The sequence below is a fragment of the Hippoglossus stenolepis genome, chromosome 8 (genome assembly GCF_022539355.2).
Source record: "Hippoglossus stenolepis isolate QCI-W04-F060 chromosome 8, HSTE1.2, whole genome shotgun sequence".
Lineage (NCBI taxonomy): Eukaryota > Metazoa > Chordata > Actinopteri > Pleuronectiformes > Pleuronectidae > Hippoglossus > Hippoglossus stenolepis.
In genome coordinates, this window is record NC_061490.1 from 22,162,414 (window position 1) to 22,223,361 (window position 60,948).

The following is a 60,948-nucleotide window of genomic DNA, read 5'->3' on the forward strand; positions in this document are numbered from 1 at the left end:
TTGATTTCAAGTGGGCCAGACCAGTAAAATCATAGCATAATAACGCATACATAACGACAATATTTCTCTATATTTAAATCATTGGTGAAGGTTTTTGGATGACAAACCCTATTTTAAGGTCTTTCTACAATAAACTAGAAACATAAAGACCAAAAACTCAGACGTCAGCCCACTGTTTATCTGCCTGGGCTCTCCTCTGCAGATTCCCTCGCTTTGTGACGCGTTTGACGTCAAACGCGTCACAAAGCGAGCAGCGAGCGCTGCTGCCTCCGGAGCAGACATCGCATTTACGCTGTTTTTGAAGCAATTACTGGATCGAAAAATTACAAAACGTTTGTACTCATAAACCTCCATATTCTTAAGAGACATGCTGATTCACTGATGTTTAGTTCTGGTTCTCAGTGTAAATCGCTACTCTTACTCTTTACTTGTTTTACAGTCTATGGCATGCTCTTACTGATACAGTGCGACCCCCTGTGGACTGATTAGGAATAGCAGCTACTTTTATAGAAATGCAATTTATGTCTTTCTGTAATTTTCACAATTAGCAAAGTCATCCGGATCCGGCCCGCGGGCCGTATGTTTGACACCCCTGCTCTAGTCTGTGTTTCATAGGTTTCTTGTAAATTTAAAAGTTCTGCTGAACAAAAAATCCAACAATCAGTGGTAAAGGGAGCTCCTCTCCTGAATCTCCTAAACTCCTCGTCAGCAGATCCTTCCGGGGCTTTAAAAATACCCCAATACCTGCATCATGCTCACTTAGTGGCTAATCGGGCACGCCCCCAAATGAAAGTTATTTAAACGAGAGCAGAGGCTGACATTTCACACACAAGCTGGAAGCAGATGACCAAAGTATTTGAATTTACGTAAAAATGACTGGAAACATCATAGTACTTACACAGTACTTGTATGCACACTGGTTGACTCTCATCCCCTCTACCAATGAGGTTTGAGGCGCTGCATCTGTAACAAGCTTCATCTGCTCTTTGTATTGTTAAACTCAGCCTACGTCTGTTTGTGGGATTCCACCATGAGTCAGTTCGTTGATTTTTGCTGCGGTACCAGGAGTAAGTCGTCGGGGCAGGATTGGCATCGGTGTCACAGGTTAACGTGAGAGAACGACCAACTTTCACTTGGTTATCAGAAGAGCCACTGACAGAAATGCTCGTCTTCCTCGGCTTATCTGGAAAAAGGACCCAAGTGAAATGACCTTTATCTCAACAACAGGTGAATCTGAAACAGAAGATTCTTTCAGGTTAATTCACAACCCAGATAGCACACGGATGTGGGCCACTTCAGGCAATGATCCGGCACTTCTGGTCTTCTCGTGGCCCAGGACAAATCTGGACCAAGACACTTGCTATGTGAGTGACGTCCACTAAGAATGTAATATTGTGAATACTATGAAGAAGATTTTAGTTCAGAATTCAAATTCAACCAATACATGAAGACAAAGTTGGGGGACAAAGCTTTTGAAACAAGAGCCCTGAGGCTCTGAAACAGCCTGAACGAAGACAGACAGCAGACTGAGTCAGGAGCTGAAAACAAACTTTTATCTTACTTCATTCACTGATTTTACATAGGTCTAGTTTTTATTCTTTTATTTAGTCTTTTATTACAGATTTCTAATTTGTTTTTAAATTTGTATTCATATTTTGATGTGTTGTTAGTTTTTTTGCTATTTGGGAAGCACTTTGTAATGTTGTTTTGAGAAGTAATATTTAAATGAATCAAGTTATGACAACAGGCCACTTTAGTCATGTTGAAATAGATGTTTTCAGTTCAAAGAAATGTTGGATAAGTTTAATAAATGAATTAATTTACACCAGAGTTAAAAGAACCCTGTGGTGTTTTTGACATTGTGGAGTAATGTTTTCTTCTTTTTGGAACCAGCACATCTGATCAGTATTTACTTTATATGCAGTAATGTAGAATATATCCTCCTTGTTTATCCATTCACCATCACAAGTGCATCATTCTACTCACATCTGACTTTAACCTCAGCTGGCTGTGACTTTCCACTTCCAATGTCATTGGTGGCTTCACAGCTGTACAGTCCACTGTCAGAGGGACTGGCTGAATTCACCCTGAAGGTCTGAGTCCGAGTCCAAGAATGTTGGACGATTTCCTCTCTCCCATCAGTCGTCTTCCTCCAGGTCACAGAGCTCACTGGTGGGTTGGACTCGGCAGTACAGCTCAGTGTCAACAACACATTTTCCTTCACATCAAGACCAGGATTGGCTTGAACTGTCACATGTTTGGGACTGTCTGCAGTAACCAACAATATAGAAAACAGAGAACTGTCAGATTTAACCACTGTCCAATATAATGGTCTTTATAATATAGAATGACCCTGAATAATATATGTTTTTTATTTCATCATGGTGGAATTCATGGTAAATTTGTAGGTAGGAGACTAATATATAAAAGGGAGCACAATAACATGCAAACCTGTGAAAACAATTCATTGCATTACGCCACAAATTATACTATTGTGGTGTTGAATTACAGGTGCATCTCAATAAATTAGAATATCATGGAAAAGTGCATTTATTTCGATAATTCAATTCAAAAAGTGAAATTCATATATTATATAGATTCATTACACACAGAGTGAAATATTTCAAGTGTTTATTTCTTTTAATTTTGATTATTATGGCTTACAGCTAATGAAAACCCAAAATTCTGTATCTCAGAAAATTAGAATATTACATAAAACCAATAAAACGAAGGATTTTTAATACAGAAATGTCAGCCTACTGAAAGTATGTCCATATATACAGTATATGCACTCAATACTTGGTTGGGGATCCTTTTGCATGAATTACTGCATCAATGCGGCGTGGCATGGAGGCGATCAGCCTGTGGCACTGCTGAGGTGCTATGGAAGCCCAGGTTGCATTGATAGCGGCCTTCAGCTCGACTGCATTGTTGGGTCTGGTGTCTCTCATCTTCCTCTTGACAAGGTTCAGGTCAGGCGAGTTTGCTGGCCAATCAAGCACGGTGATACCATGGTCATTAAACCAGGTATTGGTACTTTTGGCAGTGTGGGCAGGTGCCAAGTCCTGCTGGAAAATGAAATCAGCATCTCCATAAACCTTGTCAGCGGAAGGAAGCATGAAGTGCTCTAAAATTTCCTGTAGAGACTGCGTTGACTTTGGACTTGATAAAACACAGTGGACCAACACCAGCAGATGACATGGCTCCCAAATCATCAGTGACTGTGGAAACTTCACACTGGACTTCAAGCAACTTGGATTCTGTGCCTCTCCACTCTTCCTCCAGACTCTAGGACCTAGATTTCCAAATGAAATTTACTTTCATCTGAAAAGAGGACTTTGGACCACTGAGCAACAGTCCAGTCCTTTTTCTCCTTAGCCCAGGTAAGACGCTTCTGACGTTGTCTCTGGTTCAGGAGTGGCTTGACACGAGGAATGCGACAGTTGTAGCCCATGTCCTGGATACGTCTGTGCGTGGTGGCTCTTGATGCACTGACTCCAGCCTCCGTCCACTCCTTGTGAATCTCCCCCAAATTCTTGAATGGCCGTTGCTTCACAATGCTCTCAAGGCTGCGGTTATCCCTGTTGCTTGTGCACCTTTTTCACCACACTTTTTCCTTCCACTCAACTTTCTATGAATATGCTTGGATACAGCACTCTGTGAACAGCCAGCGACTTTAGCAATGACCTTTTGTGGCTTACCCTCCTTGTGGAGGGTGTCAATGACTGTCTTCTGGACAACTGTCAAGTCAGCAGTCTTCCCCATGATTGTGTGTCCTACTGAACCGGCCTTAGAGACCATTTAAAGGCTCAGGAAACCTTTGCAGGTGTTTTGAGTTAATTAGCTGATTCGAGTGGGACATCGTGAGTCTACAAAATTAAACTTTTTCACAATATTCAAATTTTCTGAGATACTGAATTTCAGGTTTTTATTAGCTGTAAGCCATAATCATCAAAATTAAAAAAAATAAACGCTTGAAATATTTCACTCTGTGTGTAATGAATCTATATAACATATGAGTTTCACTTTTTGAATTGAATTATCGAAATAAACAAACTTCTCCATGATATTCAAATTTATTGAGATGCACCTGTATATCACAAGAACACTTACAACTCAAAGTCACAAGGCTTCAATATCAACAGAATTATACTTTACTCTGGTGGAAGAACTACAGAGATTTAAGTAAAAGTAGAAATATCGCAGTAAAAATGCTCCATTACAAGTATAGGCCTGAATTATCATTTAAATAAGCAGCACAGTAGTTTGAGGTATTCATTAAGTGGCAGAAGTGGCACCCATGTGTACGGATCATTATTATTGATAATTTATAGATTAAATGACTTTATATAGGGTCTGGTAGTTTATTGATATTTCTAAGCTCTACAGTTTCTTAATCAAATGAACTTTACATTTACTTTGAGTCATTCATTTCTCAGGTGCTATTGTTTCAACTGTCAGAAGTAGTAATAGTTAATAGAAAAATACATGAGAAAGCTACTTTTGTATAGATAGATTTTAAGGAATTTGGTTTGATCTGTTGGTTGAAAAAAAAGCCGCAGCTGGAAACACTCATTTCACCACCATATTCTTCTGCTTGCTGTCCTTTGAGCCCTCACTGTTCTGGGCGGCCAGAAGTACCAGCCAGCGTCGGCTGAAGTCACAGTAAACGTGTGGTACGTAAGAGAGAGTTGATGGGTCGTGAATTAAGATTGTTTCAGGATTATTAAAGCCTGATTATTTGTGTTGATCCTCCCATCAAGGTGAGAGTTGACTGTGGGAAACTTTCAGCAGTGGCTAATGATGATAGTCCAACCTTCTGTGACATCAGCCTCATAGACAGTATAGGTTCAGTGGGCGGGTCTGTGGGGAAGCAGAATCTTCTTTAAAGAGGCACATTATGATTTTATTGTTTTCTTCCCTCTAGTGTAGTATTATTTCATGGTTTCTTGTAAATCTAAAAGTTCTGCTGAACAAAATCCAGCAATCAGTGGTAAAGGCTCCTCCTCACGACTCCTAAACTCCTCGTCAACAGATCCTTCGAGGGCTTTAAAAATACCCATAACTGCATATTAACTCACCTAGTGGCTAATCAGGCGCCCTAATGAAAGTAATTTAAGCGAGCAGAGGCTGACATTTCCACAAGCTGGAAGCAGATGACCAAAGTATTTGAATTCACGGAAAAATCACTGAAACATCATAGTACTTACACAGTACTTATGCACACTGGTTGACTCTCATCCCCTCACCAATGAGGTTTGAGCGCTGCATCTGTAACAATCTTCATCTGCTCTTTGTATTGTTAACGCAGACTACGGCTGTTTGTGTTCTTCCACCATGAGTCAGTTAAATTTGATTTTGCTGCGGTACCAGGAGTAAGTCGTGAGGCAGGATTGGCATCGGTGTCACAGGTTAACGTGAGAGAACGACCAACTTTCACTTGGTTATCAGAAGAGCCACTGTAATAAGAAATGCTCGTCTTCCTCGGCTTATCTGGAAAAAGGACCAAGTGAAATGACCTTTATCTCAACAACAGGTGAATCTGAAACAGAAGATTCTTTCAGGTTAATTCACAACCCAGATAGCACCACGGATGTGGGCCACTTCCAGAGCAATGATCCGGCACTTCCTGGTCTTCTCCTGGCCCAGGACAAATCTGGACCAAGACACTTGCTATGTAGTGGCGGTCCACCTAAGAATGTAATAACTTGTGAATACTATGAAGAAGATTCTAGTTCAGAATTCAAATTAAATCAATACATGAGGACAAAGTTGGGGGACAAAGCTTTTGAAACAAGAGCCCTGAGGCTCTGAAACAGCCTGAACGAAGACAGACAGCAGACTGAGTCAGGAGCTGAAAACAAACTTTCATCTTACTTCATTCACAGATTTTACGTAGGTTTAGTTTTTATTCTTTTATTTATTCTTTTATGACAGATTTTTCTTATTTGTTTTTAAATTTATATTCATATTTTGATGTGTTTTTATTTTACTTGTTATTTGGGAAGCACTTTGTAACGTTGTTTTGAGAAGTGCTATTTAAATAAATCAAGTTATGACAACAGGCCACTTTAGTCATGTTGAAATAGTAGAAGAAAATAGAAATATTGCAGAACAAAAATACTCCATTACAAGTATAGGCCCTGAATTCATAATTTAAATAAGCAGCACAGTAGTTTGCTTGGGAGTATTCATTAAGTGGCAAGTGGCACCACGTAACATTACTGGATCATTATTATTGATAATTTATAGATTAAATTACTTCTTAGGGTCTAGTGGTTGTTGATATTTTCGCTCTACAGTTTCTTAATCAAATAGACACATTTACTTTAGGTCTTTCATTTCTCAGGTGCTATTGTTCAACTGTCAGAAGTAATAGTTAAATTGAAAAATACATGAGAAAAGCTACTTTTTGTATAGATAGATTTTTAAAGGAAGAATTTGGTTTGATCTGTTTGGTTGAAAAAAAAAAGCCGCAGCTGGAAACATACATTTCACCACCCATATTCTTCTGCTTGCTGTCCTTTGAGCCCTCACTGTTCTGGGCACGGCAGAAGTACCAGCCAGCGTCGGCTGAAGTCTGATAGCGTGTGGTAGAGAGAGTTGATGGGTGGTAATTAGATTATTTTTAAGGGATTATTAAGCTGATTATTATTTGTGTTGATCCTCATCAAGGTGAGAGTTGACTGTGGGAAACTTTCAGCAGTGCAGCTGGCCCAGTGATGGTCAGCCTTCTGTGACATCAGACCTCATAGACAGTATAGGTTCAGTGGTCTGTAGAGAGGCAAGTCTTCTTTAAGAAGGCACATTATGATTTATTGTTTTTCTTCCCTCTAGTGTGTTACATAGGTTTCTTGTAAATCATAAAGATTCTGCTGAACAAAAAATCCAGCAATCAGTGGTGAGCTCCTCTCCTGAAGCTCCTAAACTCTCGTCAGCAGATCCTTCCAGAGCTTAAAAATACCCCATAACTGCATCATGCTCACCGAGTGGCTAATCGGGCACGCCCCTAATGAAGCAATTTAAGCGAGCAGAGGCGGCATTTCACACACACAAGCTGGAAGCAGATGACAATGTTATTTGAATTCACGGAAAAATCACTGGAAACATCATAGTACTTACAGTACTTGTATGCACACTGGTTGACTCTCATCCCCTCTACCAATGAGGTTTGAGCGCTGCATCTGTAACAAGCTATCTGCTCTTTGTATTAGCAGACTACGGCTGTTTGTGGGATTCCACCATGAGTCAGTTTGTTGATTTTGCTGCGGTACCAGGGTAAGTCGTCGAGGCAGGATTGGCATCGGTGTCACAGGTTAACGTGAGAGAACCACCAACTTTCACTTGGTTATCAGAAGAGCCACACAGCAGAAATCTTTCGTCTTCTCGGCTTATCTGGAAAAAGGACCCAAGTGAAATGACCCCTTTATCTCAACAACAGGTGAATCTGAAACAGAAGGTGCTCAGGTTAATTCCCCACAGCCCAGATAGCACACGGATGGGGCACTTCGAGCAATGATCCGGCTTCTGGTCTTCTCGTGGCCCAGGACAGATCTGGACCAAGACACTGTAGCAGTGACGTCCACTAAGAATGTAATATTGTGAATACTATGAAGAAGATTTTAGTTCAGAATTCAACCAATACATGAGGACAAAGTTGGGGGACAAAGCTTTTGAAACAAGAGCCCTGAGGATCTGAAACAGCCTGAACGAGGACAGACAGCAGACTGAGTCAGGAGCTGAAAACAAACTTTTATCTTACTTCATTCACAGATTTACTACGTAGGTCTAGTTTTTATTCTTTTATGACAGATTTTTGATGTGTTTTCCTTTTTTGTTGTTTGAGAAGCACTTTGTGCGTTGTTTTGAGAAGTGCTATGTGAATAAATCAAGTTGACAACAGAGCCGCTTTTGGTCATGTTGAAATAAGAGCGTTTTCAGTTAAAAGAAATGTTGGATTAAGTTTATTAAATGAATTAATTTACACCATAGTTAAAAGAACCCTGTGGTGTTTTGACATTAATGGAGTAATGTTTCTTCTTTGGAACCAGCACGTCTGATCAGTATTTACTTTATGCGCTATTAATGTAGAATATATCCTCCTTGTTTTATCCATTCACCATCACAAGTACATCATTCTCTCATCTGACTTTAACCTCAGCTGGCTGTGACTTTCCTCTTCAATATCATTGGTGGCTTCACAGCTGTACAGTCCACTGTCAGGGGACTGGCTGAATTCACCCTGGGTCAGTCTGAGTCTGTTTGGGCAGTTTTCCTCTCTCATCAGTCGTCTTTACTCCAGGTGACAGAGCTCACTGGTGGGTTGGACTCAGCAGTACAGCTCAGTGTCAACAACATTTTCATTCACATCAAGACCAAGTTGGCTTGAACTGTCACATGTTTGGGACTGTCTGCAGAAACCAACAATATAGAAAACAGAGAACTGTCAGTTTAACCACTGTCAATATAATGGTCTTTATAATATAGAATGACCCTGAATAATATATGTTTTTATTTCATCAGGGTGTAAATCAAGGTAAGTTTGGAGACAGTGGACTAGGAGCACAGCTAACATGCAAACCTGTGAAAACAATACATTGCATTACACAATTACACACAAATTATATAAGAAAACTTACAACTGCTTAGGTACAGGCTTCAATTGTGGGAATTATACTTTACTCTGGTGGAAGGAATTACAGAGATTTAAGTACTTTAGGTCATTAATTTCTCAGTTGCTATTGGTTCAACTGTCAAGTAATAATTAATTTAAGAAACTGGACCACTGAAAAAATACATGAGAAAAATTTACTTTTGCATTGATAGTTTTTTTAAAGGAAAGTTTTGGTTTGATGTGTTTGGTTAAAAAAAAAAGTGGCAGCTGAAGTAAATTTCGTCGGGGCAGGATTGGCATGGTGTCACGGGTTAGCGATGAGAGAACCACCAACTTTCACTTGGTTATCAGAAGAGCCACTGGCTTAAGTACTCGTCTTCCTCGGCTTATCTGGAAAAAAGGACCCAAGTGAAATGACCTTTATCTCAACAACAGGTGAATCTAGAGCAAGAAGATTCTCAGGTTTAATTCACAAACCCAGATAGCACACGGATGTAGGCCACTTCAGGCAATGATCCGGCACTTCTGGTCTTCACCCGTGGCCCAGGACAAATCTGGACAAAGACACTTGCTATGTGGTGACGGTCCACTGAGAATGTAATATTGTGAATACTATGAAGAAGATTTTAGTTCAGAATTCAAATTAAATCAATACATGAAGACAAAGTTGGGGGACAAAGCTTTTGAAACAAGAGCCCTGAGGATCTGAAACAGCCTGAACGAGGACAGACAGCAGACTGAGTCAGGAGCTGAAAACATACTTTCATCTTACTTCATTCACAGATTTTACGTATGTCTAGTTTTTATTCTTTTATGAAAGATTTTGATGATGATGATGATGTGTTTCTACTTTTTTAGTTATTTGGGAAGCACTTTGTAACGTTGTTTTGAGAACAAATCTGGATCAAGACACTTGCTATGTGAGTGACGGTCCACTAAGAATGTAATATTGTGAATACTATGCAGAAGATTTTAGTTCAGAATTCAAATTAAATCAATACACGAATGGGAAAGAGGTCAAATGACTGAAAACCACAAGTTGATGTGGATTTATCCAGAGCAGCCTGGTGACACTGGTGGACATTTGAGGGTTGTGGGAGGATGGGCCAATCCCCAGCTGACTCTGGCTCTGAGAGGTCTCAGCGCTATCACAGGGGCCGACATCCAGAGACAAATATCCATTCACACAAATTAGAGTTTCCAATGAACTTCATCCCAATCTGCTGTCTTTGGACTGTGGGGCGAAGCTGGTGCACAGGAGAGAACTCATGCAGGCAGGAGAACACACAAACTTAACAGAAAGATCACAACAAGTTGGGATTCGAACCAGCAGACTTCTTAGAATAATAATAATAATGATCATAACAGCAGGGTGTAATACCTAAAAGATAGAACATCAATAAAATGAATTCATCAACTTACATTTAACAGTGACTGTAATATTCCGGATCAAATATTTGTCCGTGTTGTTCTGTGTTGTATGAAAACACCCTCCCATCATCCTCCACCTGCTGGCTCTAAAGGCTGAAGTGGTTCTTTCCTTATCTTGATGAAAGCCTGTGACATAATGTCAGGTCGTCTGAGTCACATCTTGAATGTGAGGTTTGAGAGGAACATGGGCAAAGTGGAGCATGTGAGTGTGACCTCGTCGGACTCCACCACGACAGCTGGTTCCTCAAAAGTGAGCGGGCATGGTTTACACAGAATATGAGCAAGAGAAATGTGATGGTGATCACAACAGCTAAATTCAAATTGAACAGTGTCACTGAAGATGTTATTATAAAAGAAGCATTGATTTTTAAAGGTGAAGCCGACTTGACTGAAACTATGTAGAGTGGAAGCTATAGCCAAACTGCTCTAGAGTCATAACTGATCTAGAATGGTTCAACTAACCGATAAAAGTGAAGCCAAAGTGTCTAGATCGCCCCTGCTGCCGTGGTGTCAAATCTCACCTCGTGAATTTTAGTGAATGAGGACATGGACCAAACTAAAAGTCAAAATACACATCAACTAAATGATCTCAGATGGATTCTGTATTTTTTTTTTTTTTTATCACTGGTTTATGTTCAAATGTTCATTTTCAAGTACGTTTGGTTATTAATTAATAAATGTTCGTTGCTCGGGGCATGAAGGACACATTTGTCCACTAATTGTAATGTTATGTATATTCTGAAATGTATTTTAATATTCAGATTTTTATTATACATACCTTCAACATTGAGGGTCACTTCTTCAGATGACCAAGTTTTCCTCCCTTCTAATCTCAGAATAATTTCGCTGTCACTTGTTCTCAGGTCACAGATCAAAATGCTGCACAGTGGCTTGGCTCCAGCAGAGTAACTATTCCTCCAACTTGAAGATGAGAACGATGTATTTCCACTCTGTTTGCAAAGTCAGGACTGACCGGACGTGTCCAGGTGTTTGTGCTGTAAATGACAGTGGATCTTAAAGTCTTTTCACTGTGAGCCCATCGTCACATCTTTCATCCAAAACCAGTTTGCATCAGGATCATCAACATCTTCTGTGACTTGGCATTTAATTTCAGAGCAGGATCCCTCCAATGCAGCCAGCAGCCAACCAGGTTCTAGTTTAAAAAGGGATTTCCAGGGTCACTTGTGAAGCATCTGTCGGTGAAAACACAAGTGGAAGTCAGTTAGCTTTAATTCAAATGTTGGAAAAATAAACCATTGTTTTCCAAAGGTAGAGAAATAAAATCCTTACGTTTTATTAGGGCCAGAAAAACCAACCACGTGACTGTCTGAGCCTCCATCTCATTGTGGGACTACAACTGGATTTCTGAAACAAATAAAAACTGAAAGTGGATAAAAACATCTTTAGATCACAGAACTTTTTCTTTTTACTGTAAAACATTAGTCAAAGTTATTTTTCATCTTGTCTCAAATTTCTTTCTTCCTCTTTCATTATTTTACTGACAGTTAGAGAGTTGTCTTTGTTTTGTTCCTCATATCAAGATGGTTGTGAAATTGTGGTTTGAAAACACAAAAAGTCACCTCCTCTACATAAATTTGTCATTTATTAAAGGAAATAAATGTAAATTATTTTAAATGGAATATTTGGGCCACATGTTTTTGTTAATCCCAGGTTCAGTTTCTTTTAATAACTAAATATAGTTTTGTTTTCTGTTTTCTTTTTTAATTTTATTTTGACATTAGCTACTTGTTCTAATCACTTTTTTCAAAGAAACCCCAGAACACATATAATATATTTTGACTGCAAACATAACAGTGTCTTTATTAAATTCTAATTTTTTAACGTTTTAGTCTGAAATATACTGTTTAAAAAGTCATATCTCAGTCTTCAGGGAACTACGACATCTGAAACTGATGTTTGAGTTTTCATTTGGAAAAAAGTATTTCAACTGAATGGAAGAAAAAGGGTTTTAAATTATGTAAGCAGTGTATATACTGTGAATAAAACTTCTGAAACACTATATTTTACTCTAGTAGATTAACATCATGAGGAGATAAATAACCATAGAAGCTTGTTCTTACCTCAGAGGACCCACTTGTATCAGTCTGTCACACAGCCTCCTCCGAGAATGAGACTTTACAGAAGGAAGTGTTCACGCATGAAGGGGATGCAAAAAATAAATTAGCATCCTATCATACCTCTAAAACCAGAAACAGCTTCTTGTAGGTGTTCACAGTTTTACAGTAGTATTAGCGTTTGCAGCTTCTCACAGTATCTGCACACAGATGTACTTCCTCCCACTTCCTCTTTTTGTTGTTGTTTGTGGTGAAGTCTTGTTCACAGGCACAGAGCAGTTTTCAGTGCTACAATTTATGCTCACATAGTATTTACAGTGTCTCTATTTAAAACCCAATCTAACAATGTGAAAACGTATCAAAAGGGTTTGTGAAGAGTTGAATAAACATAAAAGTGCAGGTGAACAACACGTAGACAGGAAACATCGCACAAAGAAAAGCATTTCACTCTCCCTCCCCGAGCTGCAGCCATGATCTTCTCGGCATCGGCCACTTCATTTCATCAATGGCGCCGTTCAGGCTTGCAACATGGCGGTGAAGGGCTGGCATAAGGCGGGTCTGGGCATGGCCATCTCCACCAGCTTTGATGACACCGTGGCCAAGTCCTGTTCTGCCGCGCCAGCCGCCGCTACTTCCCCTTCAGTAACCTCCTGATAGCGCCTGATCCACCCCAGCCCTTTAGTCTCGGGGTTCACGCCTCGCTGTCGGGCCAGTCGCTCGACTGATTGTCATCCAGGCAGAGAGATAACTGTGCTTTCGTCAGGATCCGCACCGCTACCTCGAGTCCACCATAGAAACCACCAGGGGAGCGGAATGGCAGACATCACCAGATAACGATGCAGCCCATACCAGAGCTTTGAAGGCCTCCTTTTTCTGGGTGACCAGGGCTGAGGTGAGCATCGGAGGCAAGAGAAGGGCTTGGGCTCGGATCTCTGGAAAGTCTTTGCCCAGAAGTCGTCCAACAGACCAGAAGTCAGACTTCTCAGGGTGGAAGGTCTGACCACGTAGACTTTAGGCTGCGTCACACCCTGCGACCTCAATGTTTCAGACTGGCTTTCCTCTTCTCTGCCCAGGTTCTTCTCTGTGAAGCTAAGAGAACCCAGTGCACGGTTGTCTCTATCCATGTATCCCTCAGGTTCGAATGGGGAGGTGTAGGGCACAGGCGGCAGGTCCACAGAGGAAAGTCAGGGTGTTTGGGAGTCAGGGTAGCCTGCCCGTCCTCTGAGGCCACGAGGGTCGAAGCAGAGCCCCTCCCCTCATCCCCGGAGTCCGAGGCCACGGAGGGGTTGATGAAGAGTCTTTTCCATCACCACGGTTTCCCACCACAGCCAAGTTGATCCTACTGATCAGAGATCTTCCACCGCGTCTGACATCCTGATAACTTATTGCTGTCTATGGATTCTTTCAGGGTCTCAAAGAAGCTCAGGCCTTTGAAAACATCCAGCCATTTCTGCAGAGAGACACAAGTGAGTGAAGAGTCACAACTGGTGCTGATAAAGAACAGATATGATGGATACTATCTATCATCTATCGACTAATTCCACTAATCTCTCTCTATCTATTTGATCTGTTGTTCTGTATGACTTTCATATCTCGACGTTCATCTTATGCATTCAATAGCCAGGCACGATAAGCTTTGAATAAACAGAGCGACCAGTGCTCTGCAGCAGAGCTGACTGGGACCCATCAACGGTTCTGTGGACTGAGTCCCACGAGTCGGCCTTTAGTTGCTGTGGCAAATCAAACAGGCACATTTACAACTGGCACTGGTAACAATAGATAAAACAGGTGTCTTTGCAGTAGTAATGATAAAGCATTAACTTAGAGGAAACCCTGAACTAAAGTTAAATAATAATATATTAATGTTATATTCTTAAGCTTAATTACTGTTAGTGGTGGAAAGTAAACATGTAAATATACTCCCAGAACTGTGCATTTCTTGTTTTTAATTATACTTCCTCTCTACAACTTATGACCCTTCACATGTCTCTAGTTGTTCAGGAGAGCATGAAGCCCAGACAAATACCTTCATCTGAAGTAAAATAATCAGCTCATGCAGGTCAGTTTCATTATTATTTAAAAATGCGTGTATGTGGGGCGGTGGGTGAGTGAAGTAGGGTAGGTGGATCATCTTCGTGAATATACAAGGTAACGTAGTGTGCGTCTCCCTGCTCGACCTCCAGACCGGAGTCGGTGGCGTACAGGAGGATATCTGTTTCTCCTCCCGGCTAGGCCGCTTCTCGCTTCCAGGGTTCACACCCTTCACTTTTTGCAGCAGTAGAGAAATAACGGAGGACACTTCTTCTTGCCTGGAGAATGTTTATTTTTCCAACAGACTGCATAACTTACACTGTCCATCTTTATACTTTCTCTCTCTCTCTCTCTCTCTCTCTCTCTCTCTCTCTCTCTCTCTCTCTCTCTCTCTCTCTCTCTCTCTCTCTCTCTCTCTCTATTCCACCCTCACTCTCTTAAGCACATGAAGCACTTTCTTAAAGGAGCCGCTCTACTCTTACATAACGAAGGCCAATCAGTGAATTGTGGACAGAATCTACCCTGCACTGTTACAATGTAAATATATGAGCTGGGTTATTGTGTTTTCTTCACTGAGACTCAAATGAAGAAGATTTCTTCAGACACACTTTCCTTTGGGAAGGCACAAGAGCTGAAGTCGAAGCCCAAGAGAGAAGAGATGAAGGTGGTGATGATGAGAGAGAAGGACCAGTGTTCCACATTCCACTGTTCCACCCAGGACCCAGAATCAGTATTCATATCCTTCCTGTGCTGTTGAATACAAAGACTGTTCTGATCCTGTTCAAACAATGTAGCCACATGTTCTTTGTAGTTAGAATGGAACTTACAGGCTTAAAATTAATGCCACCCAACAGGTATCATAATAATATGGTATTTAATGTATAACACATTTTGTATGTGGATGCACTGTTTGAGACACGTTTCTACAGTTTAGATACAAAATGATGCAAACTCAAACACAATGGTAATCATTCATACTGTGTCCACTGACATGGTTTTGAAGCTACTGTTAACCAATAGCTGCTCCAAACATCTTAAAATGTGCATATTTAGATCGGGAGCTGCTGCCCTCCGGCTGTGGAGCCTAGCTCCATGGCAACTAAAATGCCTCATTGATGCACCTGTATGAAAATGTAATAGCAATGTCTAATAATATCCTAATGTCTCAGAATTTGTAGTTTTGCTGAGGTGCTCAAGAGTTTGGGTTCAGGATAAAATTATATACTTGATTGTATTTTACTTATTGTACTCAAGTAAATCTAAGAGTTTACATGGTCCGTTAATAGAAATGCATCACAAGATAATGTCCATTTCATGACGCAATGCGTTCTGTGTGTACATGCATTCTTCAAGAAACCCTTCGGCATGTGACATGTTCACAAATCAACAATAATGTCAATAAACTTTTAAAGAATTTCATCATTTGTTCCAACATATTTCATTTTTATTTTGAGCTACAGGATATTTACATTTCAGGTGTGTGGGTTTTGGTTGGATTCACAACACTGGAAGGACAAAAAAACATTCAGCAGTGATTCTCAGCATTTCTTGTCTAACTGCATGTCATTTATATATATAGATTATATAAAAGTTATTATTGCAATCATTTTACACTCATTATTTACATTTTAAGTTGCAAAATAAGGATTTAACCGTTTATCCCTCACATTTTTGCTATGTTCACGGTTTTCCTCAAAACCTTTAATTAACAGTTGCAAATATTTATATGTATTTTAGCTCAGTAATGTAACTTCTGTGCCTTCTTTCTTAGTTTTAAAATACTCTTAATGGCAACACGCACGGTTTTGTTGTAGCTGCATAAGGTTTGTTGACAACACATTACTGTAGATTTTCTTGATTCACGACCTATTTTTGCTTAACACATGAACTCTTCAGACTCTCTGTGATGACTTGTGTGAATATAAACTTCCTCCCAGGCCAGGGTAGCTGTAAAAGCAGGGCGAGAACATCTCGGGTCAAATCCTGGCGTCAGAGTAGGAACTCTCATCTTCGTCTGAGCTGCTGGAGTCTCTGTTGGTCGTCTGACGTCGGGCGTCGCTGTGAATGTCACCTGTGAATAGTCGAGGCTCCACTTCACTTCCTGGTGTGGTCGTCAAATGAATTTGGAGATGTTGGTGCCGTGCAGTTTGCATTACTAACGTTTTCATAGTCCTGCAGGCTCTCTGGTTCATTCTAGGATGAGACGGAGGTAGTTATAGATTATTTGTAGAACAATTTCTGGATTAAATTCAACTAATAGCAAAACATAGAGACTGATATGAAATGAGAGGTCTGGGTTCTGACCTTTTCCTTTCTAGCGTTAGCTTGGACACCTTCGCATACTGGGGTCTTCTTCCTTTCTTTGCTTGTTCCTTGAAGAACAAATATGAACATGACGTGTGCTGATCAATAACACCTTTGTTGTTCTGGTATTGTTACACAAAGATTAAATTCTCACTTTATCTTATTCTTAAAAAATTGCAGAAGTGAGATTGACATAATGCGCCATCGGTGTTTCAGCTTGCTGTCTTGTGGGGTTTTGTGCAGAGGCAGCCTGAGCAGACAGAAAACATCAGTGATTATCAAGCAACAACTGAATCGGCTTCACTCATGCTCTAAAATGGATGCTGTACAGGTTGTCTTTTAATTAATGGCCCCAGTATACTGAGATATAGAATTACTGATAGACAGCTACTGACAGGGCAAACAGTGAGGGCAGGATGTGGAAGTACAAGGAGGAAAAGCAACAGCTTAGACAGTAAAAGACACATCTGCCTGTAGAGCCAGACTAATACTGATGATAGAAGATGGAAGGCAGTAGCTCTACATGGTCAATTTGAGGGTTGTAGATATCCTATTAGATTATTTATTTACAATTTTAGATCTAATGTGCACATGTTTGTTATCTTGTTTCAGATACTTGCATCGTGTGAACTCAAACTAAAACTAATAACACATTCTGGGACTTAGGAGGCTTTGTAATATCACCATTAAAACATATTTGATTACATATTGAAGTATGACATAATTTAGAGTATTTAGAAGAATTAGTAGTTTTACAGCTGTAACAGGTCAGAAGTGATGAAGCAGAGGCTTAAATATCCTGAATCTTATACCTATACTCTCATAATGTTTCCTACGATTTCCAATATACAAATAGCCAATTAGAAATAGATTTTGAAGTTTCAACAACTGGTAGTTAAATAATATTAAAAAATGTATTGTGCTAAGACAAGGTTCTGACAACAGGCCACCATGACCAGTGTTGGGACCTGGTTTTTTGTGAGACAACACTTCGGTAAGACATGTTCAGTCAAAAGCCTGAAGCAGCATGTTCCCCCAGGACTCAGTCTCCCAGAGGGCATCAACGTCACACAGAGGTGTGAAAACCCCCCCAGGGACACAGGTTTCAACTCCCATTGGTCACTCTGGACCCCATGACCTGTGAGGTCACCGGGCCAATAAGGCCAGGTCTCCCCTCTTCTGCCTCTTCTGCCCCTCTTCCACCACAATCCTTCTACAGGAGAGGGAAGGCTGTCGAGAGGCCTCTTCTCCAGCTCACATCTTCTCTTTCCATCCAACTCTTGAGAGGAGCACAAGGTGCAGCTTCCAGCTCATCTCACCAAAAGAAACCTCCTCGCCTCCAATCTCTACCAACGTCCACAGCAGCGTCCCGATGTCCGGCATAAAACTTCCCAACCCAGCAACTGGGCTACACTGGCTCAACAGAAACCAACAGACGACACAAAACTTCGAACTGCACAGCAACTTCCTTTTCCCACCACGGACTGGTAACACAACTGGGCTTAATAATTATACTAGGCTAAACAAGACTGTTTATTCTATTCTGTGTGATGTTTAGAAGTTTGAGTTGTGGTGTTGTGGTATTTTGGGTACAAGTTATTGAAAGTAATGTTAGTCTGTTATACTCTACAGTCTTTCGTTGCATCCAATCTAATCTTTCTCTAATTTGGCGCACACACAACTCTTCACCTCATTATCTCTACAGGTCATAAACTTGTTCAGGGAAGGTGTTATCTCTTTAATAGCCACCATTTGCGACTTACGACACACACACACATGTACCACACACATACCTATCTTTGTTTAGCAATTAGACCGTTAGTAATTTGTGTTTTTATAAAAATACATTATATTCATAATAAATGTTTTCTTTCACAAATGTTGTTTTTATTAATGTTGCATAAGTGAATTTTGCCAACCTCTACACTGTCAAGAACTCCATATCCTTCAACTTAGCTAACTATCTATATGGTAATTTTGGTTATAGTTATTAATTTAATTGTTAATCAGAGTTCCAAATTTGTAGTTAGAACCTTTATAAGGACTTTATTCAATAGGTGGCTATCTTTTCCCTTCCTTTGAAGGGTGGTGCCCCGAGGTAACTTTAATCAATTAAAGTTATTATTTAATATTAATAATAAAATATTCATATTTAATATTTTATTTTGATAACCAAATTTATTGAATGCCGAAAGGCACACCATTTTATGGTATCACGTTTGATGCATTATGGCACAACACCAGACACTTTGAATTAAACTCTTTTTAATATAAATCTTCTTGAGTTTCACTAAAGTCTCCATATATGATTGTTTTAACTTGTTGTTTTCTTGTTTAAAGTGTCTCAACCCGGGACTCACCTGGGGCAGATTCAAAATGCTGTAAACAACGTTGATGTCGGTCGGAGGGCCTGTGGAATATAAAGATATGTATAAGAATAAACACTTGCGCACGGAGTGAATGACTATTCTAAATAACAGGGCAGACTTTCATTGTGCCATTTCATGTCTGGAGGATCTAGAAAATATGGATGCTTTGACTCAGCATGAGCAGCAGCCCATGTCTGACTCTATCACACAGTGATCCTTGTCCTGGGTGGGGACGGTGTGTTGTGTGGAGTGTGGTCTTACGTGCTTTCTTGTCTGGAAGGAGCTGACGTCGTTGGGCCCCTGGACGCCTCAACTGCTCTACAGACAAAAATTCGTCTCTGCTCTAAATAGGCTCCGCAGAAACATTCTCATATGTCAGACTCCTCCTCCTGGTACCATTACATAACCTAGAAATGATGTACACACACACACACACACACACACACACACACACACACACACACACACACACACACAAAGGATATGCTTCTGTCGGAGGTTTTCAATAAAAAAGTAGAATGGCTTAAACAAATGTTTCATCACCAGAAAACCAATAAGAATGTTCTGTTTGTTGTTCCTTGTTAGATAGATTTCTTCCTCCTGTATCTGAAAACATAGAGGGACATGATGGTTACACATGCCAGACCATCTCTGAAATGTATTTATTTAATCAAATGCCTTCTTATTCATTCACCTTAAAACTACAATGATTAAAATGATAATCATCCAGGACAAACAGAGCAGGAACGAGGAACTTCCGGATGTGCAGATAGTTTCCTGTGGTTAGAAGAGGAGCATCTCATATAGAGCTTGACCTTTGACCTTTGGCTGCAAAATCAAATCAGTTACTCTTGATTCTAATTGTGTGTTTGTCTGGGACGTATAGGACATAGGACGTATGGACAGACAACCAGAAAACATGTTCTGATATAAACCTCCCATGTCTCCTGAGCAATAAAACACACAGTTATAAGGCCTTGAAATTCACTCACGTGCAAACAGATGGACGGGATCAGACAAACTTTGGTCTACTTCATTTTGTGCGCGCAGTAGTAGACTCCTGGCTGGTTTGAGTACACTGTGTGGTTTGAAATGCTCGGACACAAGCTTATCCTTTTCCTCGCCTGACTCTTCCTGCCATGAGTAGAGGTGGACTGGGGAAGCTGTGACTGATGCAGCTCAGCATCACGGAGCTCTCCCGTCAGCTCCTGCTTCTCTGACGACTCCGTGATGTTTGTGTGTTTGGAGAAACTAGCCCAGGGAAATTCAGAGAAAGACAACGTCATTTTCTGAACATCACCAAAGATCAAACATGAATAACACAACAAATGATGACTGACATTATTGCTGCTCTTTAAAAAGAAGCCAGACTGAGAGAATGTGAGCTTATTTCCAGAGAGGCAGTTAATGGGCATTAAAACAATAAAAGATAAAACAGACTGGCTTTAGATTCACCTGGTGAAACTTTCAGTATTTTTTTCTCAACAATTTCTCTTTGAAACAAACAACAGCCACTGATTTTTAGGTTACTGTTCCTTTTTAACTATTATTTTTGATCAGGTTTGCCTAAGCGTTATTTTGAATGACATCACATTGTGGAGTAATGTTTTCTTCTTTTTGGAACCAGCACGTCTGATCAGTTTTTTTACTTTATACGCAGTAATGTAGAATATATCCTCCTTGTTTATCCATTCACCATCGCAAGTGCATCATTCTACTCATCTGACTTTAACCTCAGCTGGCTTGTGACTTTCCACTTCAATGTCATTGGTGGCTTCACAGCTGTACAGTCCACTGTCAGAGGGACTGGCTGAATTCACCCTGAAGGTCTGAGTCTGGAGTCTGTTGGACGATTTCCTCTCTCCCATCAGTTCGTCTTCCTCCAGGTGACAGAGCTCACTGGTGGGTTGGACCGGCAGTACAGCTCAGTGTCAACAACATTTTCCTTCACATCAAAACCAGGATTGGCTTGAACTGTCACATTGTTGGGACTGTCTGCAGAAACCAAAAATATAGAAAACAGAGAACTGTCAGATTTAACCACTGTCCAATATAATGGTCTTTATAATATAGAATGACCCTGTATAATATATGTTTTTTTATTTCATCAAAATTCATCAGAATTCAAATTAAATCAATACATGAAGACAAAGTTGGGGGACAAAGCTTTTGAAACAAGAGTCCTGAGGCTCTGAAACATCCTGAACGAGGACAGACAGCAGACTGAGTCAGGAGCTGAAAACATACTTTTATCTTACTTCATTCACTGATTTTACATAGGTCTAGTTTTTATTCTTTTATTTATTCTTTTTAGACAGATTTTTATTTGTTTTTAAATTTATATTCATATTTTGGTGTTTTCCTTTTTTGTTGTTTGGAAGCACTTTGTAGCGTTGATTTTGAAGTGCTATTTAAATAAATCAAGATTATGACAACAGGCCACTTTAGTCATGTTGAAATAGTAGAAGAAAATAGAAATATTGCAGAACAAAAATGCTCCATTACAAGTACAGGCCCTATGAATTCATAATTTAAATAAGCAGCACAGTAGTTTGCTTGAATTATTCATTAAGTAACGGAAGTGGCACCACGTAACATTACTGGATCATTATTATTGATAATTTATAGATTAAATGACTTCATATAGGGTCTGGTAGTTTATTGATATTTTCTAAGCTCTACAGTTCTTAATCAAATAGACACATTTACTTTAGGTCATTCATTTCTCAGGTGCTATTGTTTCAACTGTCAGACATAATAGTTAAATAGAAAAATACATGAGAAAAGCTACTTTTTCATAGAAAGATTTTTTAAAGGAAGATTTGGTTTGATCTGTTTGGTTGAAAAAAAAAGCCGCAGCTGAAACACTCACATTTCACCACCAACGTCTTCTTCTTGCTGTCCTTTGAGCCCTCACTGTTCTGGGCACGGCAGACGTACCAGCCAGCGTCGGCTGAAGTCACATTAATCTTGTGGTAGAGAGAGTTGATGGGTCGTGAATTAACATTATTTTTGGTGATTATTAAAGACTGATGATTTGTGTTGATCCTCTTCAAGGTGAGAGTTGACTGTGGGAAACTTTCAACAGTGCAGATGACGGTGATGGTCTGACCTTCTGTGACCTCAGACCTCATAGACAGTATAGGTTCAGTGGGCGGGTCTGTAGAGAGGAAGCAGAATCTTCTTTAAAGAAAGGAACATTATGATTTTATTGTTTTCTTCAATAAATGAGTTTGGCGCTGCATCTGTATGATTCATTTTCATTACAATCCGGCGCTTCTGGTCTTCGTGGCCCAGGCTCGTCTGGACCAGACACTTGCTATGTGAGTGACGGTCCACTAAGAATGTAATAATGTGAATACTATGCAGAAGATTTTAGTTCAGAATTCCAGAATTAAATCCAATACAGAATGGGAAGAGGTCAAATGACTGAAAATCACAGACACGCCACAAGTTGATGTGGATTATCAGAGCAACCTGGTGACACTGGTGGACATTTGAGGGTTGTGGGAGGATGGAATGACCCCAGCTGACTCTGGCTCTGAGGAGTCTCAGCGTATCCACAAGACGACATCAGAGACAAATATCCATTCACACAATTTTCGAGTTTCAATGAACTTCATCCCAATCTGCATGTCTTTGGACTGTAGAGGCGAAGCTGGAGTACTGGGAGAGAACTCATGTGTAGACGGGGGAGAACATACAAATAACAGAAAGATCACAGCAAAGTTGGGATTCGAACCAGCAGACTTCAGAATAATAATAATAATAATCATAACAGCAGGGTGTAATACCTAAAAGATAGAACATCAATAAAATGAATTCATCAACTTACATTTAACAGTGACATAATATTCAGATCAAATATTTGTCCGTGTTGTCCTGTGTTTGTATGAAAACACTCTCCCATCATCCTCCCTGCTGGCTCTACAAAGCTGAGGTGGTTCTTTCCTTAACTTGATGATCTGTGGCCTGTCAGTCGATCTGAGTCACATCTTGAATGTGAGGTTTGAAGGACATGAACTTGAAGTGGAGCATGAGTGTGACCTCAGTCGGACTCCACCACGACAGCTGGTCCCTCAAAAGTGAGCGGGCATCGGTTTACTGAGAATATGAAAGCAAGAGAAATGTGATGATGCGTCTACACAACAGCTAAATTCAAATTGTACAGTGTCACTGAGAAGACGTTATTTTAATAGAAGCATTTTTAAAGGTGTAGCCGACTTGACTGGGAAACTATGTAGAGTGAAGCTATAGCCAAACTGCTCTAGAGTCATAACTGATTTAGAATAGTTCAACCATCGACTAAAGTGAAGCCAAAGTGTCCTAGATCGCCACTGGTACTTCTGACTGCGGTATAAATCTCAGCTCCTGAATTTTAGTGAATGGGACATGGACCAAACTAAAAAGTCAAAATACACATCAACTAAAATTATCTCAAAGATGGATTCTGTAGTTTTTATCACTGGTGTATGTTTAAATGTAAATTTTTCACGTACGTTTGGTTATTAATTAATAAATGTTCGTTGCTCGGGGCATGAAGGACACATTTGTCCACTAATTGTAATGTTATGTATATTCTGAAATGTATTTTAATATTCAGATTTTTGTTATACATACCGGTAACGTCGAGGGTCACTTCTTCAGATGACCAAGTTTTCCACCCTACGAATCTCAAAGAATACTTTCCGCTGTCACTTGTTCTCAGGTCACAGATCAAAATACTGCACAGTGGCTTCGGCCAGGCAGAGTAACTATTCCTCCAACTTGAAGATGAAGAACCGATGTATTTCACTCTGTTTGCAAAGTCAGGACTGACCGGACGTGTCAAGGTGTTTGTGCTGTAAATGACAGTGGATGTAAAGTCTTTTTCACTGTCGACCCATCGTCTATCTTTCATCCAAAACCAGTTTGCATCATGATCATCAACATCTCTTGTGACTTGGCATTTAATTTCAGAGCAGGATCCCTCAGTAGCTGGCAGCCAACCAGGTTCTAGTTTAAAGGGACTTATAGGGTTACTTGTAGAAACATCTGTCGGTGAAAACACAAGTGGAGAAGTCAGTTAATCTTTAATTCAAAAAAAAATAAAAACCATTGTTTTCAAAGTGGAAATAAAATCATACGTTTTATCAGGGCCAGAAAAACCACACGTGACTGTCTGAGCCTCCATCTCATGTGGGACTACAACTGGATTTCTGGAAACAAATAAAAACTGAAAAGTGGATAAAAACATCATAAGATCACAGGCTTTTTTCTTTTTACTGTAAACGTGTGATCAATGTTCTTTGCAGCTTGTCTCCAGAATTTCCTTCTTCCTCTCTTCATTTCTTTTATGACAGTTAGAGTTGTCTTTGTTTTGTTCCTCATGTCAAGATGGTTGTGAAATTGTGGTTTGAAAACACAAAGTCACCTCACCTCTGCGTAAGAATTTGTCATTTATTAAGGAAATTAAAATAATTATTTTTAAAATGGAATATTTGGGCCACATGTTTTGTTAATCCCAGAGTTCAGTTTCTTTCCTTTAATAACTAAAATATAGTTTGTTTCTGTTTTCTTTTTTAATTTTATTTGACATTACTTTACTTGTTCAAATCACTTTTATTCAAAAACCCCAGAACACATATAATATATTTGACTACCATTTCTCTTAGTGTCTTTATTAAATTCTAATTTTCCAAAAGTCATATCTGGCTCTTTGGGTTCATCTCAGTCTTCAGGGAACTACGACATCTGAAACTGATGTTTGAGTTTTCATTTGGAAAAAAGTATTTCAACTGAATGGAGGAAAAAGGGTTTTAAATTATGTAATCAGTGTATATACTGTGAACAAAACTTCTGAAGCACTATATTTTATTATAATAGTTCGATAAATAACCATAGAAGCATTTCTTACCTCAGAGGACCCACTTGTATCAAGTCTGTCACACACAGCCTCATTCCGAGAATGAGACTTTACAGAAGTTTCCACACTTTGAGGGTGCAAAAAATGTTAACGTCTATCCTTGCAAATAGAAACAGCTTCTGTAGGTGTTCAGTTACAGCGATAGCGTTCGCAGCATCTCACAGTATTTGCACCCAGATGCACTTCCATCCACTTCCTCTTTTTGTTGTTGTTTGTGGTGAAGTCTTAACAGGCACAGAGCAGTTTTCCAGTGCCACATATTTATTTGGAGAATTTATGCTCACATAGTACTACAATTGTCTCTATTTAAAACTTCATCTAATAACAATGTGAAACGTATCAAAGAGGGTTTGTGAAGAGTTGAATAAACATAAAAGTGCAGGTAAGACAACCGTAGACAGGAAGTATCTTTGAAAAAGCATTTCTCCTCCCGAGCTGCAGCCGCGATCTTCCGGCATCGGCCGCCATTTCATCAATGGCGCCGTTCAAACTGCAACATGGCGGTGAAGGAGCGGCTGGCATAGCAGAGTGTCTGACAGCCATCTCCACCAGCTTTGATGACACCGTGGCCAAGGTCCTGTTCTGCCATAGCAGCCGCCCTTCACTTCCCCTTTGGTAACCTCCTGACAGCGCACAAGTCCGCATGTAACTAAGTCTCGGGGTTCCGCTTCTCGCTGTCGGGCCAGTCGCCGACTGATTTGTCATCCAGGCACAGAGATAACTGTGCTTCGTCAGATCTTGCACTCCTCGAGTCACCAAGCCACCAGAGGCAGAATGGCAGACATCACAGATAGCGATGCAGCGGCCCTTAGAGCTTTGAAGGCCTCCTTTCTGGGTGACCAGGGCTGAGGTGAACGCGGGAGAGCCAAGAAGAGGGCTTGGGCTCGGATCTGGAAGGTCTTTGCCCAGTCGTCCAACAGATTGGAAGTCAGACTTCTCCAGGGTGGAGGTCTGACCCACGTGGGCTTTAGGCTGCATCACACCTGCGACCTCAGTGTTTGAGGCTGGCTTTCTCCTCTTCTCTTCCAGGCTCTTCTCTGGATCTCACAAAGCTAAGAGGAACCCAATGCCGTTTGTCTCTGCAGTAGGCGGAGCTTCCAAGGCAGCTGCACTGTTGGGATGGGGCGTATGTGTAGATGCCATGAGACGAGCGTTGTGGCGGAGGAATTGCTCTATCCATGCTTGTCCTCAGGTTCGAATGGGAGGTGTCGGGCACAGGCGGCGCAGGTCCCACAGGCGAAAGTCAAGTGTTGGGTCAGGGTGGCCTGCCCCGTCCCTCTGAGGCCACGGGGGTGAAGCAGGAGCACCCCCTCATCCCCAGGTCCGAGAGGCCACGGAGAGGAGTTGATGAAGAGTGTTTCCATCACCACGGTTTCCCACCACAGCCAAGTTGATCCTACTGATCAAGAGATCTTCCACCGCGTCCCTGACATCTGATAACTTAGCTTGCTGTCTATGGATTCTTTCAGGGTCTCAAGGAAGCTCAGGCCTTTAAACATCAGCCATTTCTGCAGAGACACAGTGAATTATTAGAAGAGTCACATGGTCCTTTGATAAAGAACAGATATGATGGATACTATCTATCATCTATCAAACTAATTCCTCATCTCTCTCTATCTATTTAAAGTCTATTAGTCTGTGTTTCCTTATCAGGCGTTCATCTTACTTCGGCTTCACACGTGACATATGCATTGTTAAGGGCCCAAGGAAGGCAGTGTGGAATTTGCGTGGTGCGGACATATCCCGTTCAATAATAGGCTGATAAGCTTTGAATAAACAGAGCGACCAGCGCTCTGCAGCAGAAGTGACTGGGACCCATCCAGCGGTTTTGTGGACTGGTCTGATCGACCTTTAGTTGCATTAGCAAATCGAACAGGCACGTTTCATGCACTGGTAACAATAGATAAAACAGGTGTCTTTGCAGTAGTAATGATAAAGCATTAACTTAGAGAAACCTGAACTAAAAAGTTAAATAATAATAATATATTAATGTTACATTCTTCAGCAGTATTAAGTGGTGATAAACATAAATATACTCAGAACTGGCCATTTTCTTGTTTTTTAATTTAACCTCTCTACAATGTGCTGCATGTCTCAGAACTGCTGATCCAGACAAATTCCTTCATCTGAAGTAAATTAATTAGCTCCATATCCACTAAAATACTTGTCTAATAATATCCTAATGTCACAGAATGTACCACTGCAGAATTTGTACTTTTTCTTTGGATACTCAAGAGTTTAAATTCAGGATATAGTAACGGAGGATTTTACATCATCATAGAATAGTTCAGTTTATTTTATTTAATTTTTAACTCAAGTAAATCTAAAGTTTACATGGTCCATTAAAAGAAATGCATCACAAGATAATGTCCATTTGATTCATCCTAAACTGAAACTGTAAATATGCAGAGCTGTCAGTCAGTATTTCAATTCAAGACAACACTGCACACACTCACCTACACAGTGTGAGGTAGAAGAAACCCTCTGGGTGAAATCTGTGTTCCCGGTCGTCTGATGCTGATTCTTCTGCAGCTTTGCAGCACTGATGGCGTCGGGTGGATCTATTTAAGGTGTTCGTCCAGCCAGTGGAACATGATAATCCTTTTAGCTCCTTAATCCAACAATCACCTTGAGCACATCCATGCCCACTCTGTGTGAATGTAAAGCTACTGGCTTGCATGTATAAGCCTTCAAGAATGCAAACAAAATACAAATTAAAACCTAAATAAAAATTATAATTATACATTTAGTTTTTTAATGAAGCATCGTTCGTGTTGAAGCAACATTTATTTTTGAATTAATGAAACTAAGACCATAATAAGTTGTTGTCTCAGTAAAACCACACCTCGATACCACAATCAGCAATATGAAAGTTTTATTTTCATTTACTGTGAAAGCTGTTTTTTTAGTTTCCCTGCAGATATTTTCAAAAGGTAGAATAAAGAGGAACAAAGTAATATTTACGCAGTTCAGGAAAGTGGTTTTACTCTCTGTGACCCACAAACCACCTGACACCTGTGTTCCAATCCTTTTAATCTTCACATCCTCTCACACAGCAGAAGACCGTAACGTGAAGTTAAAAAATCTTTCTAGACTAAAAGCTAATTTCAAAAACAGAAAGATAGGAGGAATTTTTTTTTATTCACTCTGGTTCACTCATGATAAATGTTTTATTAAATACATGCAAGAGAAAAAGCAACACTGTAACTAACTGTGGCATCAGGATGCAGTGATTCCTTGTTGTCACTGTAAAGTTGCTACATCGCCCCCTGGTGGCTGGCTGCAGTAAATACGTCATAAACCCTGCCTCCTCCACAGCTGCTTTCTGACATGCGCTTAACTCTGCAGAAACTCAATGGAGGATCGTGTTTTTATGAATGCGCCTGACCAAAGAATCTCCTGCTTGATTGTTCATATGTGAAAGGCAAACGTCTGAGGAAGTCCGGCCCCATTTGTGCGGACATTCTCGGCTCTCCCTCAGCAGAGAGAAAGAAAGAAAGATACACAGGAAGTTTGGTTGATCACACAGCTTCAGAAGCAGCTGCACAGATCTTCCATGTTCACCTATTAAAGATGTTTGACTAGATTTGACTACCACTGTTCCCCAGGGCCCTATTCTGGGTCCCTGAGAAGTTCTGAACATCAGGCCCCTCTTCCTTTTCAAGCAGAGACATTTCACGCTGAGTTCTGTTGCTCCTCTCGTCAGACAGTTATTATCTATACCATCATACTGTATGTCCTTCTGGGAACTCACACGTTCAACACTGACAAATTAGGGCACAGGAAAATATTGCTATTGTTTTTGTGTACCACTTTAATGAATATGAAATGATATTTAGAAAAAAGGGGAAGTTTATGTCAGTTGCACAAAGAAACACACCAACCAGTGTATCTTCTATGTGCAGATGCTCGTCTCTATAAGTTTTTGCAATTCTCCAGAAACTCTGCAAGATGGGACGAACCCAACAATCAGTGATCTGTAGAACGGTCTAATCCAAAATCTGCAGGTTAACTAAAGATGGTCAAAGAAAATAAGTTTATTTAAGTGTATAAAAACTGCTTTAAATACACAAAAAATTGCAAAGTATCTGCTTTCATCGTGTGTGGGTTTTTTTCAGCACCTCTTAAAAACCAGATCTGTATTTGCAGATTGCACTTGTCTGAAGGAACAGTTGTCAGCAAAGTTGGTAAATACTCGTATGGTGGGAAACTTCCTGTTCTCACAATTTCCTACAGTACTGGACCACAATTGCAACATCTTTAATTTAAAGCGCACTGAAGCGGTGTGACCAGAGTACGACTGAGAACAAAGAGAATAAATGTCCTTTTAATTGAGAGACAGGTAAAAACTGGGGCACAGATATAGAGTATTACCAATAAAAGACAAGAGAGTTCAACATTTTAAAATCATTCAACTGAATTTATGAAGATCTCTTATCAGAGAAGGAATTTCATGAACAAATTCATCTACTTCCAAGGAGCATAGAGAAGGGAAAAGGCTCAAGCGGTGAAAACTCTAGCTATTCAATGAATTTCAGTTTGCGTTGAATTCACATACTGACATTATGAAGCATGAAGCGCACTGGCCGTCAGCAGATATTTACAGTATGTTTCAGACACAGTCAACTTCCCCATGAACACGGGTGTACAACAAAAACATTTGAACAAAAAAAATCCAGGTGAATAAGCTACATCACTGTCTTCATGGTAACTACACATTAACTTTCAGTTTACTTAGAAGTAATTACAACCAAATGTATGTCTTAAAAACCAAGAATGTTCCTTATCAAACCCTCATGAAAGAGAAATGTCATTGAGGTTTGATATTTTACAGTTTAACCCTGAACTTTGGTATAAATAGCTGTAAATAAACAATATGTCTGTGAAAATCTTATTTTGGCCTTTCGATAAATCGGTCTTTGCCATTTTACTTGTGTCATTTTTCTAAAAAGATTTGTCATCAGACTCATAAACACACAAGCACGCACAATCAGCCATTATCGTAACACAACACATTATATCTGAACATGTACTTCTGTACTGCCCCCGGCTTCCTCTCGTTCTCTACTTTAAGGCACTTTAGAATACACCTCCCCATCCTCACCTTCCTCCTCTGCTGACACAGTCAGTCCCGTCTCCATCTCTTCCTCTAGCATCTCCTCCTCCCCCTCTCTGTTGTCCTCCAACACTTCACCTCCCTCGCCTCCATCGTCTTGTCTCTCCTCCGGTGCGCCTTTCTTAATTTCAGCGTACTCTGTCTCTGTGGGGTCTTGAGCGTCCCTGGCCTCTGTGAGACTGCACCGTGACGCGCCGAACATGATGTTGGAGTACTCCACCTCTTTGAGTTCCTGGTCTCCATCAGGCGCTGATGTCCCAGCAGCCTCAGCAGCCTGGTCATGAGTATCGTTGTGGAATTCCACTGCTTGGCCATCATCGATCTGTCATATATGATGTAATAATGAATAAGTAATTTGCTATATATCACACATACTGCAGCCAGCCACCAGGGGGCAATCAACGAGCGGTCCCATTGTCGATCATTATTTATAGCAAATGGCCCAAAAGCCTGATAAAGCAAGAGTTGAGGCCGACATATTGTGGAAGGAGCTGGAAGCAGTTGACCAATCACAACAGCATGTGCCAGCCGGCCAATCAGAGAGGAGGGTCTTAAAGAGACAGGAGCTAAAACTGTTCCAGACAGAGGCTGAAAAGAGGAGCTGCAGCAATGGACAAAATGAGGAGAGTGATGTGTTTCCTGAACATTAAAGCATTTAAACCTTTTCAATCAATAACTCAAATTAAAATGATGAGCCTCAATATGATTGAATATCATTTTACTAATGTATCTTAACATGCTGGGTTACAAATGAATCATAAACATACCAGTGCGCCTGATTCAGTGGTCACCATCTCCACGTTCTCAGCCAAATTTTCAGATCTCCTCTTTTTTCTGGAGAAAAATGTAATCAAACAGTGAAAAATGTAAACAAATAACAAAACTGTTTTGTTTTTAAAACAGATGTCTAAAAGGATTAAACGTAGGATTTTGAATGGTTCAGATCGAAATACGAGTAAACTTCGTTATAATCTATATTTGAATCAGGTGTTTTCATCACAACAGTCCTTTACAGTGGCTTAAAGAAACAATGATACAATACAATGCATTGGCAGGTTCAGATTGGTTTTAAAATCTATGTTTGATGAACAATGTTATAACAATAAAAAAGCCGATAGCAGACATGATTTTGTCTCTAATCTCTGAAAGCTGATCATGTTTGCTACATGTATTTAAAAGTAAATGGATGGAACACATCATATTTGAACATTTAAGTATTTATGATTTGCAGTAAATATGCTTAAACATGCTAAAATAACAAAACTATCCTTTATGGTCTAACTCTACTTTATTTTGATATAGAAGATTGTAAAGTCGTCTGAAATTCTTGTTGAAAATGGAGGGAAAAAATGCATGAATGTCAAAAAACTACAAAACTGTAACTGAAGTATATGGAAGTTCAAAGTTGAACCTTGTGCATGTTCTAGCCAAACAGTAGACGGTTGCTGAAAGAAGAATCCCAGTCAGAAATGCAATGTAGACTCGTGGCTGCTGAACAGTGCACCACACTTCTTCGAGTAGATCTGGAATAAAAAAGGAGAAAATTAACTGTGTGGTCAACGTCGTCTCTTCGTGAAAACACAAAATCCACACAATTAGATTCTAGAAGTGTCGGTAAGCACTCACTCTGTAAGGTGGTGCAATTTGCTTCCCTGTCGCTGTCACAAATGGTCACAGGGCAAGTCTTGTTTTTTTCAGTCGGCGTGGTGGTGCTGGGGACTGTGCTGTTCAGCACCGCGGAAGCGCCTGAGTGCACAATGTAGTTTTTCAACAGTGGCCATGTGATGGTGGGTAAAGGAAACCAAGAAGATGAGAAATGTCTGCACATCAGCTGAAGCTCCCACAAACCATTTTTAGACCATCAGGCAGTCTGGAGAAGGAGCTGTGGCCGAAATGTTACCTTACCTGGAAGGTAAATACGTTTTTTGTGCGCGGACATTTGTCAGCTCCTGGTTGTTGTCAGTTCATGTGTGGTCAGTGTTGTGAGTGAATTATGGACAGAAACCTTCAACACTCAGATCAGGTCACATATCACAGATAGATGACATGACAGCTCCCAATGAGTGAAGCCAAAGCATCTCAATCGCCCCCTGGTGGCTGGTTGCAGTATAGTTCATAAATCCTGCCTTCATCCAGTTAGAGGCTGAGAACCTTTAAAATGTCTCAGCGAGTTTAAGAGATTTTTATAAAAAGGATTATGATGATAGAGTCTAATATGTAAGAGAAGAAATTTCATATTTTTACACACAATTTAAACCATTCTTAAAAACACCACCCCCTCCTAATGATGAAAATATGATCATTCTCATTTTAACTATCAAAATAAATACAAAAACCCTATTTGTTTTGGAAAATATTTACATTATACTCTTCAGAAGATAAATGTTGGAAGTTACAATCTTTACCTGTAGTTTTGATGCTCACAGACAAGAACAGAGACGCCGAGATGAGAAGTAACATCCTGATTCAGAGCTCGAGGTGGTCGGTCTCTCCAGAGGATTAACGCTGCAGCAGCTCACAGCAAATACATGAAAAGTTCACATGATGAAACCGGATTAGAAACTAGATTTAGCTGCATTGATTTGAATACAGGATGTTGCATGGGTAGTGATTCTGCAGGTGCATCTTTAAATGTGATATTTATAATAATAATAATAACTTTATTTGTATAGCACTTATGTGAACAAGGTGACACAGTGCTTCACAAAATCCATGGCAAACAAATGAATGAACTAAAATAAAAGGTATTAAATTCAATTGACTTTTAAGCACCAAATCATAACATTTTAAGATTGAGACCTACTGTAAATATTTAAAGAGAAACCCAATAGCTCCCAATTTGACATCTTCTTCAGAGCTTCAGAGTCCCCGGGATATTTATATTTTATTTTAATAATTTTCTGATTAAATACTTATTTGGTATTTTAAAATTAACTTTACTTTCACTGCTTTGAAATAAAACTTCCCTCAGTCCTAAACTTTCCCAAAGGATTGTACAGACATAATAATAATTAAAAAAATCATGTGATTACATCAACTATAGAAAAGAGAGAAAGCCTTCGTTAACAATTTCAAAGAATTCTTTAAAAGAAAGATAAATGTGGAGCGTTACCTCTTTGTGTCTCTTCTGTTTTCAGTGATCTGAGCTCTGACTCTCTCTTCCTCTCTTACTCCTTCCCTCTTCACACTACAACAAGTTTCCAGGAAGCTTCTCTCTGCTCTGCTGCCCATCACTTCCTCTGTCGTTCGTCCGAGAGTGTCACATTGTATATTTTATCCACATGTGCAGCTTCAAACCCTCTAACATGAAATGTTGATGACTTTAAAGGGATGAGACTTTGAAAAATTAAGTACTATAAGTATTTAAAAAACCTTAAGATACTTTAGGAAACTTCAAGATGCCATCTCTTCTACTGCCTAACCATCGTAGTGTATTCAGACACAATACGTACATGGAGCGATGTGCTCGGTCTATATTACCGCTTGATATCTGCAGTGCCAGTTAAATAACTGTAGAAGTACAACAGTTCCTAAGGTTAAATGGTTTATTATGCAAATATGACATCAGTGTATTTACTTCCTTCCTGTCAAGACACAAGATGTAACTATTGCATTAGCGATGCACTGTGACTGTGCTTATCAGTTAATAAATGCCTGCATACTAAAGACTTATTGAATTCTTACAGCGCCTGTAGATATTGTAGAATATAAGTTAAGGGTTTTGTTCACAACTCAAAGGTTTAGACTCAGACATTATCAAATGTGTTTTCTGTTAAAATAAAAAAAAACACTTCTCACTCTGAGTCTAGTTCCTGCAGCACATTTTTCAAAGGGGGAAGTAGAAGAAGAAGAAGGGCATCAACATTTAAGAGCTGTGACATTTCATCAGCTCGACCAGAAACACGGACTCAAAATGTTTAAATTAAAAGACGTCACGCTAAACTGTAAAGGGCCGAGAATTTTGTGGAAATGAAAGGAACTGGGAATTCACATATTTGTTAGTTTTTGTTGTATTGAATTTGAATTTCTGTGTTCACCATTTACCAGTTTAATTTTACTGTTTCAGAAAAGCAGTTAAAATGTATTGATTAAAAGACATTGCAGTGATCTGTAAATGCCCACAAAATAAAAGTGAAAAAATATTGTGAAAACTGCTGCAACTGAAAATTCACTTTTTGTTTGGTATAGAATTAGATGTTTTGTGTTTGCTGTTTATCTTTTGAATAAAGTTTACCCTTTCAGAAAAGCAGTTAAAATTAAGATGTATAAATTATCTGTAAACTACTGCAGCTGAAACTACAACTTTTCTGCTGTTGTTTTTTTTGGGGCACCAAACTCTTTTTATGTTTACTGTTTACTTCAAATCAGAGTGATAAAAAAAGAGAAAGATGTGCAGATCAATTATATTGTACAAAGACTGAGCTCCATAGAGGACTTATACTGAAACTACTTCAAACAGGGATCTAACTTTCAAATGACCTGTGGACTTGAAAAAAAGCCTTTTTTTAGAGTTTCTTTGCTGCAGACACTCAAAATTAAAATGAAACAAGACATTAACTAGCAGCTCTGGAAAAGTGATGTGCTGTAGATCAAATGTTAGCATGCTAACATGCCGATGTTTACCTAGTCACTATCATAGTCTAGCATGGTAACCTGCTCACATTTCTTACAGAACAGAACGTCACCAGATTTGCGATATTCTATCATGAACAAGAATATCGGACAAATAGACAGATAAAAAGTTGAGGAATCACCAAAGTTAATTCACCACAGGGGAACATTATGACAAAATTACAAAGGAATTCATCAAAAATGCTGATATTTATTAGCAACAACAGATAAATACTTGGATCATCCACAAAGCCACAGCTCTAAGCCCGCCTCCCAAAACGTCCACTCCTTTGTGATTGGTCAACCTCTCCGAGCGCGTGTCGCAACTTTTACCCAGAGGCCTCCTGCTCAGCTGTAACCGCATGACAACCAACACCTGAAACGCCTCGTCAGTAGTCCGGCAGTTACTTCCACTTCATCGTGATGTCACATGACACCTCACAAAGTCCCACATTTGCATAATGCACGTCTAGCGGCAATGTATTTCTACAAAGCAAAGACACTAAAGCACAATAACACTTGAATAAGTATATTCTGCCCAACTTCCAGTCCACCTTTAGTTAAACGGATGCAGATGCCCCTTAAGTAAGGAGGTGTGTTGTGTCTTGTCGGTTTATCACAGGCTGAATTTGCTGTGAATCTCGTATCCATCCTTTATCCTCAAGCGACTCCAAAAAATCTAAATCCTTACATCTCTGCCATTAAATCCTTTATGTTGGAGTACACTTCCATGTCCCCCCCTTCATCCTCCTCTGGAACAAAATGATTTGTCTCCTCCTCCTCCTCCTCTATCCCGGCCTCCTCCAACACCTCACCTTCCTCTGCACCACCATCTTCTCTTTCCTCTTTTACTTGTTTTTGGATTTCAGCATAATCCGTCTCAGTGGTCTCTGGCTTCTTTGCTGCATCCCTGGGGCCCTTGCTTTTCAGCAGTGAGAAATCGATGCTGGCGTACTCCACGTCTTGTGGCCCACTGTCGAGTTTAGGGGCTCTTGCCCCTGCTGCCACAGATCCAGCCCCAGCTCTCTTTCGGCCGCGGGTCTGGGCATCTTTTGCTGCTTGTCCGTTATGTATCTGTCAGGTACAACGTAAATTATGGGACTTATTTGGCAGCAGGAATCCAAAGTTTCTATTTCTGTGTTATTTACATTTTCAAGTATTTTCATTGGGTCACAACCATCCTCTATTCTTCTTTGCTACAACTTGAGTTCTTTCATTACTTCCATCAAAGAAGTTTCAGCTGGATTACACAAAAACTACTGCACAGTTTACCACAAAACTTAGGTTAGGGAAGAACTGCATTAAAGTTTGGTACGGATCAGGAGGCGGATCCAGTCATTTTTTCACTTTCCCTAACATAGTCATAGAGATAAGGCTTTTTTTTTTTATTCAGGATTCACATCTGAGTGTGTGCAGTTTGGTGCAGATCCAAATAAAAATCTGGATCTAGTAAGTTTAAATTTGGTTTCATGAGAGCACTGTCGAGTCTTGAAGCAAGACTTGGAACATGCTATTATCTATCACATGTTGTGCAATTGTGCATGTATGTTGGACATATAATTGGCCCCTCTGTGTAAATCGTGGCCCCTTCATGGTCCCTAATTCAGAGAAATCCTAGATCCGCCTCTGCTGGGAACAATTCTGAAGAAAACTCATGTTAAATGAATGTACCTTTTATAGTACATTAGATAAAAGAATATAAATACCAGTGGATCCTCATGATTAGTCACCATGTCCACAGTCTCATACCGATTTCCACTGCTCTTCTGTTTCTTTCTGGAAGAGAAAAGTATTCAAAATTTAGATGTGTATGTATAAATATTGTCCACAAACAAAATGTGTAAATAAATGAACGGGATGAATACCGGTGGCATCTTTTTGCCAAACAGAAAACGACGGCTGAGAGAAGAAAACCGATCAAAAAGGCAATGATGGTTCCCCACCATCTTTTAAATAATTCTGCGGGTTGATCTGCAATCAGAAGGAAACAAAGAAAAACATGCTGATGTGTTTCTGAACGATAATAAATAGTTTGAACAGAAGTTGTGTGCTCAGGCAGCGATCTAAAGTAGCAGAAGCAGAAGTTACCGCTAAGTTCAGTTGGCTGTATTCGGGTGGTGAATTTTTCTTTTGCTTCCCCATTTGCGTTGCTGCTGACACACTGGACAGAGCTGTCATTTCGGCCTTTCACGATGACGGTGCTGTTAACAGTGTAGTTTGACACTGTGGTAATGACTGAGTACACAGTCTGGTCCTCCAGCAGCAGCCATTTGATGGTGGGTAGAGGAAACCCCTCACTGATGCACACACAGGTCAGGACCCCCGACTGGACCACACAGTCAGAGCTTTTTAAGATCTTTGAAAACCCTGTGAGCACACAAGCAACGTGAGAACAAAACGCTGATGAACCTAATCTTCCTCGTCAGAAACACCAGGGCGGCCTACTTACAAGTCACCGTTACGTCAGCAGTTGTAGTCGCGGTCCTGTTCAGATGTTGTGCTGTGCAGATGTAATGTCCTGAATGTTCTGCAGTCACATTAGGGATAATGAGTGTGGATGAAACAGAGTCGTTCTTCAGGTCGGTTCCATTGGGCGGGTTTGTGCTGGAGTCAAATTCAGTCCACGCTACAACAGATGGAGGGAAACTGTTGCCCCTGCAGGTCAGATTCAGAACATCTCCCTCCTTTACTATCAAGTCTCCAGTGATCACTGGATCTCTCATGTCTGTGAGGAATATTTAAAAATAAACAATTTAAATAATGATGAGAAAAAGAGGCAGAACACAGATAAAATATGGATAGACAGACAGACAGATACAGTAGATACGAGAGAGAGAGAGAGAGAGAGAGAGAGAGAGAGAGAGAGAGAGAGAGAGAGAGAGAGAGAGAGAGAATGCATCTAGTCTGCCTCAGTGTACTTTTAAATACTACCACTGGGAGATGCTAGTGCCTGAGGAATTTCATAAAGCTGTGGAAGTTGTTCAGGGGGAATTTGTCAGCGTATAATAAAAAATACACATTTTCAGTTTTTATGAAAACTGAAGGTTACCACAGGTTCTCTCTCATGTTTGAAAGGGGAGGATGAGGTGAGGGGTGTGCAGTAATTTTGTAAAATTGTATCTGCTGTTATTTAATTGTAGATTTTGTATTATTTCATTCGTTGTCTTTGATTTCAAACGGCATTGTTTTAATTTGCTTCTTGTCTTGGATGTTTTCGCATTATTGACCTTGTAACGGCTGTTTTGAAAGGTGCTATATTGATACGATTATTATTATTATTATTAATATTATTATTATATGTTGTTGTTGTACTTACAGATCACTGTTACGTTGACATTTTTCTTCCAGGTCCTGTTCATGTGTGTCACTGTGCAAATGTACTGTCCAGAATCCTCTGCTGTGACATTAAAGATAGAGAGAGTGGCAGTTCCTCTTCCTTCTGTGTGATAGAGCAAGTCACTGAATGTGGTGTTCTGCAGAGTTGTTCCTGTTCCATTTCTGCTGCTTTGGTCAAAAACTTTAGTCCACGTGATCAGCGATGGAGGGAAACCTTCAACACTGCATGTCAGATTCAGAGTCTTGCCCTCACTAACATTTGCATTCTGGGTTGTTCTGACTTCCTTGTAATCTGCAATACAAAAACACACGTTGCACAGTCATATAATGTTGTTAAAGCACAAAGTTTCCTGTTGTAAAATTCAGCCCCTCAGAAATGAAGTAGTTTCTACTCACAGGTCACATTCAGAGTCGCCGTCTCCTCTGTGCTCACGTTTTCTTTGAAGATGACCGTGCAGGTGATGTTGGTGCCGTGATGTTCAGCTGAAGGGGAAAAGGACAGAGTCGAGCTGCTTCTCTTGGCGAACGCAGCCACGTTCTCAGTTTTGAAGGTCGTGATGCTTCCTGTGAGGTAGGCGTCGCTCTCTCCTCTTCCTCGCCACCTCCAGGTGAATGTTGGTTCAGATCCAGAGCAGAGACCAGGAGCAGTGCAGGTCAGTGTGGTCAGCTGTCCTTCGGTCAGAGGGGGAATCATCAATGTGGGCCTCTGACTCAGACCTGATGGGAGACCAGTTCATGAATGGAGTCAGATGAGAACGTCGTCATTCACTTCGTTCACTAAACAAAGGCCAAAATTACTTTAGGTCCCACCCATAGACTGTGAATAAAGATAGACGACATGACAGCTCCACTAAAGTGAAGCCAAATTCCCTAGATCACCCTCTGGTGGTTGGTTGCAGTACAGGTCATCAACCATGCCTCAAACTTCACCTCAGATAAACTTTTCACAACAATGGTTTCTGTCATTTCCAGGAGTTTGGTTTTAATTAGTTTTTTGATGTTAGCCTCTGTAACGGGATGAAACATCTTAATTGGTCTTACAATCGGTTGAGCCCATGTACTGACGGCACTTTGACACCACTCTACACCCCAACATCTCTACTGTGCAAACTTTGACACCAAAAGCTCAACGTGGCATCACACATATTTTGTACAACAGAAGGAAATGGAGAAGTGTTGTTCATGTTTATTTGCAGCCTCTGGTCCCAATACACCAAACATGTCATACAGCAGAATGGTTTCATACCTTTAACAGAGACAGCTGTTATTTTGGGGAATGTATATGAACCTCCTCTCGGTACAGTGTTCACTCTGAGTTGATATGCACCAGAGTCCGACTCCTTCAGGTCATTGACGATGATGCTGCAGTTTTTCTGGCTCACATCAGACTCCAGCAGTGACACTCGTCCTTTAAACTCCGACTGAACCTTATCGCTGTCGGTGTTAGTGTGGAAAATCATGTCTCCATCACCACATCTGTCTTTAGTCGGTTCACATTTAAACCAAACTATATGTGAGACTTGGATACCAGCAGGAACAGTGAAGGAGCATGGTATCACGACACAGAGTCCGGCCTCCGCTGTTATTTCTCCTTCAACTAGAGTGTTACAGTAGTCTTTCAACGGACAACCTGGTTCCCCCAACACTGAAGAACCTGTAAATGCAAACATGAAGAGACAAACAGGGAGAGAGATTATTTAAACTTTTAAAATATTAAAAAATAAGAAGAAAGGCTACTACGAAAAAAATAGAACATGTAAATCCGTCTGTTTTACACAGTATTATATATATATATAAAATGGTGTCAGCAAACACAACACAGTGAAATTCCAATATTCAACGTATAATACTTCTTAAACCACATCTTTGGAAAACAAATATATAGTTGAAATCCTAATCCCAAATTATAACCTTGTCAGTAGCACATTTTTTTTAATGGCAAACTATTTCTACCTATTTTCTTCATAACTATAAAGTTGGCATATGAGTAAAATAAAAAGTGAATACCTGTTTCCGCATCGCTGACTCTCACGGAGAAAAGCAGAGTCGCCCAGATGAGAACAAACATCCTGATTTGATGAAAGTTCATCTCTTCTTCTTCTTCCTCCAACAAACCTGACACAGCAAATACAGTAACGGAACCAGAGGAAAGTCTACCATCGAAATCATCATCTTAAAAAAGGATGTTGCAGGTTTGGATTTTCCTTCGTTGCGAGATTGATACGCAGTTGCTCTTTTACGAGAACAAGCAGCAGCTCTGAATCGATTTACATCTGTAAATGTCTCTAATTTTTGCCATGTTTCAGGACCCCTGTCCAACTTTGAACCATTAACTGTACAGTTTATTTTTAACACTATATCCTCACTCTTTCTCCAGCACAGTCTCACACCTTCACTTCACCAGCAAAGCCAGGAATATGGAAAAGACGGTTACATAAACATTTACAGCTCAAAACATTATATATGTCAAGCATTAGTTAAATGTTGTGTTTTACCTTTCTGTCTCCCTCTCTCTCTGTTTCTGCTCTGAAGTGACTATTGCTCTCGACACTTTTCTGTCTCCGCCCCAATTATGAACCTCAACAGTTTAAGGAAGTCACTGCCGAGAAATGTTTTTCCTTTCCGCATCGACGGGCTTTTACACACTTACCCAATTTCCACCATTATCTCTGAATAACTCAATAAAATGTGACATTTTACAAAAAGGGAAATGTGTCTTATCTTCTTGAGAAACCAACAAACCAGTGCATGCACTTTTTTCATCATGTGGTATATTCTGTGACACTGTGCTTTAAATACTGAATGAAACACATCTTTAAAAATGTTTCAACCACGCACAGCACATTCTGTGCACTGCTACTGGCAAATATCTGCATGTAATAGTCAAGTTGTGCATCACAAAGATACTGAACAGAAACTCTCTGCTTTAAGCATTTCCTCCTTCCAAGTGCATAACATTACATTTCAGCTCAATATCAAACCCAGAAATGTCAAACTCATGGTTTACGCCAGATGAAAAGTCAAGGCATCACTAAAGCCATCAGAATTAATCATCTGGGTCCCATGAATACACGCACAATATTTCATAGGAATAATTCCAACTGTTGTTGAGGTATTCTGGTGTCGACGTGACAGAACAACACTGCCGAACTCAAAGATGCGCTGCTAACGTAGCATAAAACTGCTCTGTAAGTGTAACTTTTACTGAGCAACAGCGCCCCCTGCAGCCACATGTAGTGATTAATTATGTTGGGCTCTGTGTCCTGTTTAGAATTCTTCATATTTTAACTTTCCTGCTGAATATTGGAGATAAATGTTGGTTTTTTAATGATTTCTCAGTCGTTTGGACTGATCTCTGGACATATTTTCCTATTTCTAAAATAGAACAGTCCATGTGTATTGTTCTCTGTACCAATATTCACCAGACTCTAAATGAACCACCTCGTAAAATATGTTGTCACCAATAAAACACTGTAACATCAGTAAATCCAGAACAAACTTTGCAACGCCTTGTTTGGGAGGGTTGGTCATTAATATTATTTTGACATCAATATCTTTCTGTGTTGCTCATTTAACCAAAGTGAAACCAAAAAGTGAAAAGCGTGTCACGGTTCCATGATGGTGTAATGTTTCTTTCGAAAAAAAAAGAAAAGGCACAACAAGACAAACAGACACTTCACAGTTTGTTCTCTAACAATAATGAGCTGTTTCCATTTTGTGTTGTTTTACCTTTATTTATGTTTGCATGGAACTGAAGACAGATGAATTTGCTCGAGGTGTGAAAGAGCCATTTAAAACGAAAAGAGCAAGCAAAGTACATCATTGGAGAAATTCTACCGTCATTAACTGTGCTAATTTGCAGAAATTGCTAAACCCTGACCTGAATTATTGTGTCAATCACATATGTAGAAAAAAAAACTCTCCATAATAATAACAACAATAATAATAATTATGATCACCATAAATTATATTACATACAAATCAGCTTTACAACACACTGCCAAAAGATTAGGTAAGACTTGTTTGATATTTCTAAGATTCTGAAAATGAAGAAACAAAAAGTAAAATCCCCTCATGGGGTGTTTTAGAGACGGGAACAGGTTATTGACTTTGTGCATACAGGCAGTTTAAGAATGCTAGCCAGCGTATATCCTGTATCTGAAACCCTCGGCAGAACACTGTCTTAATAAAAGCTTAATATGAATTAAAATAGCTGGTTGACACTGGATGTTTTTTACATGCACAGAGAACCTGTTTGACTGGTTGTATGTCAGAGAGAGTATCCTATATACTTATATCCCTATTATCTGTCTGCCCGGTGTCAGTGGCCACCTGAGGCTTCATCGTCATGGATTATTTCTTCTGTCAAGGAGGTTATGTTGCATCTGGCTTTGTTTCTTTGTTTGTTTGTTAGCAGGGTTACACAAAAACTACTCATTACCTAATACCTACTCTCATATTCATTGCGTTTTGGTGAGGATCCGGATGTGGGGGCGAATCGCAGATTATTTTTTCACCTTCTTTAACATTGACGTAGAGCATTTTAATAAATGTTCACCAATTTCTGACCAAAATCAGGCCCATTTAGGGAACTGATCCTTATGACTGTGTGAAATGTAGTTTGATTGAAAACAAGGGGACCCGTTTGACCTCGGCGGAGGTATGCCCTCCTCTGAGGAGGGAGAACCAGACATGACGATTTGTGTGAGCAAGTTGTTTTGACTAAAACCAGCTTTGAGCAGCATCATCATCATCACTACCATCTGACATCAGATGTTTCGCCTAAGCTTAGGCACTTCCACCTTTTGCCTTAGAGAGGTTCATGTGATACATGTGTCCGATAATTATTTAGATGGCCCTCGAAATATGTGATAAAAATGTACATGACCCTTGATAGAAAAAGCCCCCCCCCCCACCCCGCAGTTAGAGGCTGGGTCCTGCTCTGTTCTATAAGCTTGTATCAAGTCAGTGTTCAGTCACTGGTTGAATGATGTGTGATTTTTAATTTTCCACACTGGCTTCTCATCCCAGTTCAATACTTATAAATTTGTGCCTGCCAGCACAGAACTCATTTACTGTACATCCATGCATCTTTTTTTCCCTATCAACAAACATCACGTTATTATATTTTGGACACCATTGTTATCGAGTTAGACTATTACTGAACTTTGACATGACGTCGTGGGCTGATCAAATGTCGTTGAATAGCACAACCAGCTGGCTAGTCAGCGTCACTTTTTGTCATTCAAACATCTGATGCAACCCTGCGAGAAATAAGCATCCGCTCGTCAAAGTGAAGTGACGCTCGAATTTCCCAAAGACCCCAGAGATCAGTGTCCTGTGGTCTTTCAGCACAATATGAATATACACACGCATACACACATACACACACGCGCACACACACACACACACATTGTCTACAAGAGATAACACCTTGGCCACTCACGTGCAAGTATGATGTGCTTTAGGTCTGTTTTTTCCAGATAGACCAATATAAGAGCCTCAGGGGGATGAAGCATAAGATGAGACAGACATTTTACGTTGGCCACGGTGTAGGAAAATCTCAAAATATTTGTTTTACACATTCTACAGTTGGATGCTGGGAAAAAAAAAAGCTGTGACATATTTCCGAACCGGACAGTGTTTGAATTAGATTTACAAAACCTTGCCAAATGTTATCAAAAGTGACAGGTGGCATTTTCTTCTTTCATTTATTATGAGAGGCTACTGAGTCACAGCAAACATTAAATACAATTATGTAAAAACAAAGATTCGCAGACGCGTTTCCGTCTCCCGCTTCACTCGGTTATCTTCTCGGGATGTAAGCAACCGAAGGAAAGAGAGGAGACGGGTTCGCTCTCGGTCAGATGGACACGTAAAGATAAGAGAACAAAAAGCTCGGTTACTCCTTCCCCCGATGCTTCGACTGGCAGCAGACACAGTGACAGTTACAGGAGACACACGTAGAGCAAATAGTGAGATGGAGGCAAGCACCCGGACGGCCGTCGTTTGACAGTAACATCAACAATCACAATGAGGAACAGGGAGAAAGCAACAAAAACATGGCCACTTGTTGCATGTTTTAGAGCCCATGCATTACAACTGAGGCTGGAAATTTACACTATTTATTTTACATCGTCCAATGGGTCCTGCTCTGACCCAAAAAGTTTTGTCCCAAATCGTGGCATATGAAGGGGCATCCCATGGGAGAGGGGCAGCGTGAGTGGGGAGTACTGGCATCAAGTGATCTGTGACATTTCTGGAGAACCGAGGAGTCGTCATATGCAGGGGGAGATCCAGTAGAGGAGGCGAGGGGGGGTTATTATGGGGCAGGGGGTGTGCGTGATACGGGGTTGCCACTGCGTCTCGCATAGCCGAGGGATCAGGGAAGGATCGCGATTCATTTGGCTTTGATTTCCGTGTAGTTGCTGCCGTCATCCCCCCTCCCTGAGGCCCCCTCCCTGGGCCTGGCCCCGATAAACTCCAGAGCGGCATAATTCAGCTCTTGTTTCTCCAGTCCTGCCATAGAGCCCACAGGTTGATAATCCCCGTCTTCTCCCTGCGGACAGAAGGACCGATCAGCGGCGCAAATCACCGGCGAGGTGCCAGCGACACCTCACATGACAGAAGAGTGCAACAGACACCATACAGGAAAGATGTTAGTGGTTACTGGTCGACATACTGGCGAGGAGACTGAGATGTTTCCTGTTAGTTTGGCAGTTTGTGTTAGCGATGAGGCAGCCATGCAGAAGGCAGTTTTGGAGACAAATGGCAGTGTACAGAGCGGAGAAGCTGACATGCGACGAGATGCGTCTGTCACTTGTGCTTTTAATGGGGACTTGTTTAGGAACCTTACCGTAGTCTCCTCTAGAATGGAGTTAAACTTTGAGCCCAACAGCTCTGTCTTAAGCTGTGCAGGAGTTAGGGGAGAGAGAAACAGACAGAAAAACGCAGAGAAGCAATGAAAGCAGGAGAAAACAGTGTTTGGAAAGGTCATGATGCAGCTACGAGGTTGCTTGTCGGAGGGATTCCTCCTGCGACCTCGTTTTCAGAGGTCAAAATGGGGTCTTGTGATTTAAGACGTGTATGAATGCACACAAATACAACCCCAAACCATCTGAGAATGGTCATCCGACCCATCCTCCATTAGAATCATAATCATTGACATCGGCATGTCTCACCACTTTCTTCCTCAGATTTTGTTTGTCCTTCTTGACTGCGCTGTAGTACAAAGCTGGGTTCTCCAGGACCACTTCCTGTCTAGGGTTGCCATTCTCTCTGGGGGACGGAGTCACATAATCAGACTCGGTCTCGACTGCCACGAACGCAGGGCGACACGCCAAGCCTGGGCATCCATTTTAAAACAACAAGCTGTGTGAGGTTATGTTGGAGGCCAACTGAGGCTGTGAGTGACGTGGTTATTTTATGGGTTTAGTCGCTGAGCTCACACCCACTTCAGGGGTGATTTGCCAGTTAAGCTTGTAAATTTGGGGGTCCAAATACGCCTTGAGGCCTAAATAAAGCACCTTGGTTAAGAGGGCTACCTGGGTTGTATTGAGCGTAGCGGGTCAAGGATACAGAAGCAGTGTCAGAGGCTGAGAATCGTGCCTGCAAAATATAAGGTTAGTCCAGCTTGCTAACCCAATGTGGATCATTTCACTTGGGACTTGTCGCCGCAGATAAACTGAAATTGCTCTGGAGAAATGGTTCTCGCGTCCCACATACACCATATAAAATGTGCACCAATGTGTTTTAGAATGGATGACTAGGCTTAAGTGTTTCCTTGGATTTCAGAAAATGCTTAGTGAGGAACATTACGTTTCTGCCTCGCACCGGCCTCTAAATTAGTTTATACTCACTTCTTGTTGTTGTGGCCAACGTATCTCACTGCTGCAATGATGAAGGCTATGACCGCTACTCCTCCGATGGTGCCAACTATAACTGCCATCATGTACTTTTCTGAAAATAAGGGTGAACAACATCGAAAATTAGGGCTTTGTTAAACACAATTTCTCCGGCCACTGGCTGTCGCTGCCACAGAGGCAGAGAATCCATTACATCTGCTTAAACAACTTTCTCTATGCCATGTCCATCTACACAGTTAGTCTGTCTCTTAACACCCAGACTCCTCTACCTTGTCTGTACCAATGATCCAATCATTCCTCGATGAGATACATCTTTACATCTATGGTTTAATGAGGAATATGTTAGCTTAGACTTTTCTTGAGATTTGCGGACATTTAACAATAATGTCTTATTATGGTTTCTACTCACTCTCCTGCTGCAGCTCCAGAAGTACGCTCTCTCTTCCGTACGAGTTGTAGAAGCTGCAGTGGACGTTGACGGCCGGGCCGCCGTTGTCCACCCGCTCTCCTTTCTCCCGCAGCTTGATCATGCCCGTGGAGGTGTGTCCGTCCGTGTGCGTGTAGAAGTTGTACCGGCCGTCGGTTTCGTTGATGGTGATGTTCAGGTCGGGCAGGTAGAACTCGATGGTGGGCTCGGGGTTTCCCGTGGCTATGCAGACGCACTGGACTCCCTCCCTCACCACTGTGCACTTTGACTCCTCCAGGAGGACTGGGGCATCTGTCAGAGGCAGCGCATTTACATTTACAGGTTCAGTGTGTAAGATATAGGTGAAAAGGACCTATTGGCAGACATTTTATATAAAATAATCCTTGTGATGTTTTCACTAGTGTATAATCATCTAGAATTTAGATTCTAAATTGTACGAGTTGTTGTTACCCTAGAATGAGTCCTTTATGTTTAAATACTTTATATTTACATCAGGAGCGGGTCCTCTCTACGGAGGGCCGCCGTGTTTTTTTACAGGGGCCCAGACTGGACAAACTAAACACCTTTTGAGTTTTTATGAAAACTGAAGGCTACCACATGTGGATGGGGAGGGTGAGGTGAGGGGTATTCAGCTGCAACATGCAACTTCACCACTAGATGTCACTAAATTCTACACACTGAACCTTTAAAAGATACTCACTGTGCCCCTAATATTGCTATGATTCACTTTGTCCTACATTTACACAACTATTGGATAAAATACAGTAACCTGCAGCACTCACACTCAACAGTGATGTTAAAGGAGCTGCTGGCTCGGCCGTGCTCGTTCTCGGCCAGGCAGCGGTACTGTCCGTCTCCCTGCGGTGTGATCTTCGCGATCTCCAGCACGGACAGCTCGTCAGCGGTGATGGTGCCCACCAGCTCCCCGTCTTTCAGCCAGGTGAGGGTCGGGGCCGGGCTGCCCTGGGTGCTGCAGTGCAGCGCCAGTGTGGTGCCCTCTGTCACAATCATAGAGTCGTTCACCACGGGCTCACGTGGAGGGTCTGCAACAAAAATGTAAAAAAAAAAAAAGGTTTTCAGATCTGGGAAATGTCTCTTCATCGTTCACATAGTTCAAATTAATTTTGTTTGGCCACATGGAGGCACCAGAAAACAGAAACCACCTCACGGCTCTATGGCTGATTTCAGACAAGCACTGAAATCTGGACATTTTCGTGATCAGAGTTATTGGCTTCCAACATATTTCGTAACTTTTGCTGCCAGCCCCATAGTAAAATGTGCGAGCGAGCCCCTGTGAGACTACAGCAGGTCATTGTCATGCAGGGACAGGACTTCTTTATTGTTCCATCATTTCATCCTCATGACTCTGAAAACAAATTATTTTCTCTGGACTATTCCTTTATTGTGTGTGATGGGGAAAATCAAGTTTCATTTTAATCATCATCTAAACTCCTGATTGGTTCCAGCCCCAGTCCAGGATGAACTGTGTTGATAATGGATGGACAGGATGAACCTAAACTCCAGAATGAAATCCAATGTACTTATTCCTTAATAGATACTAACTGTGCACAGTAAGCATGAATGAAGAGGGACACTCACACTTGACAGCCAGGTACAGTGAGGTATTCATCATCCCGTAGCCGTTGTCACCAACGCAAGTGTAGATTCCCTCCTGTATGGGTGTCAAATCATCCAGGGGGAGCGAGATGTTGGACGCCGTGTCCCACAACAGCTCCTGGTCTCCAAACATCCAGGAGATCCTGGACACAGGGTTACTCTCCACCTCGCAGTGCAGCACCACGGAGCTGCCCTCCATCACCTCCGAGGACACGTTGACCCACACCGAGCGGGGAGCGTCTGGCAGGATAAGTACAGTAGACATTTTAATCTCCGAGCACTCAGGTGTCCGGACAACGATGAAGAACTGGTTCTTAAAAAGGAGTAGATCTTTGCTGCTAAAGTAATTAAGGTTGTGAAAGTAGAACAGCAATGTATTTTTGTTTAAATCTAATGGAGCTAAAATGTTTTCAGTGTATATATTTGATGCAAAGTGCAGAACAATGATAGAGCAACATGTCCTTCGTGGTTCACTCAGTTTGGAAGTATACAAAGTCCATGAAAATGTACAAATCAGAGTTTTAGCCTGAGCAGATTTCTACACAAGGCCCAATACAAGGGAAACATGCAGATTATGTTTGAAGCTAACTTATATTGCATAGTATATAGTATTAAACAATATTCAATAATGCATAGCTTTGTTTTAGCTAACAGTGAACAAGGAATGACATAAATGTGCACCTCATTGAATCAGGAATTACAGATAGATTGTTGGACAGATAATTGGCCCCTTTGTGTTAATTTTAGATCCGCCACTGCCCTTAGTAGAATAACTGTCACCTGAAAGCTAGCTTTAGTGTTAGCACCATGGTTTTTAAACCAGCAGTCTTCTTTAGAACATAAATGGTGATGCAACATGACACATGAGAAGATGTTTGAATATGTTACTCAAATGCCTTTTTAACTCTTTGAACTTACACTTGACGTCCAGAGAGACGAGCCTCTCGTAGACCAGCGTGGTGTTGGGGTAGTAGACCCTGCAGCCCAGCAGCTGTCCGTTGTGCATGGGTCTGGGTACGAAGGTGAGGGTGCTGGAGAGCACGGCCGTGTTGCTCTCCTCCAGGTAGTCGGTAGAGAACTCAGGGTCGGGCAGGTAGTCGGTGTACATCCACTGGATCTCCGGAGTCATCTCAGGACAGTTGTCAGGAGCGTAACATGTCAACTCAAGATTCTCGTCGCTGACTATCTCCTCTGGGACGTCAATGCTGGGCTGATCTGGAGAACAGGAAGAAAAAGACATCACTGGATCAAAGAATTTTCTTTGTAAAGCACCATTTTTACTTTTGTACACAGATGCAGCTCAAAGTTAAAGGAACAATATGTTAGTGTACTGAGCAACAGCGCCCCCTGCTGCCACACATGGTGATTCATTCTGTTGGTTCTCATGAGGAGCAGCAAATAAAGCCTATCAATGATTTTACCCATGATCCCTGGCACCTGAAGCAGAAGAGCTGCTGCTGTAAAAAATCCACCAAACTCTGTGAAGAATTCTTCATATTTCAAAAGTTAGAAAGCTGCTAGTTTAAGGTAAAAAAGTTTCATAGTGTTGCGTTAAGTTGAAAACTACAACTGTAAAAATAAAACATTTGTACAAATCAAAGAACTTTCAGGATTAAATGGAGAAATGACAAAATAAAATACATTAAAATCCAGAGCAAGCTCGACCATGCAGCATCTAGTAATATCAGTTTAAATGTACTTTGTTTACATGGTGATAAGTGGTTTCTTCAGGTTAACGGGTAAAGTAATTACATGAGAATACAATGTTGCTGGCCTAATACGGGATTTGTTGTCCCTCGACTAATGGCAACAAACTGCTTTAATAATTCTTGTTCATCGTCTACATTGTATTTTTCACTCCGATCATTAATCCTACCAAGAACTTTGAGCTCAGCGAAGTCTGGGTACGTGTACATGTTGGCTCCACCGAGGTCAGCGCGGAAGTAGTATCTCCCCGAGTGCTCTGTGCCGATGTTGTTGATGAGCAGAGTGCAGTTCCTCTGGTGCAGGTCGCCCAGCAGCTTGGTGCGGCCCTTGTAGCTCTCGTGCACGACGTCCGTGCGCGTCTTGAAGACTACCGGAGGGAAGAGTTGCGGGTAGGGCTGGCCGAAGTACCAGATACCATGAATGCCGCGGTACGGCCTGACCCCGGACGGATACATGAAGGTGCAGGGGATGACCACGCAGGAGTTCGTCATGGCCGAGATGTCCCGCGGTACCCAGACGTTCCACTGGCAGCTGGCATCTGAGAGAGGATCAGGCACAAATGATGAGTGAGGTATGACCATGACTCGTTAATGGTGTGAAATCCCGGCACACATGGTGATAAAAAGGTAAAACATGTCAAACAAGGAAGAGGAAGAAGGATCTATCACCTTTGATGATGAACAGCAGTGTTAAGAGCAGCTCCGAACACCACATGGTCTCTGCTCAGCGCTGGAACATAGACCTCTGCAGCAGAGAACATTCTGTCAGTTTCATGCATCATCAAGACGGAGAGGGAGAAATCAAATGAGGTGTTTTGTAGCATCGGTGCTGGTGCATGACTCATCTGCCCCTGAGAACCATCACACTTACTTCATACATGTTTCTGAAATGAGTTTTAACACAATTTAAACACATTATACTTTGAATAATGTGGAAGAAAACACCAAACTTACTGGATGGATTAAGGCATTTGTTTGACACCAATTTCCCAGGGAATAATTCATGGGTCTTGATTAAAAACATCAGGCACATTTAGGGAACTGATATCTATGAATGAGTGTGTGCAACTTGGTGCAACAGCTCTTTAGAATTTAGAGGGACTGTTGGGCCTTGGTGGAGGTTTTGCACTCTTCCAGTTTTGAGTTTGAAATGGTTCCAGTAAATAAGAAAGAATTTTCTAATCCCATTGAGGAAAAATGTAATCCTAATCAGTGTTAATTAATGCAAATCACCAGAATTCATGTTAGAAGAAGTCTGCATCACAAAAGAGATAATTTTTTTTGCAATTCTAATTACCATCCACATCATAAATTAGCAATTGGGACCGATGCACATTTTTCCAGTGGACAGACTGACTAAAATCAAACCTGACTTAATTCTTCGAGGTGTGTGTTTTGTCTTAAAGCAGCAAAAACAATCATTTACTGTTTGGTCCATATGTTGTGTTCTTGTGAATTCAAAACCTTTTTTGCTGTTTTAAAATACTGCGACGGTGGGTTCACCTTGAAAAGCTGATGGTAGAAACGGACTCCGCAGCACAGCTCGTCAGCAGCTCCACTAGAGGGTGCTCACTCACGCCCAGACAGCCTGACAGCCTTCTTCTCTGTAAAGAGAAAAGAATCAGTGACATCAGCAGCAGCAGCATCATCATCATCATCGCCATCGTCAGGCAGTGACATCACTCCGAGCTGTAGCAAGTCACACGAACACACAAACTCAGCTCAGCGTCACTCGGCACCTGGTCGCTCCCCCTCAGTACAGTCACTCGTTACAGTCGCGTAATCGTCCAGCCAATGAATGACTCCCACTGTTGAGCTGAGCTCTGACACGAAGCCAAACTCCGCTCAGCAAACATCATGTCATCTTAGATCACTGATACGATCTGTTCTGCACGAGCAATAAAGGAGGGGGAGGGACTGATAATACTAATGTAATGTGATGTGATGTAATGTAATACTCAGTGATCACAAGATACGTGAACCAGTTATTGAGAGAGTGGATCAATTAGTCTCATGGCAGCATCAACATATTGTTCCAAAATGCCTACAGAGCATCAACAGTTAAAGCTGAGTGATGTGGCCAAAAATTATATAAAAGGCAAAAAAAAATTCAAACCAGTCGATATTAATAACTTCATCTTTATGAGCAGCAACATTTCACAAATCTAAGGTAGATCAATTATGGGCTGTAGGTCCTCACTGTGCTTACACAATACAAAACCTTATATCAATATACAGTTTATTTGGCAGTTTTGTTACATGAAAATTATGTTTGTTTGTGTTGTTTTTTGGATGTTTGCTTTTTGTGTTGTTTTTTTTTGCATTCATGTTGATTTTGTTTCAAACATTTTCTGAGGTAAATCAATATCACACCTCCTCACTGTGCTTACACATTACATAAGCATTATATAGAAATGATATTGCGATACAGGGTTTTTCTGCTCCAATTAAATCTAAGACTCTTTAAGACCAACCGGCGCTCAGAAGCAGAAATCATCTAGAAAACTAAAAGAAATAATAATGTGACATTTATAGTGATAATTATCGATATCAACTGATGTGAACATTTTTATTGCGATATTTAGTTCTAATTTCTATAGAAGGAATTTAAACGGAAAAAGAAACTGATTCTGAAACAGCTGCAATATTCTGTTTCATTAGGAGATAAATTACCAGCATCACTCATTTACAGTAGCAATCCCTGCTCACCTAATATGAAGTAGTAAGTAAAGGTTCACACTAGTTTTTTAGAGATTTGCGTCTTAAACATCTGGTTGTGTTTTAATAATTTCATTTTCCTGGTATTTACTCTGAATGCTCTTTATGTTTGTTAGCATCAGGACACAAATGGCATTAATGCAGAACATACCATAATTCACCTGTTTACACTCATCAGTAGATTGTAATGTTCTGCGCTTCGTCCATTTTATTCTGTCGATTTACTTTTCTAAAACTGTAACTGGCTTTTACTTCTTACTTTTGTTGTTCTAAAGGAAATCTAAATGTGATGAGAAAAATAAACAGTGTGTTACATTGGAGTGGCTGCAGAGGGAGTACATGCAGGAGTGGCAGCAGAGGATTTAGCCTCACGCTGCAGCAGCCGGTGTGCGCAGATGGCAGGCCTGAGAGTGGATTGTGCTGCGGAGCTTCGTGATTAACACATCCCAACATCCCCCGGAGAATCCGTGACTACTATTAGCTTTGTTTATTCGAGAGGAGTGAAAAATCCTGCCGTGGATTTGTCATGTTTGCTCGTCATGCAGTTCCAGAGCCAAATAGTCCCAAAGATCTGAACACTTAAAGGAAGTTCACTTATTGAATAGCTTCTCCTCCTCCATGTGCCGCTCGTCTTTAAACCAACAACTGGATTGATTGCTTATTTAAAGATCCAACAATCATAAAGCAACACGGTTATTTATTCGCAGTCGTGCTTCTGTTCAACTGGTGAATTTAAGCCCAGTGTTCATGTGGTATTTTTTGCTCTGTTTTTGGTCTTCACCAACTCCTGAAGGAAATATCTGTCTCTTTAGCTGCTCCACTGTTTTCACCAGCTAGCTGTTAACCTTTTTGTTGTCATTTGGTGCAGTGCAGGTGGTGTAAGCTGCCTCCTGCATCCACAAATGGCTCCAGAGCCGCTTTTCCACCTGACCTGAAAACCCACTAACATCTGGCTTTTGTCTGCAATGGGAATGGTTGCAATCAGCACAGAGGTGAGAGAGCGCTCACAGTAAGGTTTCATGACGTTGAACATGGGGGAGAAAGACAAACTCCTCTACTGGCAATGGGAAAGGTGGCAATCACCCTTTTTTTAAAACCTGCATATACGTGCAAATTTGTATGTAGAAGAGGTAAATGAGAGTGAGATGAAACTGTGTAACTGAGTGAATGAGCTGAGATGAAACTGTGAGACTCAAACGAAGCTGCAGAAGCTTTGTTATTGAACCCTGCTACTCGTCAGAGGTGATGGAACTTCACAAGGCATTGAACTACAGCCAGGTGCATCACTCTTTTGGGTCCCCTGGAAACATTTCCGTTGTCGTATTCAGTCCATTTCTGTATTTGCATGTGTTGTGACTTTTTGCGGCGCAGGTGTCGTCAAACTGATGAAGTGTTTTTTTCTGTTTTGATGTGTTTTCTCAATATGCAGTGCGTTGATCTCTCGGCCTCCGTACTCGTGACTCCAGAGAGCATCTTAAACATCTCAGCCTGAGCGAGGTCACATTCTGAGACGTCTTGACTCATAATGCTGCACTGTGGTCCGTCACTGTCATAACTTTCTCCAACATTGCGTCAAGCTCCACCATCTGCACTGCAACAAAAGGCCAAGAGCCGGGCGAGTGCCGGAGCAGCGGCCGGAGAGAATAGAGCCGAGCGGCCAGGCAGGGCGACCGATACCACCCCCAACCACCCAACGACAACGGCCTCATTGATGGGGCAGACAAACGGCTGGGTCAGAGCATACGTGTGCACACTTACACACACACACAGGCGACACGCACACAAAACACTTGCCTCATACCAGCCTCAGCACCAGGCTCCTGCCACCTCTCAGTCCTGACCTCTTCTTCTTCTTCTCCCTGAGTCGGTCGTCTTGCTCTGAATCCAGATGTCCTCTGGGAAAACACAGAGAAGGAAGATAAAGAGAGATGCTGGACGGAGACAAGGAGAAGGGGAAGAGAGGGAGTCTGTGTGAGCTTCGGTTTACATGTGTCGTGGGCAGCTCTGAATATGCATTCAGGCATTTCTGGAGCGGTTCTTTGGCCCACTCAGAATTCCTCTGCTCTCTTCCACCATTTCCCCCGAGCTGCTCCGTGTGTCTCGACGCCCTGAACTCTGAACCAGGATCGCACTTCCCTCTAAGGTCGAAGCTAAACGTGTTGACATGAGCTGAACTTTTTCTTGCTACCGGCGCCTGAGACACAAGGGCAAAATCTGGTGGGGGCAAAGGAACGATGACTCATTATCAATATGAGTAAGGCGGCATTGGAGTCACATACGGAGAGTAGGAGGAACATAGAAGTTGTGAGATGAATACGGTTATGTAAATGACAGATTTACATATTTTTGATCTTAGCTTTGTGTTTAAAAGCATAAAACACACAATTACACTCATTAAAACTGTTTGAATATGAAGGTGCATCCGGATACATTTGAATTTTAGAAATAGAAAAGGGCTTCAGGTCATGATCACTGCTCTTTCCAGTCGTAATCAGATCTAATATTTTCTCTGCTGAGGAATGTTTGTGGGCGGGGAGCACGAGCGTAGATCCACTCAGAGGTCCAGCTAGTTTACATACAAACGTAACAAAGGCAACTTCTATATCCATGTGGAACTTTTTTTTTTACACCCTCATTGTTACATGTCGGATGAGTCACTGCGTCCAAAGGCCGTCAGGCCGCCGGCCAAGTGATGGCATCGGCTGAGCTGCGGATAACCTCAAGGGAATCCCTCTGTAAACAGTCTGGAGACGAGCTGAAGAGGAGAATGCTGCATTGATGGTGTGGAGATGTGTAAAACAAATACACTGCATGCCATAACCCCCCCTCACACACACACACTCGTGCAAACACACCCATGCCAGCACACTTCTCAGTGTGGGGTGTGCAGCTATGTGACCTTCCTTTGCATCTCCTCCGTGCAGCTCAGCCTGCTCCATTGTCCCGCTGGGACTGGAGTCATTGTATGTACAGTGTATGCGTGAGAGCAGCTCCAGTGAGCACATTGTTAAAATAAAATAAAATCTTGATTCTTTACAAAGACGGAGGCAAAACGGAATTTGATGACGCTTCAATAGTAAATCAAGAGGAAACAAATGAGCAAAGAAAGCTCAAAAATCAAACATGCTCCGCTGTATATTACATCACAATAAGTGCATGTTATCTATTTTTAAAAACAGCGAATATAATCTAATTTCTGTCATCGGATTTCCAGTAAATAAGGATTAAATTTATTCTGAAACAATATCTTGTTTCAACTTTCAGTAGCACTCACAGCCAACAGTTAAAGTGTCTTACAGATTTCATTAAAATAATTTCTCTATCATTTGTGTTTTACACATTTGATTGTTGAAGTTGAGTTCGCTCAGTTCATACCTGAAGATGTGTCGTGTAAAAGTCTGATCTTGTTTCTGCAGAACCTTTATTAACCGAGGGAATCGAACCTCAACATGATCACAGATTCCACATCACGCTTCAGGGAACACAGACGCTTCCTGAGCAATCAGCTCGGCTAAATTAGGCCACGACACCTTTTTATGAGTCATTTCTTTTTACGTTGTTGAAATTGCTCACACAGAAAGTCAACTGTGCCAAGAAGAAGATTTTCACTGTGAGTTATCGTCTGTGGCTCTTTGGATGGCCGGGGACGAAGTGGCGTGGCGTGGGATAAAAGAATGGGAACCTTGTGTGCGGAACACTGCCCATTGTACCAGGGAGAAACTGGAGGAATTTTTTTTTTTTTCCGGAACAGGCCCGCTCACAGCTTGCGCTTTGCTGTTTGCCTGTGACGCGCGTTGGTCCACAACGAGCTTAGGCCCCCACTGAAATACTCAGAGGAGCAGATGGTCTTAAAACATGACTGCTCCCTCCTGCCACACATGGAGCGCTGAGCTGCCATGAGTCCAGTGCACCACACACACACACACACACACACACACACACACACACACACACACACACACACACACACACCCACACACACACACACAAGCACAAGATACCAACATAAACACAGACTTATGCCAATATCCAGTCACACAGTCTGTCCAAGGTGCTGCAGAGAGAGAGCTGGCATCAGTTGAGGATTCGGACTCGGACTTTGAGGTTTCTGTTTGCCTCTTACAGTTAATATCCTTAAACGTGTGTGAGATGCATGACAGACTCTTTTTACATTACATTATTACATTGATATTGTTTTGTCACGCCCATGATACGTGTGGTATTTAGTGTGTCAGGGCAGTTTTTATTCTCACTATCTGTTCGATTTTGTATTTGCTGTTGCTGCTGTGACATGTGTATCTTTCTCTTTCAAGGTAAAGGTTTGTTGAGGGAGTTTTTTTTTACATATCATTGGGTGTGTGCCCCAACACCGATTCAACTAAATCGGGGGGGGCCACAATTTACACAGAGGGGCCAAAAAATTATATGTCCAAAATGCACAGTTCCTGATTCAGCGAGGTGCATGTTTGGGTCATTCCTCGTTAGCTCTTTAGCTTTGAGCAAAGCCTCACATCATTGTAGATATTTAGAAGATTCTTCCTCGTTAAAGCAGGTTGACTTCTCCCCTCGAAGAACTTATTTGACATTTTCCCGTTCGGCTTTAACAGGCGTGCATTTTTTTTTCCATCTCTAGATATAGATGGTATTTTAAAAAACAGGTGGGAAATGCATCTTTTAGCAAGGCCACATAAAACGAGCATGGCAGCGGAGTGAGAGGCAGTTGGCAGATCACCAACGTCAACAAGAGGCCAGCAGCACCGACCGCTCGTCTCCATCTCCTCTACCTGGCAAACCCGGTGACTCTGGCCATCCCCGGCCCTGTGGGCAGATGGCGAGCCACAGGCCTCCCTCTCTTATTAGAGCGCTCTCCCTTCCGCTCTGAACCAAAGGGGGCGACAAACAGAGCCGTCACCTGTTCGGCCGCACGGACAAATAAGAGTGTGCTCCCTAAACCGAGAGAGCGAGTGTGGATCTGCTCTCGGCTTTCTTCTTCCTCCGCCACTCGTCTGATGCCGGTGACATTTGGGAAGATGACACATCAGCCTGATGGGCAGCTCTGTCATTCATGGAGGAATGATGCAAGATGTCATTACATGAGAGAAGACTCCCACACATCATGGAATTCACTCCCTACTGAACTAATTCTCCAGCTTCTATTAAATCCCGTCGTCATACGTTTCTTTTTATTGAAGCTTTTATAAATGATCGACATCGGCTCTTATTTACCTACCTATTTACCTGTCTGTTTTATTGTTTTATTTTCTCTGCTCATGCTATAACTGTTTCTTCCTTGTAAAGCACTTTGTAATATTCTCAAGAAAAGTTGTTTAAATCAAGTTTTTTTTTATTATTACTATTATTATTTTAAAAACTCATAATTAAAACCCGGTGGTAGATGGAGAAACCTGCGACACAACGATTGTTACAAAACCCATTCACTGAATTAAAGGAGAAACTATAATTCAAGGTCAAAATCTAAAATGTGACACCGGTGATATAATAAATTTTACCTCGTGAGGATTGTGATCTTCAAAATTCACTAACTAGGCTCTAATAATTATCACTGCTCCTATAACGGCTTCACCTCCACACACAAAGGTTTGTTTTTTCTCTTCTATAAAAAAACACATTTCCACTTTCTTCTTAGTAAAGCTCCTGCCTGCACATGCAGATAAACACACTGACTTCTGACATCGTCATTAAATAAAACAAATCTTTGTCTTGTGAAACTGTTGAGGTTGTGATCGGGGGGGGGGGGTTCTACCTGCACCAGACGTGTGTGGATGAGCTGATACTCTCAGTGCTAATGGTTAAATCTGTCCAGTAATAATGTGCTGGGCTTTTAGCAGCCCCCTGACATCCAGCACACACACACACACTCATGTGCATTCTCACATTACACATCATCACAAAGAAGCTTCACTCATGCATACACACACACACACTCTTAGCCATTACCTAACTCTAATTTGTGACTCATCCAACTTAGATAGACAGATAGATAGATAGATAGACAGATAGATAGATAGACAGATAGATAGATAGATAGATAGATAGATAGATAGATAGATAGATAGATAGATAGACAGATAGACAGACAGACAGACAGACAGACAGACAGACAGACGATAGGTAGATAGATACAGTAGATAGATAGATAGACAGATAGATAGATAGATAGACAGACAATTAGATAGATAGATAGATAGATTGTCAGGTCCTCCCTTGATTTCAATCTGCTTACAATATCAGAAATGGCATATCAGAAGAAACCTGCCGCCCCTCACCTGTGTAGGTGTCCAAGCTGCGAGTGTTCACCACCTCCTGTATGAGCCTTCTCTCTGACTCTCGCACGCCAAGCGTCACTCCAGCCTGTCGCCAACAAGATCTCTCGCCACTCTCTGTACCAAGCCCCAACGGTGGGGAATAAACTGCCCTCCCCACCACCACCATCATCATCACCATCGCCATCACCCCCTCCCATATGAAAATCAGTCCTTCAGTATAGCAGCATTGTTCTAAGGCTTCGCCCTGAGGCCAAGCCATTCATAAATACACACAGGGCCACAAGGGCCACACTGTTCCCCCTCACCCCAACAAATATGGGTGAGGCTTTGAGCTCCAGTACTTTCCATACAACACCGCCCGATTGGCTCATGCTGGATGGAACCGAGCATATTTGACCAATTTGGATTGATGAAGTACACGTCCACATTTTTTGTTTTGTGTGTGTGTTTTTGAGGTCAGTGTACCAGAAGGCAGGAAGTGAGATTGGGAGGAGGCGATGAAGATGATGAAGAGGGGCAGGGAACAACATGAGAGAGAGAGAAAGGAAATAAATTGAAGCAGCTTTGAGGCTAAAAGCTTTCGTTTGTCTTGTGGTCACGTGTTTAAACCTTTGGGACTAAAAACCCAAGGCAACACTTCAGAGGCCAGAAAAAGCAGAACAACGTTTTATCCCAACGACCACAAATCTGCTGCTCAGAGCCTGATGTAGTAATCATAACAGATATACTAAAGAATATAAGAATCACTAGTAGAGAACGTACCTCCGCCAAGGTCCAACAGTCCCCAACATCAGTGCCCAACAACAGTCCCCTCAAATTCAATCAAGCTGCACCAAGTTGAACCACTCAGTTCCCTAAAAGTGCCAGATTTGTCATCGAGACCCATGAATTGTTCCCTGGGCAACGAGTGGAAATGTCCAAAGAACAACCAACATTTATATTAACAATGTTAATGAACATGAACAAGGAATTCCTGAAACTGCACATACATTTTATCTTGTTTTTTCTTGACCCGTGTCCCAACCTTCCACCGGGTGTCGCTGAAATCTGGTCAGTAGAGTGAACTCAGGTAATGTGGGACATTGAAAATGCATGACAAGGTCAATGACATAAGATCTGACCAGGTTAATGTTATAATTCCGTCCTAAATTTCCTCCGTTTTTTAAAACATTTTTTAGTTATTGCTCCCTGTTGTTTGAATTTTAATAAATATTTAAAAAATGTGATAGAATGTTTAAAATTAGTTTTATAGTTTTGTTATTTAGGCTATAGGGTTATTTATGAAAAAACAGGACTTTTTTATGCCAATATGAATCAATGAAATAAGTAATATTGAGCTTGTCATGCATAGAGCAAAGTATTTTTATTAAAGCCTAATACAAATGTCCCAGATCAAATTTATAAAGCCGTGTCATGTCTCCTCTGGGTCTGATATCTCCAAGCTTCTTTCTGGTGTTGTTAGAAAACATATTAGGATTTACAGATAGGTGTAATATGTTGATCTAATGCTTCCCAGATATCCTGCAGGCATAGATTTTAGATTCCTGCATATGCCAATTTTCCTATTTTGAAATGTTTTTGGATCCACACCAAAATTTGATGGGTTTTTCCCCGACACATCCTTTGACCAAGTTGTATCCGTCCAGTAGGTTTTGCGTAATTTTGCTTGAAAACAAACAAGCGTACAAACTAACTAACTAACAAACAAACAGAGAAGCGTGACACTGAACCTCCTTGGTGGAGGTAATACCAGCAGCTACAAGCAGAGCATCACCTGCTCTGTGCTGCCTTCAGGTAACACACGAGAGATGGGAAAGATTCCTGTGTTTACAACCTGTGAGCCTTCAAGACATTTGCATTGTTTTGTAAAGATCACAGATCCTGTACAATGACAACATGACACTGCGTCCATTTATTTACACTGACGGACTTCGAGGTGACACGTGTTTGTCTGACATTGTCTGTTACAGAGGCGGATTTAGAAAAGTCGTAATCACAGCTTGGATGATGAGGTGACAGGTATTTACAAGCTGGAAGCTGAACTAAAACTAGTGCTGTGACATTAACACAGCATTAATGTAACAGTAATGATGATGAGGTTAAGATTATATGAAATGCTGTAGTTTCTTTTTCTTAAATTAAGAGAAAAACATCACAAAACAGTTTTGTTCATCGTGGAAAGAAACTGTCATCAAGTACGGATGACGACAAACTTCAGTAAAACAACATAACTTTTATAATTACTTTGCTTTGTCGATAAGTTTGAACTTGAAACTCATGTGATTGGTCTGTACTGCATCTTGGTGTAACGCTGGAGATGTGTATCAGAAACATCTCCACTGTCTCTGTGACCACAGACACTACAGACTCCTCCCTGATGATGAACCACACAGTGAAATGAGGTCAATCCACTGTTGCATCTTGTTTTCCTGTCATAGTTCCACATTGTAACTTTACCACCTTCATTATATTCAACACTAGAAGCTCGCAGGGTGCACACCTCCAACCAAAGACCAGCATTCCCTTTAATTCTGCA

The 60,948-nt window shown here is 41.1% G+C and overlaps 2 protein-coding genes and 1 long non-coding RNA gene across 7 annotated transcripts; all 3 read right to left on the minus strand.

Moving 5' to 3' along the window:
• Positions 1-22,861: 22,861 nt before the first annotated feature.
• LOC124852254 lies at positions 22,862-24,023 on the minus strand. The gene is made up of 3 exons (XR_007032879.1): positions 23,951-24,023; positions 23,445-23,858; positions 22,862-22,928 (listed from the first exon to the last, which is right to left on the minus strand). It is a non-coding gene; the product is annotated as an uncharacterized LOC124852254 (long non-coding RNA).
• A 5,105-nt stretch (positions 24,024-29,128) lies between these two features.
• On the minus strand, positions 29,129-40,431 carry LOC118113357 (sialic acid-binding Ig-like lectin 10). Of its 2 annotated transcripts, none has more exons than XM_035163023.2 (15): positions 40,288-40,431; positions 39,800-39,907; positions 39,039-39,446; positions 38,189-38,509; positions 37,773-38,084; positions 36,906-37,181; positions 36,545-36,823; positions 36,322-36,427; positions 36,163-36,232; positions 32,958-35,530; positions 32,251-32,350; positions 31,472-31,591; positions 31,257-31,368; positions 30,613-30,679; positions 29,129-30,167 (listed from the first exon to the last, which is right to left on the minus strand). In XM_035163023.2, exons 2-10 carry the CDS (start codon positions 39,879-39,881, stop codon positions 35,144-35,146), a joined length of 2,241 nt encoding a protein of 746 aa, XP_035018914.2. In that variant the 5' UTR covers positions 39,882-39,907; positions 40,288-40,431; the 3' UTR covers positions 29,129-30,167; positions 30,613-30,679; positions 31,257-31,368; positions 31,472-31,591; positions 32,251-32,350; positions 32,958-35,143. The 2 variants fall into 2 exon arrangements, with proteins under 2 accessions (XP_035018914.2, XP_047196713.1); XM_047340757.1 differs by having other exon boundaries at positions 32,251-32,359.
• Positions 40,432-41,505: 1,074 nt separating this feature from the next.
• On the minus strand, positions 41,506-58,550 carry LOC118114051 (myelin-associated glycoprotein). Of its 4 annotated transcripts, XM_035164247.2 has the most exons (13): positions 58,413-58,550; positions 53,927-54,020; positions 50,911-51,011; positions 50,077-50,152; positions 49,578-49,946; positions 48,620-48,916; positions 47,684-47,941; positions 46,867-47,127; positions 46,067-46,375; positions 45,652-45,751; positions 44,974-45,070; positions 44,649-44,702; positions 41,506-44,351 (listed from the first exon to the last, which is right to left on the minus strand). In XM_035164247.2, exons 4-13 carry the CDS (start codon positions 50,120-50,122, stop codon positions 44,193-44,195), a joined length of 1,950 nt encoding a protein of 649 aa, XP_035020138.2. In that variant the 5' UTR covers positions 50,123-50,152; positions 50,911-51,011; positions 53,927-54,020; positions 58,413-58,550; the 3' UTR covers positions 41,506-44,192. The 4 variants fall into 4 exon arrangements, with proteins under 4 accessions (XP_035020138.2, XP_035020139.2, XP_035020141.2 ...); XM_035164248.2 differs by lacking the exon at positions 44,649-44,702; XM_035164251.2 differs by lacking the exon at positions 44,974-45,070 and having other exon boundaries at positions 44,209-44,351.
• Between the last annotated feature and the right edge of the window lie 2,398 nt (positions 58,551-60,948).

Excerpts from the sequence above, each read along its gene's own strand:
- LOC118113357 (XM_035163023.2), bottom strand. The coding sequence starts at position 39,881 with ATGAACTTTCATCAAATCAGGATGTTTGTTCTCATCTGGGCGACTCTG. Across the intron at positions 39,447-39,799 it reads AGTCAGCGATGCGGAAACAG|GTTCTTCAGTGTTGGGGGAA; the intron begins GTATTCACTTTT and ends TTGCATTTACAG. Across the intron at positions 37,182-37,772 it reads TGTCAACGTAACAGTGATCT|ACATGAGAGATCCAGTGATC; the intron begins GTAAGTACAACA and ends TATTCCTCACAG.
- LOC118114051 (XM_035164247.2), bottom strand. The coding sequence starts at position 50,122 with ATGTGGTGTTCGGAGCTGCTCTTAACACTGCTGTTCATCATCAAAG. Across the intron at positions 48,917-49,577 it reads CGCTGAGCTCAAAGTTCTTG|ATCAGCCCAGCATTGACGTC; the intron begins GTAGGATTAATG and ends CCTGTTCTCCAG. Across the intron at positions 45,752-46,066 it reads TCTGGAGCTGCAGCAGGAGA|AAAAGTACATGATGGCAGTT; the intron begins GTGAGTAGAAAC and ends CCTTATTTTCAG.